Source organism: Epinephelus moara, chromosome 19 (genome assembly GCF_006386435.1).
Source record: "Epinephelus moara isolate mb chromosome 19, YSFRI_EMoa_1.0, whole genome shotgun sequence".
Lineage (NCBI taxonomy): Eukaryota > Metazoa > Chordata > Actinopteri > Perciformes > Serranidae > Epinephelus > Epinephelus moara.
Genome location: NC_065524.1, coordinates 16,521,279 through 16,593,062, shown reverse-complemented (window position 1 = coordinate 16,593,062; position 71,784 = coordinate 16,521,279). Strand labels below are relative to the sequence as shown.

The 71,784-nt window shown below is 42.4% G+C and overlaps 3 protein-coding genes across 6 annotated transcripts in view; 1 reads left to right on the top strand and 2 right to left on the bottom strand.

Annotated features, from left to right (window-relative positions):
• Positions 1-11,110, bottom strand: part of mcu (mitochondrial calcium uniporter) — a 68,016-nt gene extending 56,906 nt beyond the window's left edge. Inside the window, exon 1 of one of the 2 annotated variants that reach the window (XM_050070603.1) lies at positions 10,935-11,110. In XM_050070603.1, coding sequence (XP_049926560.1) covers positions 10,935-11,051 — 117 coding nt within the window. In that variant the 5' untranslated portion in view covers positions 11,052-11,110. The remainder of the gene's footprint in view (positions 1-10,934) is intronic. The other variant, XM_050070602.1, reaches the window with a different exon arrangement.
• An 8,493-nt stretch (positions 11,111-19,603) lies between these two features.
• micu1 (mitochondrial calcium uptake 1) lies at positions 19,604-56,454 on the top strand. Of its 2 annotated transcripts, XM_050070599.1 has the most exons (14): positions 19,604-19,755; positions 24,968-25,132; positions 27,068-27,263; positions 30,394-30,556; positions 33,091-33,134; positions 36,771-36,782; positions 37,392-37,394; positions 44,166-44,283; positions 46,304-46,386; positions 48,170-48,370; positions 50,206-50,343; positions 51,855-51,963; positions 55,261-55,350; positions 55,533-56,454. In XM_050070599.1, the coding sequence occupies exons 2-14, from the start codon at positions 24,969-24,971 to the stop codon at positions 55,691-55,693; spliced, it is 1,482 nt and encodes a 493-aa protein (XP_049926556.1). In that variant the 5' UTR covers positions 19,604-19,755; position 24,968; the 3' UTR covers positions 55,694-56,454. The 2 variants fall into 2 exon arrangements, with proteins under 2 accessions (XP_049926556.1, XP_049926555.1); XM_050070598.1 differs by lacking the exons at positions 36,771-36,782; positions 37,392-37,394 and having other exon boundaries at positions 44,169-44,283.
• Positions 56,455-63,014: 6,560 nt separating this feature from the next.
• nolc1 (nucleolar and coiled-body phosphoprotein 1) overlaps positions 63,015-71,784 on the bottom strand; it is a 9,150-nt gene continuing 380 nt past the window's right edge. Inside the window, exons 1-13 of one of the 2 annotated variants that reach the window (XM_050070587.1) lie at positions 71,652-71,784; positions 70,965-71,020; positions 70,144-70,304; positions 69,927-70,036; positions 69,720-69,831; positions 69,492-69,616; positions 69,234-69,357; positions 67,913-68,008; positions 67,375-67,719; positions 65,392-66,909; positions 64,296-64,432; positions 64,119-64,202; positions 63,015-64,006 (exon numbers count right to left, since the gene is read on the bottom strand). The exon at positions 71,652-71,784 is cut by the window's right edge and continues 380 nt beyond it. In XM_050070587.1, coding sequence (XP_049926544.1) covers positions 63,848-64,006; positions 64,119-64,202; positions 64,296-64,432; positions 65,392-66,909; positions 67,375-67,719; positions 67,913-68,008; positions 69,234-69,357; positions 69,492-69,616; positions 69,720-69,831; positions 69,927-70,036; positions 70,144-70,304; positions 70,965-71,020; positions 71,652-71,762 — 3,138 coding nt within the window. In that variant the 5' untranslated portion in view covers positions 71,763-71,784 and the 3' untranslated portion in view covers positions 63,015-63,847. Of the gene's footprint in view, positions 64,007-64,118; positions 64,203-64,295; positions 64,433-65,391; positions 66,910-67,374; positions 67,720-67,912; positions 68,009-69,233; positions 69,358-69,491; positions 69,617-69,719; positions 69,832-69,926; positions 70,040-70,143; positions 70,305-70,964; positions 71,021-71,651 lie in introns of both variants that reach the window. The other variant, XM_050070586.1, reaches the window with a different exon arrangement.

Here is a 71,784-nt window from a genome sequence, read left to right as displayed (position 1 = left end):
ACTTTTCTTGTACTGAACACTATAGAATAGGAGCAAGATCAATTCATAGTGTTGATTGTGTTCAAGCCTATAATGTGTTGAATGTGTATCCCTCCTCATAAAACGTTTGAAAAGTCAGTTTTAATTATCTTTTTTTTTTTTCAATTTTGTTAGCAATCTTCTTGCCTGTCTTCACTGGTGCAATACTTCATTTCTTGGCATGTTACTGCCACCAACTCTTGGACAGCATCCTTAAGCCTGTGCACAAAATACAAGCAAAAACGTGGCCCACTGACAAAAACAATGCTCATTAGGGCCATTAGTGGTGAAAAAATCCACACAATGACTTTAAATGGCATTCCTGGGAAATGTTGCAAAGATACTACACCATTATGCTACTGCATTTGTATCAACAAATATACTTTCTTTTGTCATTCTTCTTTTGGATGTGCTTTGATCACAAGAACATGTGATGACAAGTTCAACTTCCCCTAAAATACCCTTCTACCCTTTAAGGAGAAATGTCAAAGCTGTAAGCTTCTTTGATTTGCTCTCAGCACAAAGCGTGGAGTTGTAATATATATGCAAGTTTACACAAGCCCTCATGACGGCTGTGACGAACGCCTGCCAACCACCCAGGGTAGCAAAGTGAGCCAATGCTAAAAAGGAACAAAAAACAGCAGCCCGCTTGGCACTGTGCCTCACTAAGCAGCCATGGAGAGAGAATTCCTCTCCAGTCGACACACACTCCCACTAGCCACAACGACCTCAACACAAGGATGATGTCACAGCTCTCCATACATCCTGTTTAACCATGACCAGCAAGGCCCTCATTTCCCCGGTAACCTAACACCCTTATGTTTCACTACTCAGATAAACTCTGAAAAGCATGCAGATTTTCATTCCTGCAGAGCAGCCTCATCAGTCCCCGGAGATCAACTGCTGTTATCCGAGGAGACACTGGCCTGTACTCTCAAATCAGCGGGCCAAAAAAGGTGTAACGAACTTGAAAATGTCAAGCCCTCCTGTCATTAACCCAGTAAATTGATCCAGCAGGAACAAAAGGACTACTTATGAGCTTGTCTGTGTGTGTGGGGGGGGAGGGGTGCATCCAAGCGATTAGAGTGCTATTAGCCTTGTTAAAGTTTGCAGGGGTCCCCTTTGAAAGTGAACCCTATTGTAATTTGTGCACTTTATTTGGATTTAAAGGTTTGCCTTCAGTGGTGTTGTATTCTATTTTGGTTAAACTATAACCAAATGTAACAGATTTGTGTCCTCAAATGTCTTGTAATGTATCACTTATTCCTCCAAAAGAGTTTCTACATGACTTATATGCATGCATAAATAATTTACAGAGCAATGACACTCAAATCAGCTGTCAAGGATCTTAAATGCTCCTGCTTCACCATCATATATGATTGATCTCATTTCGATGTATTCTTCTAGAAATGGTGCTCGTTATAGTTTGGGGGGTGGCTGATATTCACAGCTAATCTGAAGTTGGCAGCAGCAGTTCTACCAAGACAGAAAAAGTCAAACACATTTTTACCTACTAATTTAAAACAGAGTAATGGTCTTCTGAGCAAAACTCTAGTTTCAAGGCCAAGTGTTTTGTAGTTAGACATGTGCAATAATCCCTTCAGTTCTGCTGGCAGTGAGTTGGGGGAAGCTGTAATGAGAAACAGCCGTTCTCAGCTACTTCCTCTTCAGTGAAAGAGGTGAAACGGAGGCCGAGGGAATCCTCACAACACAGAAACCCAACATTCCTCTGAACAACATCCCAGCCATTACCCCATCAGGAAAACAGGACTCATTCATACATAATGGTACCGGTTCAAATTAAGAGCTGCCTCATTGTTGACGGCTAAGCCAGTTTCTTCACTCCTGCCTGCCTGTGCCCACAATGGTGATTCTCCTCTTGCTGCCCTGCCCTGATATGATTGTTTTCTGCTTTAAACTGCACGATTGTAATTTATGGATCTGTCAGATTTCATATATCGTACTGTTCAATTCAATAAAGCGGCGCAATGTAGATAAGTGGGAGCAGAGTGGGTTCAGAGAATACAGCTCTATCACGGAGCTGATAGGAGAAGCTCGACACACAATAATCTGATTACAGGTTTTATTTTCATTAGTATATCTTGACTCGTGTGCCTGCTTTACCTAAGTATGTATATCTGCAACTCAGACACATTTGCATCGGGGGTTGCGAGTATATTTAAGTAGGAGGGTTGTACCTCTGAGTAATGCTGGATTCGCACTATGGGTAACACAGCAACAGCTGCAAAAGTGCCGACGTGATGCGCTACACATCAAAGTTGAGCCGGCCTCAAATTTCCTTGCAATCCATTGTACTTGGAACCCAGAAAAAAAAAACTACCTACACATGGAAAAGTGCAATGGACATGCCATTGTAGCTGCCATTCCCATTACCATTCAGTTGATTTGTGCTTGATGGAAGTCTTTGCAAGCATGGGTATCTCAGCATCTGTCCACACAAAACAAATGCATACAACAACTCTGCTATTGGCTGTTGTGGTTTACACAAATACGCTCTGCACCTGTTTGCAGAGTTTTAAGCTGTTACGCATTATTTGAATAAGCAAAGACTAGCAATACAGTTGACTTGTTTATACGGTACTTCTCTTTGCTTATTACGCTGTGGCAAATGGTTTGGGTCCTCTGTAGATGCTTGTCAAGCTAATAAACTTGACAAACAAACATCAGTTTGCTGCAGGCGTCCATGTTTTCCCAAACAAATACACCGGGAAGCATTTAGATCGGATATTGGGAATTCCAACTCAGAATTATCAACTTCCGACTTGCCATGGATTGAAGCATTTTTTTTCAGCGCTTCAATGACGCAGTGAAAAGTCAACCAATCATATGTTTTGTTTCCAACTGTGGCACTGTGTTATTTAGCTTATTAGCTGGTGCTATGCTAGCTTTCTGAGTATTGCAGTGAACACAGGGATGTAATGGGGAGGCAAAATGTGATGTTAAAATGGGGCTCAGACACTGATCGAAAGCATAGATATTTTTTTGCCTTAGACGATGTTGAGTCGAGGTGCTTTGTTGCAAGTAGCAACCTGCCCATGATGACATCACAACTGCTTGAGCAACACTTCAACAGTGATTCATCGATAATGTAGCTAGCCATGCTGTAGCTTCGTCGCTCGGAGTGTGCACACAGTATGAAAGTGTGAGCAGATCTGAATTAGCAAGATTACATTTACTTGAATGCTTTGGGGGGAAAAGGAGGTGAAACAGAACATATTGTTGGTATGCAATAATGACTTGCACACAGCAGTTGCTGGAGCTAGCATTCACAAGTTGAAAATGATACACCTATTTCATTAAACCTAATAGTCACTACCCACTGTCAATGTCTCTGCACTCAGCCAGCATCCGTCCTGACTAGCTGCTTGTATTAATTCACCGTGACCAGCAAACAAGGGTATAAACAATCAATACTTCCTGAAGGAGAGGTCAATCCCAACCCCCCCCCGCCTCTCGCTAATTAGCTGCATATTGGAGAGTCTTGATATTTTGCAGGGCGACGTTCTGTCAAACTGAACTCTGCAAAGAGAACAAGGTAGGATCAATTTGCGACAGGAAGCTAATGCATCTTGTCCCCATTTTTTACTGAAATGACCCAGGAGAGAATTTTGGTGTGACAGCACCTTGTGAGGAGCCAGAAGGGAAACCCGTTCAACAAGGGAAAGGTAGACAATTACACATGAGTACACTCAGGTAAGATATTAGCATACTCACATAATGGTTATTTGCATTCAAGGTCGTCCTATTTTTAAGGTTCTCTGGCCTGCAGGTATAACCGACTCTCTGGCCCTCATATTGTTCCTCCATTGTAATTTTGTTGCTACTGTGAAATTTTCCATTTGCCAAGGTTTTATGTAAATCAAAATGAAATAAATGAATAAAACATGACTTTTAAGACCACAGAAGCCCACAACAGGACATACAGTATCTGAACTGCAGAATTAAGATGACCACATACAGTATTAAATGAAACCGTTCTGGCAGCAGAAATGCAATACTGAGTACTGCAATACTTAAAAGCTGCCGTGCTCATCTAGGTATGGCAGAGACAAACTGGTCTAGACCCACTGACCCACATAAAATGACTGCAGGACAGCACAATCTGGAAAAGCTTTCACATATCTGTCACACATTCTTTGACAGATCTGGCCACAGCTGACCTTCATACAAGCCAAATCTACCCAGTGTAATTTACACTGCTCATTTGGACCCCGGCGCTGCCACAGATTAGTTTTGCTGTCACAATAATGAGCCCAATCCCACACCTAATACATGAAAGGCTGTGCTGCTGGTGACCTTCAGGTACTAGCAGCAGCCTCACCTGCCCTCCTGGCAGAGGACACCACCAGCCCGACATCCCAGAGATGAGAGGGGGTAACCAAGCGTCGCCTCCATCCATCATCACATTACACACGTTGGCCTAGTTTAATGTCCTTTTCAGACTTGAGTGGAGACACGCTGGGCCACACAGAAACATGGGATGCAGCTAATTAGTCCACGCCAACAGCAGAAGTTCACCAGTCATTTACCACTTCAAGGGTGAAATCCCTTCCAGAGAACTAATGAGGACTTCGTCTATCACAATAGTCTCATCCATTACAATGCTACAGCATCTATAATGAACAGCAGATTACAGACGCATGTAGCCCTTAAGTCTACTAAGGAGTTGAGGCATTAAAATAATAACTGCACTATAGATATAAAGAAGGAGACAGCTGGAGATGCAGCCGCCATGCTTGCTAAATTCAAATATAGAATACTAATACTAAACCTTTCCACCTTCGAGGACAGTTCTATTTGACCGCAGGGCAAACAGCTGGTGAGCGTGAGAAAGGTTACCGTGCTGAGCAGGTGCTGTAATGTGATGGACTTGGAGAGCGCAGGGAAATTAGAAGAAGAAGACACAGGGGAAACAGGACACGCACTGGCATATGTCTGGAGAGCCAGCAGAGAGGAGTAACAAAGTGAGTTTTTCTCCCTTTACCCATGAATCAGCTGAAAAGATGCAGTTATATAGTGACAAAATCCACAGCTGTTCATGGGGAATGTGTAAAAATACCTGCAGTAGAAGCTGTTTTACCATAAGATGCTGAAATGTGATTACCGCTATACAATAACAACAAAGTTGCCTACAGCTTATTTAATCAAGAGCTACTGTATGTCACTGTAAACTGATAAAACCCACTCAGGCTTTAGCTCAACTATCACACAGACCGGGCAACCTAATTGTATTGGAAACAGTGAGATGGATGATGAAAACTCTGTAGAAAAATGTCAAAAAGAGGGTGCAGCAGAACAAATGCAGCACTCTCAGTTTCAGAGCAGAACGCCTGCCAGGTCAGCCATACAACTCCCAGACCAAAGCTGACATTGGAAATTACTCTGGCTGCTGCTCGCCGGGGTGATCGCCACTTGAGCCGACAGGAGCTCTGTCAGACACACAGCCACTAAAGCCATCAGCATTTCATCACTGTACTAAGATGACAATGCACACTTGTCATTTTGTTTGATGGGGAGACAATGCATGACGTTTTCACTATGCCGCCATGAGATGCCAGCAAAGGCATGGAAATGTAAGTTCGCACAGGTGAGAATGAGACGTATAGCTCTGCTCGAGTGAGGGAGTATGAATATACATACAGGTGTGGCTCATTACTTACTATGGCTGAACCCAGTTGTATAGCCGGACTAGTTCCAGACAAATTCCAAACAACTTCTCAGTGAAGTGACAGAATACCAAACATCGACGGGTCTCGTTACCACATTGCTTTGAGGTCGGCTCAATTTTCAACATCCTTGAAATTCTTGGTGACAGTTTGGGCATACCAGCCAATGAAGTATCAGCAGTGTTTGTCACGAGTGCATAGGTTTACACATGTGGTATCTGGGTTGTCTCCAGTCACAGCCAAGTTGCTCCAGGACCGTTTTCTTATCTAAAAGAGAAGCGTTTTGTTTCAACTAGATAGTAAATGTTAGTGTTTCCAGATAATCTATTATCTAGGGAAACCGTTTCTTTCACTGCTGAACATTTTCCAAGCTTCTGTGTCCTCACAATTCTCCACTGTTTGTTTTTTGGGGGATTAGGAATAACAAGAACGGTGGATTACACAACATCAGACTGCTATTCAATTTTTCAGGGTGCACAACATTAATAATATCTTTCCATGTTTTTATCTCCCAGCATACTGTGCTGCTTATTTGACGATCAAATGATTAACTGCTGCATGTTTACTACCCATTTTTTTACCTTACCTTTTACCCTGATCCCCTGCCTACACACACACACACACACACACACACACACACACACACCAATGAGAGTAAACAGCAGTACTAAAAGGGACAAGCTGCTTTACGAACAAAACAAAGAACATGATGCTGTAGCAACATGGCCTCATTTCTGGGAAATCGTTCCCCATAGAAACAATACAGACACACAGGGGTCACAGCTTGGGACACAATCAAGATTTTAACGGGCACTGAAGTCCTCTAGAAGGGCAAATGAATCAAGGGAAATGCAGTCACTCTGTATCTGGACATTGGTCTAACTAAGATAGGTTGCCACTGAAGCAGAGCGAGCTAACATGCCCTGTCTGGCGATACAAGATTGGTTGTCTCTCCTCTATTTCCTGTTCATTGCTCTCCAGCTCACTATCTAAAACTAATTCAAACACTGAAGAGGTGGGCACTGTCAGTAGTGGACTGGACTACTCAGTTGTTCGAGTTAGTGGAGATAGATATGAAACTCTGGCTTACAGCAGAGTTACACTGTAATGCTTCTGAATTAATTTCTGGATGATTATTGGGCCGAGCCCAGGCTATTTCTGGTGCAAAGTACTATATTCCTGATAATATTTCATCATGCTGGCAATTTGATAGTGCTCTCTTTTATGTGATCCTTCCCTATACTTACTTATTCATTAATATGATCCTGCCCCTAGTAATTTTTAATTTCTTCCATGTCCATACAGCCTGAGATGACTTCACTGAAATAGTTCTTTGTGTCTTTTACTGTAGAAGCACTTCATGAAGCAGTTTATTTATACTGTATGGCCAGTATAGGTGCCACTTTACCCAAGCCAGTTATGCTAATATGGAAAATGTAGGCATGTAAAGACCAGTAGCAGGAACATTGTACGGTATATGGATAAGCTGGAATATCCAGTCAACAAATCAATCATTTCTGTAGCCATACCTTTACTGACTGAAATCCTATCGTATCACTTGGTCTCATATAGCCCAGCAAGAGTCTATGAAACCCCGCAGGAAAACGCCGATCAATTTTCTCACCCACTAAAGAAAACCCTCTAAATTGCACTTCATGCCCATTAAAATTGGCTCTGTGTGCAGATAGTAATCCAATATCAATGAAAAGATGGAACAGTGCAGCTGCCGCTGACCAGAGATTATTACAGTTCCTCTCCGGGAGAGGTACCAGACATGATATGATAAGATCTGAGAACAGACGTGCAGGCAACCTCTCATGTCATAAACAGCCAATTCAGCTTAAGCACTGATATGTCATCAGTTATAATCCATATAGGAGAGGAGAGGGCCATACACCTGTCAATCATCAGACTCTAAAGTGAAGAATGAAATCATCCATTAGCCTTGACCCCATAAATGACAGCTAATGTGACATTCCATTCATCATGTCATGTCAAAATCTCGGGTCCTCCATACAATACGCCGATTTCCATTCTCTGTCATATATATAAAAACTGCCCAGCACATCATTGGCAGGGAGCTGCCATCCACGGAGGACCTCTACGCCCAGCGGTGTAGGAAGAAAGCTAAAAGGATTATCAAACACCCCGACCACCCGAGTCACAAACTGTTCTGCCTGCTGCCTTCTGGCAGACGGTACCGCAGCATCCAGTCCTGCACCTCCTGGCTCAGGGACAGCTTCATCCTTGCAGGCCATAATACTTCTGAACTCTTGAGCAGTGCTGTAGTGGAGGGTATGTGCAGGGGGGTAACGTATACCCCCTCTTTTTCAAGCCATTTACAGTTTATCCACCTATTAGCCAAAAAGCTATTGGAATAAATAGGAGATCATACCCACTCCGCCTTGGTAACCTACCTAGTTGCACCTACACATCATCAGCTACGACTATTACACTCCTGGTAACATTCAGCCAATTAATTTGCAATTATACCAAAATATTTTATTATCCCCATATTTTAACTTGAACTATGTCTTAGATTCTCATTTTCTTTTGTTTTAACTTGTTTAATTTTCTTTTTTATACATAGCCACACAGCATTGATGGAGAGAGCTTGAGAGTCAAGACTTTCAATGGCGACTACCTCTGTCATCGTTGTGCATTTGTAAATAAATAACTTGAAACCTGAACGTCTGAGATCATAAATGGGCATAGAAGCCAGTTTGTCCATGAATGGCAGGATTACATTAATCAATCCGCCTGCGTGGACAGGTTGATCAATCATTCAACCATCTTATCATGCTTCTAAATAGACAACAGCCAAAAGCTGACAGTCACTCTCTTATCACACTAATCCGGATAACTTCACTACTGAGCCCTGTGAAGGCAGCAGGGATAAATTAGTTTACTCCTACACTGATTGGATTAAAAGCCAGGAGCGGGCCTCGACCCCCTGGCCTCAAAGACTACAGCCACCAACTGCTCAGCTTTAATGAACATGTCGGCTTAAATGGAAATAAATACCTAAAGAAAACACTTTGTTTTTTTACTTCAACATGAACCCCTATAATTTAGACCAAACATACAGAAATATTAACTCAGTGTGCTCATACTTCAAAAAACCCACCTTCATCCTGTGATCTATAACCCATTTACAAGGACCGTTTATTCGCAATGACTCAACTCTCCTGCCACGCTTCAGGACAGCAGCATTCTCCATAGTAATCAGGTGCAGGTTAAATGTGAGCCTTGGAGCCCACAGTCTGCACTGCACCCCTGGAGAGTTGACCCATCACATCTGTACCACGTTATTGAAGCAGAAGTCGAAGCTGCTGCTTGAAATTGAGCTCCAGACAGCAAATTTGTCTTTTGAGATGTCCCGCTTACAGACACAACGTGCTTAATGGCAACTCATAAGTATGTGTCCCACTGCAGCTTTATAGACACAAGTCCAGAAACTGAGAGTTCCCACACTGCAGTGAAGGACTCACAAATGAATACAGAAGCTTGGCTGTCACACAGTGACAGGCCTGCGTTAGGAGCTGCGGCAGCAGCGCTCAGATTGGACGAAGACACATGACAGGCAAACAAAACTACAACCTGAGGAGGCTGAAATAAAAATGAAAACTTATTAGGGCCATCTCTGCTGAGACACAACTCACCCGTTAAATCGTTTACAGTTTAAACAGGCCAGCTTACATTTCAGAGCAGGGGAGAATATAACCTCTCCACAGGAGTAAATGTGCTCTATTGTAATAGTTCACAGTGGGCGACAGCACCAGGGGAAAGCGTGGAGATGTGTGGACCAAGTGAGACTGTCCTGACAGCTACTTAACCTCTAGGCTGGCCTGTTTCACAGGAAGGCGAGCCTCATTTAATTTCTCATGGCCCGAGGCAAGTGTGCCAGTGTTTGTATAAAGGGGGTGGTGGATGTTAAAGGTGGTGACCAGAAAACAGAGTGAGAATAAGAAAGATGGTCAAAGATAACAGAAAACATCACAGCAGTATTCCTAGCTCCAGTGAGGGCCTGAGCTGCAATGACTTCCTCATTCTTTCGTATTCAAGTCCATCCTGTGCCTCACCTCCCTCCTCAGGCAGCTGCTGTATACAGGCTCAGAGTTTTAGCAGAGGGAGTGGGTCATAGAGGCAGGAACAAGATGTGCAACTATTGCACTGTGGTGACAGTTTTGTAAACACAATTACCTCCTGGTTATAGAAAGCATTTTTGAGGCTTCATGTCTTGCTACAGTGGCCTTTTAAAGGACCTGCATCAGTTTGCAGAAAAACCCAGGATCTCCCATCCGAATGGGGAAACACCCGCAGGGAGGGGAGAAACAGCAGGCTGGCTGCTGGAGAGTCTGACATCATCCAAGTGTGGGCTTCCATGTTTCTTGTGGAGTCTCGTGTGTGTGTGTGTGTGTGTGTGTGTGTGTGCATGAATAAACAGTGAGTATCTGTCACTCCCTCTCAGCACAACTGTAGTTTTCCTCAGTGGCTCAGGGCAGACGTTCATTATTCTGAGTTTCTGCTGCTGCTGCTGCTGCTGCACCACCACCACACACACAGCCTGCTGCAGTTCACACACCATGTAGGAGCACAGAGATGAGGGGAACCATCGGTCATGGACTGTCAAGCAAACCTTTCCCTAAACTGCAGCCTCGAAGCTGCAAACATCCTCAATGCAACAGCACAAAAATAAGACACCCATCCCTTCGACGTCGGTGCTCAAACCAGCCCCAACATCTACTGCAGAAACAACCCCACACCTTAAACGGGGACGCATTCAGATCCGCACACAACAACCAGATCAGCACCGGCTGAAAAAAAATATGCCTGCAAAGTTGAAGGACACGAGGGATCGGAGGCATTATGTGAAAGCAGAGCAGAGTCTGGAGGCTAGTTACAGTAAACGACGGGGCAGCGCCAGTGGGGTGTTGATGGGCTTCAACCAGCCCTCCAAAAAACTGCATTGCCTCTGTCAAAGCTCCACGTCCCGCTGTGGATTCAAACAACCACTCGACACCGGGTTGGGATACATATCATGACTCATCTAGAGCCTCACCTTTCCGTCAAGCGCAATGTGAAGAAAAGACATGAGCGGTAAATCTTGAGGCTAGTTAGCTTTACTTCCTTAGCCAGCCCAGCCACCACCGCCGCTTTCTCTCCCGGTCCAGCCTGCCTGCCCGGTCCTACACCTCCCCCTGTGCGCACAGACGTCCTGGGACTTACCGGTCTTATGTGCTGATGATGTCGCTGTGAAGAGACAACAAGTGCGGGGAGGCTGCCGGCCACCGCTCCGCTGCTCCGGGACAACAGGAGTACTGATCTGCACACTTTCGCAGCCATCTCTGTAGTGAAACCTCGCCGGGAAGGAGACTGCTGCGGGCGGACCGAGACGCACCGAAGGGAAGAGGGAGGGTGGTGGGCGGGTTTGCGGGGCTGGACTACGGCTTCATACACATGCCCAGTGTTGCACCAGTATGCAATGATAAAAAACACTTTTGTGCTGGCTAATTCAAAACAAACATGCACAGACTGCATGTCATTTGTCGCAGCAACAAAAACACCCATCACTCAGCTACTCTATTGAAGGTCACAAAGTGTGATTATCATACATAAATGTATACTGCATTTTACAAGTGTGTGCACATTTGTGATGTTGTGATAGGACAGTGGTGTATTTGGGAGTAAAAGTGTAATGTCAACATGGGCATAGGTTTCATTTCAACATTTGGGGACACACACATGAAACATGTGAGGGCAGAACACTTAATGTCCTGCATTCTGGTGAGGTTTTATGCAACGGTCATGGTCAAAATGTCTTTCATTTTGTCAAAATAAAAGTCCTCTGCTACTGTCATGATTTTATGGGGAGTACAAATGCAGAGAGGTGACAATTCAGTCCCCAGAGCCAGTCTGCAACACCAAGGGTCAGCACAACCAGGTGCCCGCCCCTGCCAGCCGCCTGGCACACATTGCACCCAGCCCCAATGCCAGTCCCTGCAGGTGGTGGGCCCATCTTCGTCCCACCCCTCACCTATGATCATGAGCTACAGGTAGAGACCCATCCGTGTCTAGGCTCAGCCTCAGAGATAGGGTAAGGAGCTCGGACATCCGGAGGGAGCTCGGAGTAGAGCCGCTGCTCCTTCGTGTCGAAAGAGGTCAGTTGAGGTGGTATGAGCTTCTGACGAGGATGCCTCCTGGGCGCCGCCCGTTGGAGGTGTTCCAGGCACAACCAACTGGTAGGAGGCCCCAGGGCAGACCCAGAACATGCAGGAGGGATCACATATCTTGTCCAGCCTGGAAATGCCATGGGTCCCCCAGGAGGAGCTGGAATGCACATGTTCTAAATACTGAGGGGGAACATGTCCCCCCCCCCCCCAAAAAAAAAAAAAAAGTTACGCCCATGAATTTCTTCACTTCACTTCATTTCACTGGAACTTATCTTAAACACGGAGTGAAAGAAAAATTAAATCAGGGCTTCGTCTCTCAACACTATCTCTGCCTCAATCTCTATTAACATTATCGCAGTGGAAGAATACTGCAAGATAAATGAGGTGAACCCTACAGGTCTGAGATAGTAGGTATTATAGTAATACAGTGGGAGATTTAAAAAGAAAAAAACAGGCCCTTCCTCAGTATTGGATAGCCCACACACTGCTGTCACTCCCTGTAGTAGGCTAAAAGAAATATAGGAGATTAAAGCATAGCACTATAAACTCAGCACTGAGTTCCTTTTTTAACTTTATTTTAAGTCCCTACTGGATTATTACAGTGATTGCTATTAAACTAAAACAGTACATAAAGACTTAAATTCCTGAGCAATAGATCTGCACTCAATGTTTGATTATTTCTTTTGTTATTGTGTATTTAAAGTAATTTAATGGGTATTATTGTATGTTACAGGAGACTGTGTCCATATCTGTTGGCAAGGGCGTAGGTTTTGTTTCAACGGTGGCGGTACACTTGAAAAGGGGAGATTTGGGGGTCCCCTGCATGGCTGTATTAAGAGACCTGGATTCAGAATTGAAGGCAGGACCCTGTTCATTCCTTTGAAAGTTGCTCAGTGGTGCTTGAAGTCAAGAAAGCTCTATTTTTGCAGTATAAAATTACCTGGATGATTGCCGCTGCCTCTGCATGATTGGGCCCATACAGCAGGCAAACTAGAGACTTCCATTGGCCGAGCTGGCTACTTCTGGTTTAGTACTCTGCCAGTTTGAATGGGAATGAAATTATTCAATCTTGCAGCTCTCCTAGACTTTTCAAATGGTATCGGACTGAAAGGATGAAATAGTGGAATGAGTCATTACGTGGGTGTTTTGATGCTCAAAAAAAGTATCTTCTGATTCACAATCATATTTTTCCCATTATAAGTATATGGGGAAAAGTCTTTTTGGGTCCATCACGTGATAGACTAGAAAGTTATAATTCCATTGTTTGGGCACTATGAAAATTGGCTTTAAAGCCCAGCACATTTTTCTGAGGGTCTGGTCCCCCCTCCCCAGACATTTCTGCACACGTTCTAAATGTTCGGGAGGAAGTATCCCCTGCCTCCCCCTGACATCGACACCTCTGCCTGTTGGTAGCTGTATGTATATACCCACTCACTGAACCAACACAACAACAAAACTTGGCACGTACAGAGCTGACTGGCACTTCAAAGATTCCCAGCAATCTTGAAAACGACAGACACAATATAACTTGTCTGAATGTCTCTGTGTTAGGCTACATCTTGGCAGACTCGCTGTCACTAGCCACGCCATCTACTCCTCTATAACTGTGTCTAATATTAGCTTGTCCTTCAGTCACTCTTGCGACTATGTCCCAAAAGTGCAGCCCACAGGATCAAATCTAATTGCTCTGATCTTCAGTGACTTTTAAACAGCACAAGCTACTTCCTCATGTACAAGCATTTTAATGCATTTCTGGGCTTCTGTCCCCAAATGGCAGAACATGAGGGTGAGCGGTCAAGTATGAGGCACTTTGTTTTCTCCAGAAGCACTCAAGTACTGCAAATGTTGGTAATAGGAGTGGTAATGGGTCTTTTAGGTAAATGAATGTCAAGGAGACTCCCCTCGGTGGAATGTAGGTTAACATGTCGTCCTTAAACTTTGACCAGTCCAAGTCTGTCATATAATACCACCTGCCACACCTGTGTTGGTTGAAGGTGAAACCAGATAACATACAATGGGCCTAGCTCTTGAATTGTTAATGTACAAGAGCAACCACATTTTGTAGCTCTCACTGTAGTAACTCATGTGATGAAGTATAGCTTCTTAAAATGGTTCAAGCTTTAGAAAATACGAAATAGTCAAACAGGAAATAAGGCTCAAAACAAATAGAGATTTGGTTGTTGTTTGTTGATTGTGCTTGTCTTCTGAAATGCAGTAGTAATATGTCATTACTCCAGAACTCATCCCAGTTCCTTCTGTACTTCTTCAGGTGCAGTGCATCAGGCTGTGTGGGCGATGCAATTTAAATGTTAATTCTTAGCCATGGACAAGGACCTGCTCAAGGCCTCGAGGCTGCATCGATTCACAAAGCAAATCCTTGTGTGGTGCCAAATACTACCACACACCGGTTTACACAAACCTTTGCAGTGCTGCTGTAAATATACCAAGACGGTATGCATATGTACGTTATGTGTCAGCAGTGTAAACAAAAGAAGCTGCAGTAAGGGGACAAAGAATGTTGAATGTTTGCATGATTTTGTTTGTTCTCTGTTATTTACAATGTGAACTCAGTGTAATCAGCTCATAAACTGAAGCTATACAAAGGTAATTACTTATTTCAAACCTCAGTGTCTGAGTTTGTTGGATCCTAATGTGAGTATATGCTACATGATTACAGCACGTAATTGGATTTATCTGATCTGCTTAATATCTGTTCATCTTTCCACTTTCCATAGGCGTTTTTATCATGATTCATGAGTCATGACAAACAAAATATCTATCCCCATGTGATTACAATGCTAACACTATTATTATATGAAATTTAAAGCATGAAATCAGCTATATCCCACCGTAAATGTTGAACAAAACAAGAAAAAACAAAAAGGATTTCGCAATTATTGTCCAAACTTAGTTCTGGACAGACACTGACTGATTAATTTCAAATTGTGCCTCATACATTTCAAATGCATTAATGTTCCGAATTCAGGGATTCAATATGAGCATGACTAATTCAAATGAATCTTCATTTATATTATTCAAATTTAATCTCGGCTGACACTAATCCCTTTTCACAGCTGTCCAGCTGTTGTTGTTTTTTTACCAACTGTAAAAAAAACCAATGTGAGCGAGGCAGAACTGCACCCACATGTCAAGGTCAAAGATGGACGAATTGAGCAGAGTACAAGAGGAGGTGTGCATGCATACCTGTGTGCGCATGTGTGCGTGCATGCATGTCTGTGCATGACTGAAATGTCTCTTGGCAGCATCTCCTCCCATGGGTGTACGAAAAAGGTAATGCCGAAAGCAAGCGTGTGTGGGTGTGTAACTTCTGTTTCATCACACCACCAGTCAGACAGTGTGCATCGTGTAAACACAGGCCTAATTAGGCAGTGTATGCTGACTTTCTTTTTTTGCTTACTCTGTCACATATGATGGCTCACAGACCCCACAGCAACATGAATGCTGAAACTGGAGCCTGCTTTTGTCTGCAGGACTTTACCTGAGTCATCGCTCACCATTATACAGAGGTACAGCATGTGGATCAAGTTTCACCATAGTTTCATTCTACAACGCAGCTCAACTGGGACTTGTCTAGGTGCACAGAAACACCGACAACCAGCATTCCCCTATGGATTTACAAGTGTAATGTAGCACTCAAGAGTGAGACACCCTTTTACACTATACACATTCACAGTGGTAGCAACCCTGGCAGTATGTACAAAAACAGTTGAGCAAGACAGGCTGTTCAGCAGGCCTGTCTTATCTCCTGCTCCACCTTTGCACCGCCACAATAGCAGGATGGATGTAATTGGCATGTGGTGCTATTGTTTGGGCTACGTTGCAATGCAACACAAAGACTGCAGGGTAAACAGTTACCTTATATGCGTAACCTTCAACCTGAATTAAGTCAGACAAATGCACTGGAGTCAGAGAGTGGAAACTTTATGTGTCGTTTCACTAAAGGTTTACAAGAGTGTCAGCTGATACCTAACTTCTAATAGGCCAGTAACCTTATACCATGACCAAACACCCCAGACATGGTGACAGATCTAAAAAGACTCTGGCCATGAACTATTTAGCAGCTATTCCCTTCCAGCTTACTCAGACAGATTATTTGTCTATGTATTTTGCATGACATTTGAATGTGTCATGTTCATATCGTGAGCACTTTTAGGTGTGTACCTACAGAGGGCTGGCCTTTGAGGTGCTGATCGCTTCCAATCTTCAGGTCGGTGTGTATTTTGGACAATTTAAAGAACCAATTTGCGTTGTGTTATGCACATTTATAAGAATAATAAAAGTCTGACATAGCATTTGAGAACGAGACGAATGGCTTTCAATTGTGAAAATATGCACTGCCATTGTGGACACAAAAACCACGCTGAGGTTATTACCGTCGTAAAGCTGTTCAGATTCAATATACAATCTCAATGGTTGACAATTACATATTGTGCGGTTCTTGTGATAAATTGCCCACATTAATGAACCCTGCACTGAAGGGCTGCAGGCACAGTTAAAGCAAGTAGCCTCCCTTATTAAAAAAGGAGGAAGTGAGAGAGACAGAGAGAAAGAGAGGAGGTAATGAAAATAACTTTAGCACAAGATGGTGGGGGAAAGACATGAGATTAGTATAGATAATCATTTGTAATAAGCAAGTTAGCCAGAGATATTAGTTGCAATGTGTGTATTTTATATCATAGTGCTGTTCTATCAAGACAGTGATTACCTCAACTTCCTTGAAACCTTATTGAAAACACTAACTCCTGGGTATTGGTTATATGAAGCATCTATAGATAAGCAAACGAGCTCACAGAAAACAGTCACAGAGAACTGTCAATGCACCCTGACCAATTCAAGCACAGGTCAATTTGTTACAGCAGAATAGTCCTATTGATTAAGCAATATATTGGCAGAATGCTTAGATTCTGGTCCCACTTGTCAGGACAGTGTTAAATTCCAAATGCATTAAATCATATCATATTTTTTCTAAATATCATGAATGCTCAAAGGGGAAACATTTGGCTCACTTTTCACAAATGTGTAACGTGAATCAATCTAAAGCCATTAAACCTCCCGGCATTATGCAACGCACCCAACAAAATGTCATGAGAATTTGATGATCTGCTACAGCAGAGTGATGCACGATTGGTGTATTTACATTCTGCACTTTAAATTAATCTACCAAAGTGGGATGACATTAAAAGAAATGTGGAGTTAGAAGCGGCATGCTAAAAGAGAAGTCACATTGAGCCAAGAAGGTGTGCCTTTAACATTCCTCCCCCTGCCTTTAAAACTGTAGAAATGTGCATTAACTTGTCTGATTACATCAGTTATCTGAGATTTATTGCGTATACAGGTGTGTCCAGTCATTCCACCTAGCTAAGAGCTACAAGCTATTAAGTTGTGTTTGACTGATGAGAATACAACTCCACAGTGGCAACTAAGCATTCTCAAAATGTTCCTTGTCAATGGCGCTTAATGAAAAACCATTAGGCCAGAGATCTATCAAAGACGTTTTGCCCTTTACACAAAGCAATTTTGTTAAACTGCTTTTGAGTTCAGGGATGTGAATGTGAATAAGTTAAAATGTAAGTGACAAAGTCATCACATGGTATTTATGTCTAGAGGTGGAGATAAACTATTCAGACATTCCTGGCACTTTGTAAAGGAACCAGCCGATGTTTGGACTCAGCCTAACAGTCACTTCTGCGCAGCAATGTACTCTATCTTTACTTTATTCATCATAACCTCATTAATGCTGATGTACGGTCACATCAAGCAGAAATTTGACCTCCGCTTTCATTGGATGTGACAAGTCCCTGCAACCTGCAGTCTTCTATTCCCAGTCGACTCAGCAGCCCCCCTAGCTTTCCCTTTCACATTATGCATTCAGTCCAGCAAATATGTATTCAAGGCAACAATTAGAGCTGGCACACTGCGAGGAGGCAATTCATTTAGTTTTGATACATTTTTATACTGGAGCTCTGTCAAGGCATGCATGACTGACAGCAGAGACTCCCCATCTCCCAGTTCAATTCAGGTATGATATTGAAATGAATGTTTTTTTAAATCAGAAATAGAATTGCCAAAGCTGTACTCAAGGTGTACGAGGCTAGGCAGTAGTTATGATAAATACAAGAGGGACACATCCCCCCAATAATCAAGTATACTCAAAATGTCTTCCCCAATATATTTGTAGCGACAGCAGGAAACAAACAAAAAGTCGCTGAAAGGCAGAGGCTGGGCCTGGTTAACTTGTCAGACATGCCAACGAAAGACTTGCTGACATCCAAAATATGTTAAATAGATTTATTAATGAAAAGGAATCAACTTATTGTAATGTGCACAAACTTATCATTAAGATAATCACAGCGAACAAAGAAGAGTGGGGTCAACAAAAAATACGGCAACCCACTCACCCTCTCTTTCCAACCAAAAAAAAAGACTACAGGTGAAGATGAGATACTCATATAGATTATGAGTGACACCACCCATATCAATGTGACCCGACTCAAAATGATAATAAATGATAATATCCCTAAACACTAACTAAAAAACATGTAACAATACAAAATATAAACCATCTCAAAATGTATTAATCCTACTAATCTTACAAAAGCCATCACTTTATAAGTAAATTCATGGCCCCTACAATATTGATAACAAAAAAGGAAAAAAAAAAAAGCAATACTGTGAAAGGCAACCATGCACTGCTGTCTGAAATAATCATTGGCAAATGTACTCCAGATCATAAATAAACTAAAAAGATTGCCATTGTTATTACTACTGGTTCAAGTATGATGTGGTTTGTCCAAGTTTGCTGTACCCAAGCAGAGGCCATTGCTCGCCTGCTGTGGGCAGGTACAATCAGTGTCAAACACTGTACTGTCTCTCTTTCATTACCTTTAAACATATTAAAAAATGTGAAAGTATAATGTTATATGAGTGTTACATAGGCTATATCACTGGCTATTGTTACAGTTTTTGTAAAGTGTTGGCATGTCATAAAAAAAGTATCATAAAAAATTCTAAAGCCATAGTATAGTGAAGTATGTCATAAAAAAATCATGGTATATTATGTTATAAAAAAAAGTCCTTGAAAATGTCATAGTGTGTTTATTTCTTGTGACGCACTTGGTCATCAAAACTCTGAGAACCCCTGATCTAAGATTTTTTTTTTTAATATAAAAGCTCTAAAATGGTCAGTATAGCTGGAAAGTTACTTTAGGGGTCAAATTTCCTCCAGACCCCCCTGGAGGTTTGGGTCACAGAAAGAGTCAATCAAGAATGGTCCCCCAGTGTTAATTAGGTGAATACGGCCCTGGTATACAGGATATTTCAAAACTTAGCCCACCAAAATGAATAATTAGATGAATATGAATATATATGTGAACCATAACATACACAATTTGTTCTCCTTTTTCATGCTGACTTCAGTTTGTAGATAATTGAAGGCTAACAGGTTGGAGTGATACACATTAATGTGCTTTAAGGGAACATGCTGGTCCTTTCAGTATAGAAAAATAGTTTTCATCACATTGGTAGTATTCAGCTCAGCTCGCATGTATGGTTAGAGACTGTGCTGAATAGGAGCATATTATATAGTATGTTATTATTACATAAAAATGATATGCATTTGACTTTGTGCTCCTCACACAGTAAATACATCCCCAGCAGTGTTGGGACGGAGCCGGTCTGAGCTGCATGAGGTGGGGTGTGTACATGTGGCCCCACCCCGCTGTCTGCACGTCTGTTGGTGAACACGGAACTGCTGTTTACGCTGCGCTCCATCTCTGCAGACACGGGAGGGGAGACGTCCCCTGAAACGCCGAAGACACTATCATTTTGGACTGACTGGCGTTTGTGTCAACACTGACGTGAGTAACTGTGCTGCTTCTATGCTTACAAAGCTCGCTAACGAGGCCTGTGAGTAACCGATAACAGCTCCCTGAGCTAACAGTGGACATTTATGCTAACTGTTAGCATGCTAACTAGCTAGCGTTAGCTTCCCTACGAAACAATTATCTGCCTGCTGGACTCCGTAGCTGAATATGTCACGTCAACAGTAAAAAGTGATACAAAATGAGGACTGGCGTTGGAAATATCTTCGTTAACAGACCAGTAGCGGGCTATATCACAGCAGGCTGTTGTAAAGGAGGTCATATTACGGGTTTAAAGAAAACACTGGGGTCCTTGTCAATCATGGGACAACTTTAGGGGTTCGGGTTTCCACACTGACATGTCAAGCATGACACTAATATTACCATAAACATTATGTTTTGACCCCTGTGTTGATGTTAGCTAGTTAAGTTAGCTTTTATAACTGCGTGCCTTGTGAAATGTTGTTGTCAAGAACCCCGACTCACTGATGGGGACCACATCAGCCACACCCCACACCATGAAGCAGTGTTTGTGTCTTGGGTGCTCATCAGAGAAGATGTGTGCTAACTCTATATGGTTAGTTATGTAGGTGACAATCGGGAAAATAAAACATATGGTGTTGTGCAAATTTCTGCTGAAAGACAACTTCTCACTTTTATTTACTTAGGGATGTAATCAACATTGTATGTGGACCCATGGGTGTCTCTGGACCCTAGTTTTTGGAAATTGTGGGGTCTCCCCCATATAAGTTACAAGGCCATTACACAATAGTCATGCTGGTTTACCATTCTGTGTTTGCTAAAACCCCCTTTTGACAAATTCACCTGCAGTACACACAGTCTTAACATTGGTATCTATAAGTCGATATTCCAGTTGGGCAGTGAGGAATGGTTGACTATACTGTGAGTCACCACACTGTCAAAATGGCTCAACCTTTGATTATTATTATTATCCCTCTTTGAAGTGTATATGGTGTCATTTTCATAAATCACCTGGTAATAGTCTAATTCTATACAATGGATAAATAAACGTTGCTCAGAATTTAAAAGTACTTATGTCAGATCAATGAATCAACTCGTAATAAAGTTGTCGCAAGTCAGGAGCAAATCACAGACCAGCTTAAAGATCTTTGCAGTCTGCAAAGTCAGTCTTTTCACTATTATAGTGACCAAAATGACCCATGGATATCAGTGATGAATATGATGAAAGTGTCCTAAAAGTAGTGATACACGTGTTGAAATCATTTCACCAAGTTTTATATTGAAAGCCATCAATAAAATTAGCAGCATTTTTTGTTTGCGTAAACATTAAAATAATAACTTAGCCAACACCTTATGTAAACATATGAAAACCATATCAAATGTGCAGTAACATCAAAGATAGCCTGTCTTTGAAATGCTTGATCTAATGTCTGTGTCACTGTAGATCAGTACTGGTAGATCACCAGTAGCATCACTGGGTTTGCCTGCTACACGCCCACTTGTAAACAAGGGAACCGCAAAACAAACCTACGTTGCATGCTGCACCTGCATCTGGGAGACTGTTGCTAACTTTGGTTGATGCTTGACAGTGTTTACCATGAGTTTATCAAACACGGTTTTAATGAGAATTAAAATTTGAAACGGTAATACTAACCGTAAGGAATTTTACAGCTGTTTATTGTGAAACTAGTAACAGTTTAATCTGTGCTCCTGGTACTCCCGACAATAATCCCATCTCTCTGTTTATACTTACCGCTCGGAGGCAGAAAACATCCCTGAACAACAGAGGAACTGCAAAGTTTAGCGTCTTAAAACTGCCAAGTTTACTATTGTTTGAGACAAATGCATCACGAGTTTCAACTGAGGGCATAAAACATCACTTTTAGAGCCCCAGGCGGTTGAGGTGACACTGCCCTCTCCTTTTCGGTCCCCTCTTTGTTTTTATGGGATCCGATCATCCAAGCACAGAGCAGTGTTCACACAACATAAATACTTGTGTTTCTCTTGTGGGTATCTCAACATATCACTGTCAAAAGGTGGGGGACAATGTTGATGACCAAAAGCAGTATTGATTCACCAGGTCCCAGGTCAGTTCCAGGTCCCAGTGTACCTTGTCACTGGATTTAAAGGGCTGAATGTGATGATGGATTGTGCTGTGGGACTGACCGGACTAAATGCTTTTAAAATAAGGAAAACGAATGTCTTAAACACATGGCTCACTGTGAAAGGATACAACCTGAGACATGCTGAACAAGCTTCCATGCTTTATTCTAATGGGTAGGCACTAGGCAGCATTGGATGTAAAATATAATTGGCCGGGATTTGATGTAGTAGTATGATGTACGCTTTGTAGCATTCAGCGATCTGATTAATTTTGGACAAGTATTATCATTCATCTTGATAACAGTGACTAAAATACTATCAAGAGATTTCGATCAAAAGACCTTGACAACTACAAGGGATGATATAAACTGTTGGATGGTGTTCTAAATTTGTCAGGCTGTTACTACTTATAATGTAGCACCTTGCTTTATGGATATAGAACAAAGACAAGGAAACGTAAATGCAAGTGACTTAATGATAACTGGGTGATGTTTTGAAGGGCACATCTCTCACAAGCAGCTCGAGAAAGCTTTTACCAAACATGCCAAAATGACCCTTAAAATCACAGGTGGTATTTTTCACTCCATTACCATTTTGTCAGCAGCTCAGCTTTGACAAAATGTTCTGTACTATGTAGTACACTGTTCATCTTGCTAAAACCTCAGTAGTCAAGAGCTCCAATACACTTACATCTGTGCCTCATTATTGCTTCCTCTCTGTTGTTGTAATAGTATAAGATACTAGTTACTAGTCCTTCTTAAGCCATTGGCCATTGCAGCATTTAAAAAGTTTTTGAATGCAAGTAGGGGTATAATCGATATCGTATCCATATCCTGATTAGGGATGTACATGATTAATGGCTATCACAATATTTATTTGGACAATTTTTTACTCCTGATGGATTGAATTGTGCTCGATTTTAACTGTTTTCTTTGTGTTTTCTTACAATTAGACAAGTCGGCCAGTCTAAGTTTAAACTTTTGTTTAAACTTTAGGGAGATAAGTCAAGTCAAGTTAGCAACATCCCTAATTGTGATATGAGACTAGGTATAAAAAATGTTGTGATATTAGATTTTCTCCATATTGCCCAGCCCTAAACACAAGGTATGCAAATGAGATGTCTCCACCAAAGGTAGTGGGTCACGGTAGAGGGTTTCCATATTGCAGTAACAAGGTCATTTTTAGTACTCTGCGGAGATGGATAGACAGATAAGGGAGTTGTAGCTGTAGTGTGGCTCACTGCTTTTCAGATGGCTTTAACATTCCCAGTGTCCCCTTCCTGGCCAAAAAGTTCACACAGGCTGATGAGAAGAAAGAGAGCATTGGCGTGTCTCAGCTGTAAAAAACCTATTTTCTGTACAAGCTCCTTTCCCTGTCAGGGTTGTCTCTCTGATTAATGCCCTTCTTGCCTGGTCCATGAGTTTGGGTGGGCGACCCTCTCTTGGCAGGTTTGTTGTGGTGCCATATTTTTCAGTTCTGTAATAATGGATTTAATGGTGCTCAGTGGGATGTTCAGAGTTCAGATATTTCTTTAGAACACAACCCTGATCTCTGCTTCTCCAGATCTTTTCCCGCTTGCTTGTTTGGAGAGCTCCTCAGTCTTAATGGTGCCACTTGCTATGTGGTACCCATTGCTTAGTGGTGTTGCAGACTGTCGGGCCTTTCAGAACATGTGTATACCAAGATCATGTGACACTTAAACTGCACACAGATGGACTTTATTTAAGAAATGATGCGACTTTTGAAGGTAATTGGTAGCACCAGGTCTTATTTAGGGGCTTCATAGCAAAGGGATGCATCATATTCAGTAACTTTTGTTTTTTTAACACATTTTTTATTTCACTTCACCAATTTTGACTATTTTGTGTGGGTCCATTACAAAAAAATCCAAATAAAAAGCCATTAAAATTACAGGTTGTAATGCAACAAAATAGGAAAAACACCAAGGGGGATGAAAACTTTCCAAGCAGATCTGATAAGGGCATCAAGAAATTCAATGATGCAGACATGATTGCCTCAATTCTCATCATTTTCATTTTGTTCTTTACAGATATGGCAAATTGTTCATGTTGTTTGGTACTTTATATTACACTTATTTGACAGTGGCTTATGTCCAAAGTGACAATAAGTTTCAATAAGTGCATTCAGTCCACATAGAAGCAAGAGCTAGACATCATGCCAAATTTAGAGTGTATCCATTTAAACAAATAAGCATGTTCAGTGCCACAGTACAAGTGTGTAAAGGCCATTTTTAGAATTCACACATAATTCCTGTGGTGTAAGACGGTCCAAAAATGTTAGATAAACTGGAACAAACCTCTAAAAATGTTTTTGTACCACTGACTTTCATTCATATTGTTGCACTGGATAGGGTTATTGTTTGCTGATGTCATTAATATCTTTGGCATCAGTCTCCATTGAAATGATGTGTATACATGCTCGCTCTTCCCCTCAGTCTCAATTGTCATGGGCTGCCGACACTCCAGTTAGCATTCGCCATGTCTTCTTCTGTCTATCTCCTGAATCAGTTAGACAATCGGTGTCTGAATTGTTAATAGGATATTGACAAGTGGTAGCTTCAGGCCTCAGTGGGATGAACTCCTCTGTCCCATGCTTTCTGCACACATGGGAGCTACAGATACACACCAGTAGTCCCTTGCTTAATTGTTAATCATCTTTCCATGACACAGATGAATGAAGCAACAGTCTGGTTGAAAATGAAGTTCTGGAGCTTAGCTTTGCTGGTGGCAATTAGTTTTATCCTCGCTTTCTGTTGTTTATTAATTGAGGTGTGTGAGGATTCCAAGACATTGCTGCATTGGCTGTTTGAGGTACAGTTTTGCCTGCAGTGCAGTATGAAGACAGATCCCACGAGTGCACTGCTATTGTTCTAAGCTTCGCCTCCTGAGATGAGTGTTAATTAGTTTTTTGGTCAAATTTTCCAAATCCTTACCTAAGACTTCCAAGCTTATGACTGGAGAAGGAATGTGCTTAACACAGTGGTAGTGGTGTGCGTGCTTCTATGTGACGTTCACATGTGTAGTTCAGTGCAATACGGTCCTGTGTAGGCCCCCATATGAGTGTCAGCTGTTTCACCACACCTTTAATTCTTTTCTCTCTGCAGGATGTTTCGCTTGCGGGCGTTGACCGCAGTTTCAGTGGGGCTAGCGCAGTTGTCCCGGCGCTACCACAGTGGGGCAGTGCGAGGGTCTGGCCGGAGGAGGCTAATGTTGGCAGCCCTTGCTGGGGTAACTGGTGTTTCTGCTACTACTGGGCTGCTCTGGAAAAGGTAAGAGCCCAATAATACAACTGTGTGCTTCTATGTACTGCTGAGAAAATGATAATGGCCTTCTGTTTCAATTTTAAAGTACTTTCTTTTGTCCCTCAAGGAGCAATTTAAGGCAAGCTGGTTTGTAAACATAAAAACACAATAAATTCAAATAATTCATTAATAAACATAAAAATAATGAAAGACTGCAAAATATGTTACTGTGACTTTTCATGGAGAAGTTTGTCTTTGACTGCTGCTGACTTGCCATTAAATATTTCAAATTATCAAGCAAACGTCACCACCCCAAAAGGCATTGTTGCTTCCAAAAGTCTAATATGACCGGTTTTTCATTTTTGCATCTTTTCAGCTGTATTTTTCTGGTCTTTATACCACGTCAGAGATATAGCTCTTGAACGACACATCTATCGACTCTCTCAAGACAGTTGCTCTTAACACCATGACTTGCAAGCTCCTCTGTCTTGCATGGTCCCTAGACCAAGACACACCAAACTGACTTCAAAGAACTAGTGGCAATGATAGCTGACTGTTGCATCATCTCATGTCGCCTGTGTCTCTGCCAAAAAGTTGCACGTGAACACCCAACAAAGACTATAGCCGATGGTCAGCTAACACGAATGTTCTGTGCCTGCGTGAGAGGAAGTAACTCCATACCAGCAGATGGCAGTAGTCTGGATTTGTCAAAAGGGGAACCGGAAGACTGTCTTGATGCTAGTTAACCAGTTAGCACATTAACAACACAACCCAATGTTGAAAGCGCAAAGCATATTTACTGTGCGCCAGTAAACAATAATACAAACCATCACGTAAGGTTTCTGCTGAAAAGCTCAATGACTAAAGAGAAATAATCAGACTTTATGTAATAAATTTATTTTGATCTCACTCCTCTTTGACTTCAACTGTTTTCTTTCCTCACTTCCGTTTCTCATTTCGTGCACTGAGCTGAACTGCCAATCAGAATTATCTCATTCACTGAGAGGCTCTGCTGTCGCTGTTGCTGTCGCCAATTCAATATGCTGAATCGGCCACGGGGGAAAAAAAAAAAAAGCCAACGGGAGCCAACGAGGGCCAAAGATGCAGGACACACCGCACCAATTAGTGCCACAGACGCTGACCAGCTGCCCAACATTGACCAACTGCCGACCATTAGCTTGTTGTGTCAGGGCCTTTAAATGACCAGACCTTGATCTACATTCAGTAAACCTGGATTTGCTTGCGGTGCAGTATTTGACAGCAGTTCGACTTTTGAGCACACGCCAAATTCGATTCCCCAACATTACACAACCGTTAGGGAAACCACCCTATGAAGTTGCTTACCTGCATTTCTGTTGACATGCCAAGCCACCACCCCAAAGCTGTCACAATGTTTTTATGGCTATCCATTACTAAGGAGGCTGCTGTTTAGTTAAGGCAAAGCGGTTGAGAGGGTGTTGACGTGAGAGCTCTATGGGGACAGAGTGACTGTGCTGCAGGAGGCAGAGTGATGGATGGTGCCTCAGGGCATTTGAGACTGATGGGACGAGACTGTTCCAGGCCTTCACCCCAGGCTTCATTCTCCTTGTGTCTCGTTAAACTGAATTATTCAGTCTGCCCCAGACAGACCCAGCTATTTATTATTATTATTCCAATTTTCAATTTAGTCAGAAAAATGGTCAAGTGGGAGTTTGCCTTGGTGAACCTCTGCGTAATACACAGACAAGGAAAGCACAGCGCAGCATAATCTCTCTCATTCTCTCACCCTGTTTTAACTGTTTAGCATCATAACTACAGTCCATACTCTGCTGCAAAACATAGTCAGCTACACATTTCCCTGATTTTCCTTGGTACCAGAGCAAAACATAAAGAGATATTGCAGTATTTAACCTTCTTTGTGAATGACAGAAATGTCTCTCAGGTGTTAATCTGTTTCTAATCTGTTTCTTCGTTGAAAACTAGAGCATATGCAGATGCAGGGCCTTCTGTTCGACACACTGAGCCCTCACCGGATGGAGAGGCGGCTGACTTTGTAAGGGATGCAGATTCTGAGACAGAGACAGAGAAGTCGGTGGAGGCCAGCAGTGGAGACGAAGACGCAAACGAAGGCGGTGAGGGGAAAAAAAAGAAGCCACGCTCTGGATTCCGTGACCGCAAGGTAATCAATAAACAATAAACATTCAGCCGTTCAGTGAGTCCAGTATTTTAATTCACCTCTAGAATGGTGTTTTGAAAGCCTTCCGAATCAATGTCCAATATGCAAACGCAAGTATATTTTTGACAGAATATTTTACGGAGACACACAAAGGTAATCAGCATGCATTGCTGCTGTCATAAACAACAGAAATGCACCACCCGTAAGATTTTATTGTTGTTAATTAGGCAGTAGATGACAAAGGACAAGCAGAGGAAGACCAAAGGGTCTTTGATATGATGCCAATTAATTACAGTTTGTAGCTCTGCATATTTTTGCTGGAGGACCAGGGAAAAGGAGAGTGGAGGACCTTTTAATGTTCCATGCATTCTATTCAAAGAAAATGTGATGCAATAGTACATCTGACTTATGGGTGTAGACGTAAAAATTGTGCAATCACTCTTGCCTCAGCAGCAGCCTCAGTCTGCTGAAAGCATATAGACGTCTAGGGAGCAAAACGTTTTAGCACCGCAGGATTCACTAGTGTGTTGGTAAAAATAGGTTGTTTGTGCCAGCTCACTCACCATGTCAAATAAAGGCTCAAAGTTTGATAAAGCTTATTGTCTGAAGTAAATTCTGTGTGTGTATGTGTGCAAAAGTTTGAGCGTGTGCGTCAGTGCTTTAGACTGAGACTACCCTTGAATGTAGATGGTCGAATGTTGACAGAGGCTTAGGCAGTATCTACTTTTTTCATTTCTTTCTGACATTTCACCAGGGTATACAGTGTATGAAGGTATATTGTAAAAAACAAAAAAGTAAAAGCTGAGCTGCTGGTGATAGACATTGTCTAGCCCAGTGGTTCCCAACTGGTGGGTGGCTGTCCAAAAGCAGGTCGCAAGTCCATTCTGAATGGACCGCAACTGACTTGCAAATGTGTCAAGTTTGTAAAAAACACACTTTATTTTTAAGTACATTGAATTTCTGGCACAGAGCTTTTATTTTGAAGTGCTGCTTCCTGCTGTAGAGTGAGCGAGGAATGGACAGATACTTGACAGAGACAGCAAACTAGCTTGACGACATGGACAAATGCAGGTATGATGCAAAATGTATTGAACTGTATGGACCTTGAACTAATGACAAAGGAGAAATCTGGACCCAGTGGCTGGACCTGTTGGGAGCCACTGGTCTAGCCTATGTATATTAAATTTAAAGCCTATATATCATAAAAATTTCCAATAGGCCACTGTCAGCCCCGGTTGATTTCTGATATTTTGCCCCCCTCTCCTTGTGTCAGTTGAACCCATGTGTTCAAGCTGTGACTTCATGACATTCCACAAAAACGAAATAATCTTACACATATCTTTCTAATTAAAACTTGACAGAAACAAATAAAACTCGTCAAAACCGTCTTGGTTAGTCTTTCCATTTTTCCAGCAATCACCAACTCTGTCAAAATAAATACTTACTTCACTGAGTTACATGTAAAAATATGCTGGCTCTACCACGGTTTTTTCCCACTGTCTCTCCCTGCCTTACTGGCCGACTTTTTACTAGTCCTGTAATGTTATCCCCACCCCTCGCAGTTGCCATCTTTTCTTCGCTCAGTTGCCTGCTCCCTCAGTAGACTGACCTCATGTGGCACATTCTGTACACTACAATACATCGCCTCAATACAGCATCTCTTTATCAGTTTAATGGAAAGGGAAACGTCTGTATTTTTTATGGTATTTAAAATTATTCAATTGAGATCTCTAAGTATTCTGGTATACTGTAATACTGCCCCAGCCTACTTTTGAAATTGTATTTAGAGTTTTTGGTCCTTCCATATGTATTGTCTTTTTTCTTTTCAGAGGTGATGGGGACTGTCTGAATAATAACTCAAATGCAAAATTATGCAGCAAGAGGGAATTTTCACTCTAATGTGTGTTTTAAAATTCAGTGGCATCACCTCCCTACTTTTAAAGTGATTTGCCACTCTTGTCTCAGATGTTGCGTAACAATCTTTGAAAACCTGAGGGAAGATATGAATAAATTACTGGTGTGAATTGAGTTTCACCCCCCTGGTTGTATATGTGCAATTGGAAAGAGAGTACATGAATGGCTGAAAGCTCAAAAGAATGGGCTTGAGTCTCCATCAGTGTGGGTGATGCTGAGATCAGTAGCCTTAAATCTGAGGTGATGAGATCCAGAGAGAGATGACAGCGTATCCCTGGCTTTACATCAGTCACGCTCTATGGCATTTCTACAGAACTGTCCTATAACCTCTCATCCATACACTGATGGTTGCCTCTCGGGGGCCATGCTCCTGGTGATTTCCCTTGAGATCAATAAGGATTGCTAAAGAGGGGGAACCAACACAGAAGCACGCAAACATAGCTACAGTTGAGAAAAGACTACTTTGATCAAAGTCTGCATCTCTCTCACTTTCTGTTGTCAAACTGAAGTGGATAACGGCTTCAAAAAGTTGAAGCTGTAAAACACATTTTAGTTTTTTCCACAGGGAGTTAGTGCAGTGTACACAATCACTCAGTGTCACATGAAATAACAGTCTGTGTGGATTAATGTGTGGCTGAGCACAGCTTCCAAACAGACACCGCTCTGTCAATTTCCCAGTTATGCTGCATCTGTTTGAAACTTTCTGCTGAAAAGCAAATGGTGAAAAGTGTCAAGGCAAACATTGACGTGACTAATGTGTGTAACAGGGCTGAATAAATTAGGTTTTTTTTTGTTGTTGTATTTTTCAAAAATGTTGGACCTCAGTGTGTCAGTGATGCCACGCTGTCAGACTTATGTGTGCTTGCCACAGTTTCATGTGGCTGTGATGGTTCTGCGGTGTCCCTTGATGTTAGTCAGACTGACGCTGATAACACTATTTCCTGTTTTGATTATATGATAGTTGAGTCGGGAGGTTAATATACTTCCCCATCAGGACTGTCAACTTGTTTTCCTGCCGCCACCTGCTTCTTTATTCTGGTCACCCCCTCACCCTTTCCGCACTCTCTTAACTCTCCCTCAGATCATTTACCTTGCTTCACACAGGGTTGGAGTATCGTCGGGTCTTTGATTTGGTTGATGTTTAGGTATGTGAGAGTGGTGCCCGTGCCTAGTGTGTGAAATTTTGCGTCATTAATTGCGGTTCTTGTCTGGTTGGCAGGTGATGGAGTATGAGAACAGGATAAGAGCCTACTCAACTCCAGACAAGATTTTTCGCTACTTTGCCACGCTGAAGGTCATCGGTGAGCACGGAGACACTGAGGTTTACATGACGCCCCAGGACTTCATCCGCTCCATCACACCTAACGAGAAGCAGCCTGAAAGTGAGTCTCCTGTCTTTCCTTCCACTGCCTTTGCTTAGTCTTCATCTGGCACGCCTCAGTACTTTTCTTTGATTTTCCCGCCGTTTTCTTTATTCCTCGGGTCTGCTTCTCCAGACTCCAGATTTTTCAGACGGATTTTGACCCTAAATAAACCCTGGCAACCTTTCAGAGTTCATATTACTTCAGTGGTAAAGCATTACTCAACATAGCCCCCTCCCCATGCTCCATCCAGCTACAGGGACACTTAGCACACGCTTGGCAGCTCTGGACTCATGACAGTCGGTATGAGGGGGGGGCGGGGAGGGGGTGTGTGACAGGGCTGCCGATCACGCTGAGTTGGGGGACTTGCGACGCAGCAGTTGGTGTATCAATTAACAGGTTTAAACCAGAGCAGATCTCAGGCGTCACACATGGAGCAAGTGAGAGATATTTGATCTTCAGCCAATGGGAGGGCTGGGAAGTCGGGGAGCTTAACTTAGCATAGACACATTTCAGCACCCATCTTGTCTTTATCTGTCATTCTCTGGTTATTCAACACTAAAATTAATTTAGATTTGCACAACATTTTATTGTATGGGAGTGTATTAGCCTCCATCACTGCCTGTGGTTGAATGCTCAGTGTGTGAGGACTGTTATATTCTGCGCATTCTTCCACAGTAAAGGAGGCACGCCTGCAGTTAGCACTTCATAAGGACTTAGCTGGGCCTGTCACGTCTGCACTGCCTTTCGTGCTCTCCTCAGCACTTCCATCTGTTAACCTTGCCCTAGACTTGGCCTAGCTCGGCCCCCACTGGCCTTCCATTCTTAGACCCCATACCTCTCCTCCCCACTTCATGATTCTCCAGCTTTTCCTTTCTTTATTCTGCCTTTAGCCCTTCCAAACTGGAGTTTAAGTAATGATGAGCCGAGCTCTGTTGGATAAGAGAAGGTTCAGCAAAGCGGATGAAAAAGCCAAGAGAAACTGCAGTTTGCTTCATCGGCAGCCACTTCACTCTCCTCTCTAAAGGGTTAACTAACAGACTCCCCGGTCAATTAAAAAATAATGAGAGAGTCTCAGTTGCTGATTAGTCTGCTTTTGTTGTTTTGATGCTCTGCAGAATTTCTGGCTCATAGATGATGAATAAGCCATGGGCCTGATAAAAAACTCATAAGATGGTTTTAGCCAACCTTTTTATTTCTACTTGTCGGTTTTTACAGGGTCTGGAAATAAATAGATACATAGATAGATACAACAACTGAACTGCATCCCAGTTCAGAGGCTGGATCCCCGTGGTAAACATAGCATCTCCAAATCTGATGCTCCAGCCTTACAGAGACTAATATTCATGGTGCTGTGAGGTGACCCTTCCTATCAACTCGTTTAAAGAAATGTGAATTTTATGACTAGGATGCAGAAAAGATTGTGAATTAGTAAGGAATGCTTGGTAGACCAGTATTTGGTCTAGAAATATTGGCTTCACTTAGCAATCCAGCCCCTGAATTGGGGACCTCTTGATTGTGTTAGTGAAAGGATTATTGACTCTGCAGGAGAGGGTGGTAGGCTATTTTCAGAGGACTCAGGTGATAAGGTTTTCCGTAATGCTGATGAAGCCAAGGTCAGTTTAATGAGATTATACTCTTAACCATCGCCCTCAAAGTTAATCTGATTTGATGAGACTGCTTCAGCAGGTCAGTGCTACTAGTCTTTGGGTGTGATATCAAGAGCCAGTGAGACTCTTGGAATATTTCATATGATATTTTAGCACAGCACGGTTCATTTAACAGATTAGAAGTGGTGCCTGACATAAGAGTTAAGAAAATAATCGCCTCAATAAGGTTTATTAGTTTGAATAATATTAGTCTGGAGGTAGGATTGTCTTTTTCCCGCAAAATTCATAACTCTTGTTTGAAGTATATTTGATTTAGTCTAGTAGACAGTGGGAGAAATCATATTTCATATCCTCTCATACCATTTCATATCATGATATCACTCTGGCAGGGAGCAGAATTGTATTCAGCCACAAAACGAATTGACGTCTGTCTCCATTGAAAGAAATGACACAGAACAGTAACTAAGACAGACAGAGACAAAAGCCCAATGCACAGTGAGGACTACTCATTTTCAATCTGTCCATATGTCTGCGTCATTATTCAATGTGTTAACAACCAACCAAATATCTTGAGATACTCATTCAAGCAGCCATGTATACAGATATAAACCCTGCGCACAGTCGATCTTCTTGTGATGTTGAGAACTTTGTCCTAACTGATGATCAGGAGAGTCGAAGCTGAATGCTGATGATTGTTTGTTTTAAAGAATTTGCAAAATGGAAATGGGTTGTTAATGACTATTATTAATCTCAAACACATGTCAGTGATTACGAAGGGTTCACTAATGACACCAAGTAAATACATTTGCTCTGCTTCATGCCAGGCATAAATCTTGATGCCCCTGCTGTGCAACTTGTCTGCCTCACATCTCCTTTGTTATAATAATTGTCCTCTAATGTGTATCTCTCTGCATCTGTATTTCCTGTCTCCTTTTTCTTTTTCAGATCTCGGCCTGGATCAGTTCATTCTGAAGCGCTATGATGGAAAGGTAAGAAGTGGGTGTGTGGGTGGTAAAAAGGATAGAGGGTCAACTTAGCAATCATGGAGGTCAGCAGCAGGGAGTTTCTGTAATTATGTCCTAGAAATGTTTCACCCCAGTTTAATAAATTCAGTTTGAAGTAACTGGATGTCATAAATATACTGTAAATAAGTGTTGCATCTCCCCAGAAAGCTGTCTAATAAAATATTATTAGAGCTTTATTTTCTGGTTTATTTCCCAGAATAGCCAATGTCAGTAAAAAAAAAAACAGTTTATCTGCACAACAAAAAACACATTTTCTCACTAATCCAAATTACCTATGGTGGTGTCTGGCCGGGAAGATGATTTTATTTGCCAAAGTTTTAAAGGTCTTTCAATACACCAGCGCTTAATAGGAATTTTGTGAGCTTTAAAGCACTGAAAAATGTATCTTGGAATACAGTAACATTTCTATGCAAAAACAATATTCCAGTTATTACTTCCACAGTATACATATGTTCTCAGTAGAAATAGTTCCAAGTTAAAGTTAAACATTCAGTAAAAATCCTAATTTCATACAGAAACCTTTAAGCAAACGACGCCTACACTTGATAATTAGACCTTATAATCCCCAGAATTCAGTAAAAGTTTTATCTGTTCATGCCTCGGATTTTAAATATGCATACACAGAGAGGGAATTAAAAGAGAGGTTTTGAAAAGTGTGATCTTAATTCAGTGCAGTAGTGAGGGAACTGTCACTGAAATAAAGTGAAATTAAAAGTCAAAAATAACAAGTAGACTGACTTACTGGTGGACATTACTTTCATGAGTAAATCAAGTATTACACAGTATCTCTTATTTATTTTAAAAGTGTCTTGCTGAACCCCAGTCCTTATGAATGTAATTTGATATGAAAATTGTGAATAGTGTCTATAAAATAATACTCTATGAATAACATATATGAAATGCAATATAAATCAAAGAACTGCCACATTCATTCATCTTTGGGGCTCAAATGACATTGAAGAAACAGATAAATAGAACTGGAATGATGTATAAATTGAGGTGATAACTCAGTGTCACAGAAATAAACAAATACTCATCAGGGGCATTGAGGTCACCGCATCGTAAGTAAATGGCATATGGGAAGAGATGGTGGCAAATAGAAAACACCATTCTGTCCGCAAAGAGAGCAAAAAAAAAATTAATAGGAAAATCCCAATGATACCGTTGGAAACACAGCTGTGAGAGCTAGCTGGCATTTCTGGGTGCACTTTGTTGTTTGTTGGTGCATTTCTGTTGATAGCTTACCCACAAGCTGGTGTCACACTGAGTAACTTCTATTGCAAGTTTTATAGGAGGAAAAAATATGAATGGCACAAAACATCCACAGTGTATGTTTTGACAATTTGGTCTCCCTTCTGCAAAAAATTGAAGTGAATATGTTTTTTACTGTTTTTCTTTTCTCATGTTTTTACTTAAGCTCCTGCTCTGCCGTCTGCTTCTCATGCAATAACTCATATTGTTTTCCAATCGCAGCAGACTAGAGCAGATAATCAGAATATCTTGCTTTCCAAACATTATTTGAGCACCCAAAGTTATGAAAAGAGGTTTAATTACATAGTTTTCAGCCTACGCAGTGATCCTTTCACTCTCTGCCTTCAATCACAAAGCATTCAGTTAGGTAAACCTAGCTCAGAGAAGCTGTGCTCTTTAACAGAGCAGCTCCACACTTAATCATTAAGAGGGACATGTACAAAGTGGGCCTGTCCAGTGCATAATGACCTATTTAAAGACAATAACAGCAGGTGAACTTTGCACAGGCTTGTCCCCCACTATGATCACAGACTGACTTTAAAAGGAGCCGGTCTCTGTGCTCTAAATGCTAACATTTCTCTGTTCACAGTCAGGAAAATAGAGCCCATCAATATAAATCACCAGCATCATTATTTTCATTACTGCTTTCCTTCCTTATTGATTTGTGACCATTACTGCCCTCTCACTGATCCCAGGGAGCATCTCTCACACCCAGTAGCCAACCATCCTCATTCATTTAGAGTTAGCTAATCAAAAGTGTGATGATTGTCGTTTCTAACCTCATTAGAGAAATCCATCAGCCCCCAGGCTTCATATGATGATGAGTAAGTCTGTACCTCGTCTCCATTTTGTAGTCACACCAAGTCAGTTAGGCTAAAGAAAGAACTCTTTGTCACAACTTCCCCTTTTTACTGCCCACAGCAACTCAGTAGTGATTTTTCTAAGCCTTATGTTCAGTGAAAGTCCCCAGAACTTTTATCCATCTATATTTCAAAAGCGTATTAACCAAAGAGCTTGGGTTATACGTTAATCAAAAGTAAATATGAACTTCGGCAGCAACCTGAAATCAAAATAGAACACTCCTCACTTATGGCCTTTGTCTACTTATGTAAATGTCATCCATATCTCCAGGCCTCGTGCTCCCTTTATTTGCCAGGCAAATCTGGACACATGGTTTTCTCTGATACTGCATTTAGCTTTATTGTCCCCTGAGATTTCCTTGCAACGGCCAGAGCGACCCGAGAGCTCCCCTCCCTCCCTGGCTCTGCTCAACCCCTTTTTTGCCCAGAGACACGTGCCTCCTCCTCATTGGATTAATGGGCACCCCTAGCTCGTTGGAGGAGGAATAAACCATTACTGTTTCCTGTCAGGAAGCCATGAAATCTAGTTCACATGAAACTCAGACCTGCATAGAATTAAACATGAATGAAATTAGCCACGGCAAGTATAATGGCGCAATACCTGTAGTGTGTAAATCATGAGCTTGATGGAGGGTGTGGTGGAGTACAAGGGGAGCGTTTCAGCGGGGGGTTGGGTAGTAAAGCAGTGAAAGCTAAGGTCGATAGCAGAGGTGTACAGTATTATGTGAGAGTAACATGAGAGCTCTCTTAAAAGACCCCTGTGTCCCACTGCCCATAGTTTTATTTAAAAATAGCCAAGCCAACTGAGGGATTTGTCACATACATACAGTTTGGCAGCAGTTAAGAGGAAGAGTGTGAAGAGTTTACGTGCTATAAACCTCTCACTATTCTCTATTCCTGTCCCTCCTGCTGACACTTATTTGTTCCAGGTTCAGTCTGTATGTAAACATTACATGCTCTATAGAGTTGTTTAACTACTGATGTTCATATTGACTCATGCTGTTTGTTTTATTTTAATTTTCCTGTCCATGGTAACACAGTTATTTTAGACGTCCTTAAATGGCATTGTTGTGTTTGCTCAGCCAGATGTTTCATTGCTCTCCCTCTCTGTGTTTTCTTCTCCCACCCGATCATGTGGGCAAGCTTTCTGCTGCCGAAATCTTATGTTGATGTGACCTGACGTTGCCATTGTGAACTGTTGATTATTCTCTCGTGCTCTGATCAGTCATCAGTCTCATTCACATAAAGAGTAATCCCTCCATTTTCTCTCTCTTCCCTTCCTCGTGAATAACCATCATCCTCAACTCCCCTCCTCCCAAAATCCCTACTTTTTCTCTGTCTCCCCCCCCCCCAATCATTCCATCTATTGATCCCCATTCTCCACCCACAAATTCCCCGACCCTCCTCCTCCTCCTCCCCTTCTCTTCCTCTACTCTTCTGTCTCCCTCCCTCCTCGTCTCCTTCCCGTTCTGCCCCTCCCTCTCTGCAGGACTTCTGGCAGGTATGGGGTGTGTGCCGAGCAGCATGTGTGCACCTGAATGAAAAACTGCACTTTGTAGCCTCTACCTTCTCCCTCCTTCTCGTTTCTCCTCTTCTTCTCTCTCACTCACTTTCTACCTCTATTACTCACTCTCTCACTCCTCTGTAGTTATATGGAGGGCTTAGCTATTCACTGTTGTTAGTTCAGGGGAACAGCTAAGTAAGTAGTTTTCTCCGTATTTACCACATCTCAGCTTCAGCAAGTGTGAAACCGGAGTCACTGCCTCTGTTAAGTTTGCGACCACTGCGGATAGGACAACAGCCAAAGTTTGCATTAAAGTGTATTATGTCTAACAAGAAATCAGTAGACTGGTAAAGTGTTGAATTTAAATCTAGCTTTTTTCTCACAGGGTATGCATGCGGTAGGTGTTGAACACAGCCTGAGGGGGGGGAGTCAAACAGAACGCGGATGGAAGTAGAATAAAGTACCACCACTGTATTTTCTCATAAAATAAGGCAGATTATATCATGGCCACAGGAAATACCTGTTTCTCATTGGCTTGTGAACAGATTAACCCCAGTGTGCAAAGGCACATTTTCATTGTCAACCATTTTTAAACAATATTTTAAGATGGTTGAAGATTTGCGTACAGCTTCCTTTAATGCCTGGGGTTAAGTGGCCATGGTATAAGCACAATAATACACTCTAAGATGTCCTTATATGGAAAATAACAAATTTAATTGAGGAAACATCACTCTGCTTTTTCAACTGGGCCTTATTTGTTAATTCCATACACCAGGACACTCAAATTGCTTATAGCTCCTACATAAATGTGTATAACTTTGTTCATTTGAGCATTACTTTGCTCCTAGTTCCCAGCGATGCTCCAAAATGTTTCACCAGAGTGCACTGGAGAAACCTTTTGCGATTCAAATGCTTCCGATATACACATTTATGTTGATAAGTGTAAATAAGCGAGCCTTGACCTATAAGCTTTATCTACTAAATGATTTGGCCTTTAAGCAGGTCTGAAGGCCTCCATCAGTCAGGATGACGTGAAGATAAGCCAAGTACAGCAAAGGGCAGGTTACAACCTGTGTACTGTATAATGACGGGGAGTGTCAAAAGCCGAAGCAGGCACACACCCCATTGTGTGTGCGCTTGTTTGCAAAGCCGGTCTCTTTACTGTTATCGAACAATGTGTAGGAGACCTCCCCAGCGCCCTTTGTATAGCTTGTTGGATGCAGCTGTGTGCCATGCCTTACCTGCTGAATTATTGAAAGTGAATACTTTATACTTTGCCTCTACAGGGATTATTAAACACCGCAGCGCTGCTACATAATTTACACACTGCTCAGTGCTTCAAAGTAAAGTTCACATACATTTAGAGGTAAATTTTAAGAGTCAAGTCTTGCAAAGCTGAGATGCAAAGAGCAGCTAAAGTGAGTCATTTATAAGGAACTTGGTCAATGCCAAATCATAGCAGTGCTGTTCCCCTGCACTCCCTCTGTCTTGCTTTATAAACACACCTTTTCTCCTTCATCCCTTCTAAGAAATATCAGCTCTAGCTTTCCACATGCTTTGGCACTCTAGCGTTTTTCCCAGCATGCACTGCTCTTTTGCCTGTGTCTCACAGAGAAAGTAGCTGGTGGTGGCGCCCCCTCTCTGCGCATGGTGGCCTCACAGAGTGGTTTTTGGACCCAGGAAATGGCTCTGTTAGCTAACGTCAAGGCTGTATTGATGTGCTTGATAGCCTTCACAAATCCATCCTCTGGATTGTCCGGATGTCAGTGCTGCATGATATCTGTAGAGCATGGTTTAGAGTCACTGAAGGCAGGACATTTTAAAATGTATCCAAACTGTTCCTACATTCCTCGGCCCTCGAAAAGCAGCAGCGTCTTCCATGTGGCCAGCCACGAGTGAGAGCGGACACCTGTCACTCAGAGGGAGTGTAAAGGGGGGGCTTGTCCAGTGGAAACGGGCCTCTTGTCACACCAACTGTTGTCATGTTCACTCTTTTTGATTTCTCAGGAAGCTCCCAGGGGCCGCTGTTTGGGCTGTCACCACTGTATTTCTCCATCTTCTCACACTGTCTTTGCCCTCTCTGTCTGTGTTCATCTCTATAAAAACTCACTCACTCTTTCTCTCTTTCTCCTCTCCTAATCTACAGTATCAGAGGTTGGTTTGTCTGTACACCTGGTCAGCTAATTTGGTTCCTCCTCTCCCCTTGTGAGACAGCTGCCAGTCCTCAGCGACTGAAATTTGTTTATTGAGCGTTCCACATCAGGGTCCATTATTCTGATGGCGCTCCCAGAATAATTACGAGTTATTAACAGTACACCTGCTCTGCTGCACTTACCCCTGGGACTAGAGGTGGAAAGCTAATACATCAGTGTTCTCTCCACCCACACACACACCCGCCCACGTGCAGACTGTGCTGTTTTGGTCCCACGGTACTTTCAATATACAAGTAAAAAATGCTCACTCTTGACCATCAGAGTGGTCAAGAGTGAATTTTGGTTATGTGTTTGTTTTCTGTTGTGTTCACGACGGAGGAGGAAGTAGTGTAGAATCCGTAGTGTGTGTGGTTTTCTGCACTTACACACTGAGAGCTTTCAGCCACCATTCAGAAATGTCAGGTGTACACCCGGGTTGACTCTACCCCTCTAGCAGGTCATTCTGAATTCCCCTTCCCCTGAAACTCACGTCTTTCATTGTACCTGTCAAAGTGACAATAACCCCAGAGCTGCCCCATCACACAAAGTGGCATAAAGGTACTAATCCATTTTTAATGCATTTGTCTCGCCCCCCTCCGCCCTCTATTTCGCTCACTCTGTGCTGTTCGTCCGTCACACTGAACACATCTCTCTTTTAAAAAAAAAAAAAATCAGCATATCCCCACTGGTGTTGCGCTCCAGTACACCGAGTTCTGGCGAGACTCACCTGTGCAAAAGATGAGAGGTCGAGAGCAGGGGCAGATTTCCTCTTTTTGCAGCTTGAGCTTTTCATCTTCGGTGGCAGGGCTCAGCCTGGACCCATAAATTCCTCTCTTTGTTGTGGTGCTCAGAGGAGACCTCACAGACAACAGAGTCATATGACATTATCTGAGAGAAGTCATTGTGTCCTTTGTGTGATAATTAATATTTTTAAAGCTTTAACAAAAACTATGTGGCTTATATCCACTTCTTTCATCATCCGCTTTCCCTTTCTCCCTCTCTGCAGTTATCGGGGTGTCTGCAGCTGCAGTGTTGGACGGGGTCACAGATCTAATCAATAACAAAGCACTGCAGCTGGTACAGTGGTATTAGAGAGGGCCAAGTCTAAGCTGCCATCAGCTCCTAAGCCAAGCCTTATGGCCACACAAAGTGCTGGCGGAGCAGCATAAATAACAGAAGTAAAGCTAGCAGAAAATGGATGGGTGGCACATGACATAATTTTAGTATCCAAATGTCCATGTTAGAAGACTGCAGTATAGTGTGTTGAATTATGTCGCATCTCAGACAGCGGCCTGTGTTCAACAGCTGCTTGTTTTCTTTTATTATGGCATAATGGCGTCTGAATTTCAGAAATGTGTCCCTTCTCATTAGCACAGCTGTGACGAACCCATCAGTGTCATGTGATTGTTGTGATTATGTAAAGTTGTTTATATCCTATGTTGAGATGTAAAAGAAAGCTAACAAAATGGAGAGAATTTATCATTTGTATAGCACCTCTCTAGTCTTCCGACCACTCAAAGTGCTTTGACGCTACTTGTCACATTCACCCATTCACACACACTCACAATTTGGGGTTAAGTATCTTCCCCAAGGATACTTCAACACATGTACTGAAGGAGCTGGGGATCAAAATATGGATCCTCTACTTAGTGGATGACCTGCTCTACCTCCTGAGCCATAGCCACTCCACCAGAGTTGCAAGCAAGCCAACTAAAAATCCACTCAGATAGTATTTTGCTAGTGATCATCAGGGAGCAAGCAAGCTAAGGTTAGCCAGCTAGCTGTAACTCAGCTACACTGCACAGATCTGGCATTGGTCTCTTCATAATCCTAAAGAGCTATTTATGTAGTCCAAGTTTTCAAGTGTGTCACTTCTTAATGGTGTGCTTAGAAAGTCTCTTTTAGGCACTGGTGTGAAATGAGCAGAAAGAGATTCAGCCTCGTTGCATGCATGCCTCTGGCTGTGCTTGACTCGTATTGGTCTCATTTCTTGGACTCTTTAAGCTTGGGCTAGTTTAAATTTGGCCAGGGCAGCTATTGGGCTGCTCTGTCGCCTGGTGCACTAGAGAGATTAGCCCCGACCAAACCCCTTAACCCTGTCTGTGTGTGTATATGACAGCGGTACATTTGACCGCCTCGCCGTCAGCACTGTTCAGCCAGCAGCTCTGTCAGGACTGTGTTTCTGCCTCAGCTCACAGGCTAGTTGGGCTGTTCAGTCCATCATCTGGACACAGCCCGTGGACTTGGCCATAGTGTAGCTGACACATGTGGACATGTATGAGCACATGAGCAGGCTCGAGGTAGAGATTTGAAAAGAAATCATGTTCACATACACAGACAGCTAGGAAGTCGACACTGATCAACAGACACACGCGCTGACAGACGAGGCGTTAGCTGTTAATTAAGTTGAGTGCTGCAGCAATTAGATTTACAGTCATTTGAAGATCAGTGCTTTGGGAAAAATCTAAGATGGGTGTTAAATACAGAGTCCAATGAAGCTGAGATCCTTTTAGTGATTGCAGCAGCATATTTTTATAGGCGTAATATCCTTTGGGAGGATGAATCAAAACTGATGAAAGACTAAACTGATGAGACACAGAATCTGGGAAAACAAGTAACCTAATAGGAATCTTTTGTAAGTATAACATTTATTTTGAATGTTGCCAGAGCATCCAACAGTGCACAACTTCAGTGGAAAGCTGAGGCTTGCACCACTAACAAAAAGATGGAGGATGAAGGGGAAGCTAGGACATGGTTTTACAGCAGAGCCACAGGCTCTACAGAGAAGGCTTAAAAGCCAAGGTGAAACCCACAGCACAGCTTGATATACACACTGCCATCCCTCTGTGTCTGCTTGAGAGCGTGCAGTGTTGCATCATACATTTGTTGGAGAGATGTACAGTATGATAGCGCATTGTGTATGTGAGAGAGAGCAAGAGAGTGAAAGCTATACTGTCAGCTCAGCGCTGAAGTCTGTTGCTGCAGAGTGGGATCCCAAAACAGAGAATTGTGTTCTCTCCTGACTGGGACACAGGCTGCATCAGAGTAGACTAAAAGCTCTGTGTTTGTGTGTTTATTGGTTAGTATGCCCAGACATACTCTGAGATATCTTTTTTCATCAGCTGCATATGATGTGTGGTTCCACTCTTTGGCTATTATTTTTGGATATTTTCCTTGAATGTCATTTTTGCATTCTGAGGGGGTGTTTTTGTCCTTGACTCAGGACACAGAAAAAATGAGTTATTATGCCTAATGTGCTCTGTGCCTCTGTTCTGATCATTATAATGAGGCCCAGTGTGTTTATGTCTCTCATGTGCGCAGTTGTGTAGCTGTCTGTGTGGGCGTGAGTACGTGCCTGCCCGTTGAAAAACACACTTGTGCAGTTTTGTGTGTTCTCTGTTTTGTGGACTGGCGGTAGGACTCTGGCTCACCTCAGGCCTAGAGGGCTTTCTCCGTGTGTCATTGTTCTAAACTCAGTGGCCAGAACCAACCTTTGTTACTGTCACCCACTCTCACTCTCTTCACTATGTCTTCTTTCTATATGTACATGGCCGTCCCCCGTTGGTATTCTCTCACACTACTACACATTGCAAACACCTGAATTCTTATGACTCCAAGAATGAAAATTTTGCCTTTTGTTATCTCTCTATCTCTCTCAACTGGTAGCACTGCTCCAAAAATAACATTTTTTCTCTCTCACCTCCCCCTCTCTCTCCCACTCCCTTCTCCCCTTATACTGTAAATGTAGTCGCCATCAATAATAAATGTTGCAGTAAAAACTACTATTTTCTGTATTTGCATCAGTGATGCGTACAAGTCAAGATAGACACAAATTGGAGACAGTGATATATTTTAGAAGCTCGTACCAATTGTCTTTAGAGGCCATTTTACAGTCTATTTATCATGAGGAGGGAGTCGGCTCATGGGGCAAGAATTTGTCATGAAGAATGTCATGTTATTTTATGATGGGAGATGCCACCAAATTTTAGTATTCAGATATGTTTTTCTCAGTGCATTAATTTTAGTCTGTGTCCCTTTAGGCGAGAATATGCCACTTGCTTTCATTTGCAATGTACACGCAGCTTACAGCTCTAGTCACTATACAGACAATAGGTATAAAGATAGTTTTAACAGCTTTGGTAGTGGAGCTGCATCATTAAGTATTTTGGGGAAATCAGTCTTTACTTACAGGCTGCAGAGACGGCAAGACATAATTGAATTCATGATTTGAGTGGTATCCCCCTGTTGTCTTGTTTTAAGAAAGATGCTGTCTTTGTGTGTGTGTGTGTGCGTGCGTGCGTGCGTGCGTGCGTGCGTAAATTTGAATGCACATGAATGTCTTTGTTGTTCAAGGCCCTGCTAAAGACAGCAGAGGCCACGCTGTTTTCTAACAGTTGTTTCTCCTCCTTCCTCCTCTGAATTGGACCTCTTACAGACGGAGGTAACTCCACGTGGGCTCAGCGTGGCCCAGCCACCTCCCCTCTCTAGGCATGCTCTGTCCGTCTGTCCACTCTGTTTGGTGGAGCGTCCTGTAGACGCTGTCTTTCAAGTCTCTATCACTGAGTGTGTAGTGTGCATGTGGTTAAGTCACTCTTTCATGCAATGCTGTGAATATACACATGCTAACAGAAAACCGTCAGTTAACTGTGTGTCTGTGTGTGTGTGTGTGTGTGAAAGAGAGAGCTAGAGTCACTTTGTTTTTAATGATTAATACATTTGGGTTGTGTTACAGATATGGTTAATCAATAGTGTGTGTTTGTGCTACAGTCTCTTGTGATGTTTCTCTTCTCTTTATGTCAATTTCACACTGTGAGTACAACCCCTGGTGGATTATGTGTTTTGTACTGGAACTGACCACAGACTAATTGCTCGTCACTACCACCCTCACCTGCCTGTACGGCTTCATGTGTATGCAGCATTTGCATGACTGTTATTGTAATAAACTGTCTATCCATTATCATCCTTATGTACCAGGACTGTTTTTGATGTGTGTGTGGAAGTACAGTATGTGTTTACATGTCTGTGTTGGAGCATAGCCAGTCTCTGATTGAGCTTCACTCTCACACACACTTGCTTGCACACACACAAAGCCACACCTGGGACAGCTGTAGAAGCCATAAGGGTTGTGCTGAATCATGTGAAATATTTTAATATAGCTTCTTCCTTCTTTTGTTGTGACCTAAATGAGCAGAAGATTGCCCAGGAGAGGGAGAAGTTTGCAGATGAGGACAGTATCTTTTACACATTGGGAGAATGTGGCCTTATCTCCTTCTCTGACTACATCTTCCTCACCACTGTGCTGTCCAGTAAGTACACTGTTGAACTATACAGACTGCACAGAGATCTAATGGTTCCTATATGACTCATCCCATTCAATCCCACATCCTTAAGATCTTATACACTGATCACAAATCAAATCCCAAAACCAGACATAAAGTGAGAAAGAGAAATTTTCCACTATGATATTATTATCACCCAGGTTAAGGTGCTTTCAGCCTGTTCAGTATGATCTCCAGTTCTGTCAAAGTTAATAATGTGTGTCTACTAAGCTCGCAGCCTTCACAGAAACAGTTTGCTTTAGCTGAATCTAGCACTGGTGGTGGATGCAGGGAGTAAATTTCGCAAGAAAACCTCCTTTGTAAACATGTCAAGAGTTCATGATAATGAAAATGAAGCTCTGACTCTTTCCTCTCCAGTGCCTAGTAAACCCATATCCCCAAGCTTAGCGCAACCATTTATTATAATCCGTTCATATGGAGAAAGTCTCTGGGGGAAGTTTTCAAGGACAAGTCATTTTTAAGCAGACAGGACAGCATGCCTTATGGTTGGTTTCAATCCATTTAACATGGCCACGAAAATAGTACAAAGGAGGACATATTTTGCCTAACAGACGCACACATTGGTTCAAGACTCACAGTGGTACATATTTACTGCTTTTATACAGTCTGAATCCTTTGTCAGATAAGACTAGATTAATCTTTAATATTTCCCTCAAAGGAGTTGGGTTGCCAAAGCAAAATATGGTTATTGTAGTGTGCAGGAGTAACAATGAAGCATTGAAAACAATTTTACAAATAGAGGTTATATAATGTGGAGTGTAAATATTATTGTTTGGCTCTGTATTTCATCACATGAACAGTGTAGAAACTATAGTCCTTGTACACAATCAATTGTCGATGTCCAAAAATGGTCAAGATTTTATAAATTAGGGCTACATGATATGTGGAAATATCACATTAGGATAATTTTTGACAGATGTGATTGCAATATGTCGCGATTTTAGTTGGAATGGTAAATTTTGATGTTATTTAGCCTGGGAAACTATAAAATAAAAATGATGATGATGTAATTTTTGCTGAGCTCTGTACCCAACAAGCAATCTACCTTGCGTCTGCAATATTGCACTTAGCTCCTTTGCAATTTCGATGATATTTTGATTAATTAAATCATTAGGTTAACAAAGAGTATGCATAATGGGAAGATTCACAATTTCCCCGCGGGGATCTATAAGATATTTCTGATTCTAATGTACCAAAAAAGCTTAAATATAATGGCATAAATGGTTACGTGAAATTGTAAGTGCTACATTTGAGAAGTCAGTATGTGTAGCAGTGTGAAATGTATACAGTGTGGAAAAGTTGCACATGTTAAAACATCTAATGTTATACTATTCAAGATTTAGGATTTTGATTAGATATAATGAATGAATGTATAGCCCATAAATTGGATATGCAAAATATACATTGCATTAATTCTGCAGAGGGCCATATGTTTCTTCTATAAGTATGCAAATTGTATCGTCGGGAAGAAAATGTCAATATGTTTGCATTAATTAAAGACAGATTGTGTCCGTATATAAAACTCTGAATGGAGGCACTGTTTCTCCAACCATGTCGCATTCTTGTTTGTTCTGTCATTATCAGACTGTGGGTGCTGACACCGTGAACCTAGCTTTGTTATCCTCCTGTAGCAAAACACAAATTTCACTGACTGTGGTCACATGGTCCTTAAAGTGAAGTGGGTGTTAATAGCAGAAGTACAGCAAAGGTCATTTGCAGAGAGTGTATACAGATTAGGAAAAAAAACAGTGAAGCAAATAGAAAATCAGATATCATTAATGCAAAGGTTGTATTGCAGATTAGCTCATATAGACAGTGCAGGGTCTGGTCACTGTGCAGTCTGATGGCAAAGAAGAGCATCTAAGGGGCCCTGTGTAGCACCACTGCAGGGTGAGATCAAAGCTGGGTCGATGGAGTGTGACATGTCGTTTATTTATCCTGATTTACTGATTTCAGTATGTGTTTTTTTGTGCCCTGTGGTTTCCAGCTCCCCAGAGGAACTTTGAGATTGCTTTCAAGATGTTTGATCTGAACGGTGATGGAGAAGTGGATCTGGAGGAGTTTGAACAGGTAGGACTGTGATCACTCAGTATACTCATTGATGGTCTCAGGGTAACTCACAAGAGTGAGATGTTTAATCCCCCTAGAGCACCTCTATTTGATGATAGGACCACTGCCAATGTTCAAGTTTTTAACTTCACCCCTTTCACAACGACAGAGGTCATTAGAGCTCTAAAAGGTTGGAATCCAAGAAAACCAGCTGGTTAAGATAATTTAGAGCCTGTCTTCTTAAAATTGGCATCAGAATTTAAAGCTAAAGCACTGTGTCTTATTTTAATCTAAATGTATCCACCAATAAAATCCCTAAGGACTGGAAAACCGCCTTTGTTGCTCTGTTCGTTACCTGTATTGATTCTGGTGGTCAAAGGTCAAAGTCACTGTGACCTTGATTGTCTCATTCTCAGAATGCGATACCTTGAGTACCTTGAGGGAATTTCTTCACATTTGGCACAAATGGTCACCTGGACTCAACAATGAACTGATTGGATTTTAGTGGTTAAAGGTCAAAGGTGATGTGACCTTGCATTTGTCTGATTCTTGTGAGCACAATATCTCAAGAACACCTATTTAACATAAATGCTCAGCTGGACTGGTGGGCGAAGGTCAAAGGTCAAGGTTGGTGTGACCTTCACTTCTTCATACTGTTCAGCATAAAAACACTTCTGGCCATTACTCAATATCATATCATATCATGTCATGTCATGTCATGTCATGTCATGTCATATCACATCTTCTGTGCTGCTGGGGGGAAATGTGTGTGAAGCATCCATGTTTTCACAGACAAGGATGTGAACTATAAGAGAAACTTGCCTGGTACACTGAGGCATACAACCGCAAAGCCGTAATTCTAGTTTACAAAGCTATTGTTGGGAAGATTCCTACCCACTTATCTTGTCTTTTGAATATGAAATAGGAAAATTACAATTTCCGTTTGCAGGAGTTTTTGTGACTTGTTGTGCCCAAAGTCAGAACTGAATCAGGAATAAAAGCTTTTAGATTCTCTGCCCTACAGCATGGAACAATCTGCAGAATAATCTCAAGCTTCAAGACGTGGTAACCTTGAATGTGTTTAAAACCATGATGAAATCTTTTGAGCCCAGGCCAGGCTGTCTGTGTGCAACTGCTGTATCTGATCATTTTACTCAATTCTATGTGCTTTTGTGTACATTTTATTTGTTGTTGTAACTGTGTTGCTGCTGTACTTCACCAGATCTCCTGTGTAAAAGAGATCTTTGATCTTAATGGGACAAACCTTAAATAAAGCTAAAAAAAATGTTTTGATTAGCAGCACATCTTGCATATAGCAGCCACACACAGTCAACATATTGAAGGAAACACAAGGTTAAAACAGTCAGCCCACACATTTGGACCGCGCTGCATCTACAGTAGTGACTGATTGCATTACAGTAACCAGTAACACACACTGACAGGCTCTAAAGCTCGGTCCCTGCATTGATGTGCACGCTGTGACATTTTCTCAGAGGGAAAAGATAAGTGCTGTGCTCTGCACTCTGTGATATATCATTATCTCTGTCCTGCTGGACCTGATAAGGTTAATCATATACAGTATTACATATACAGTGTTATTCAGATGAAGTTTTTTAAAGTTATACTTCACAAGTCAGATAATTAATAAAAGTCCTTATTTTTGTGTATAACTGCTTTGAAGTAAAATGCTCTATATTTTAACCTGTAATGGATTTATTGCCCCATAAAGTAAATAATAACAAGTACTTCTGAAACCTTGCCTACACCCTCATCCTTGTTGACAAAGATTCCCCTCCATCCTTAGGTCCAGAGCATCATTCGTTCCCAGACCAGCATGGGCATGCGACACCGTGACCGCTCCACCACAGGAAACACCCTGAAGACAGCTGGCTGCAGCTCTGCCCTCACCACCTACTTCTTTGGAGAGGACCTGAAGGGAAAACTCACCATCGGCAGCTTCCTGGAGTTCCAGAGGATGCTGCAGCATGATGTGCTCAAACTAGAGGTAACAAAAAAGTAAAATGAATGAGTGGAGGAAGAGTGGTATGAGAATTTTCATCTGTTGCTTTATCTATTGGTGCTTTAACGAAATACTAAATGAATAAATAAATAAATCATCTTCAGTTATGTGGATATAATGACTAAGTGGGTCAAGGCAAATAATAGACAGGCTAGGACAGTCTGGTAAGTTAAAAAAATACATCACTTTACTGTAATGCAGCCTTTAAAACCAGGAAAAGACAACACTAAATTAATATATCCAAAGTCTTAGACATCTAGTCTCATCAAGATATCAATACAATAACAATATCTTGCTATATTGATATTGATGTACCATTGCGTACAGTCATAATGGATTCATTTGAATGTTATGGCTTTGCTGTAATCTCAGATCTTAGTCTCCGCTGCACCTATTCAGGGACTACACATTAAAATTGACAGCAGTCTCAGAGGAAGTAAATATTACTGTCCCTGTTACACTGAGTCCCACATACAAATAAACCCAACAATGTTCAAGAGCCAGGGGAAAAGCAAGGAAGTGAGTGATAGGCAAGCGTTATGCACAATAGAAAGGAAAACAAGGGCAGAGGATGACAGAAGCGCTGTGTGGATTGTCTGTCAGCACTGGTCAGTGTCACTCTCTGAAACCTGTGACAGTTAAGTATAAAAGCCATCGTCTGTCTCCTCCTCAGACTGACACCAGCCTCCCCCTCCCCTGCCACTACAGTAACAGCAACTGATCAGTGTTGTTGAGCATATGGTTATTTGAATCTATTTAATTAGCGTAGGCAGCGCCTTACTGATACACTGAACCGTCATCTGAGGCTCCAAGAATAGGACTGGAGTCAGAGCATCTGCCAGAAGGAAAGCTCTATCTGTCAGGTCTTAATGATACTATAACGCTCAGAGAGGGAAATCATAACACCACGGATAAGGTTGACACCAACATGGGTAATTTAATTCCTGAAGTCTCACGTGCTTGCCCTCACTTTACTCATTGTTTGCTGAGCCTGCAGCTCACCCCAGGCCATATTTCACCAGCTGTAGCTGTTTTTTTTTTTCAGGGTGCTCACTTATTTTCTCTTATTCTTGTTTCTATAACTGTCATATCCCTTGTTAATAAATTCCTAGTAAAATGGAGATTATAATCTGGTTGCAGAGCACAGTGTATACACACTCATGCTGTCTTAATTAGGTCTGTATGTCCATGCATGATACACAGATGTCAGAATAACCAGAGCTACTGTCATTCACGGTGTCCGGCCTGTAACTTAACTGTTTGTCTCACAACTCTCATTGTGTCTTTTTTTTAGCAGCAGCAGGCAACTGTTTACAGCAGAAAATAAGCTTGTAAAACCCACTGTACACTGTCTGCTCATGACGACATTTAAGGTGACTTTACCTCACAAAAGGTAGACCCTCTGCGGGTGCATGAATGGTCAGGTCGCCCCTGAAATCTTTACTCCAGGCTTATTTTGGCTTAGTCATGAGCTGCCTCTCACAAGTGAGATAAATTAACATTTTGAGAGGTCGGCACGTTCAGAAAGAAAAGCGGGGAGGGAGCCGCGTTGCTGTCGGAACAGCCACGGACATAAATCGACTGGATTGACCTGACACAGCCAAGGCCCACTTAAGCCATGCTCCAGTGGGACATTGTAAAAAAAAAAAAACTGCACATGCAAATTTAATGTCACCAATGCCGGCACCTAGCATGATTCAACTTGAAGCCTGACGCCAGTTTTTACTGTTTCCCATCTGCCCGTGCCCTCCTCCTCTTATTCATTTGTTTGTCCCTCTGCACAGCACTCAATCTTTATCTGTCTCTGTCCCCCCCTGCAGTTCGAGAGGAACGATCCTGTGAACGACAGAATCACCGAGCGACAGTTTGGGGGCATGCTGCTGGCCTATAGCGGTGTCCAGTCTCGTAAACTCAAGCTGATGCAGAAGGGCTTGAAGAAGATGTTTAAGGATGCACAGGTAGATAAATCTGAGTGCACTTACTCATGCCGTCATAGAGCTTTGAGATAAGTTATTGGTGCTCTGCGGTTATATATGGTGCTAGATTGGATGTCGTGGAGTGTTTTAACTAATTGGCCTACATGCGAGAACGTGTGACAGACGGTGTGTGCCTGAGGGAAAGGGAGATTGTGCTGGGACATTGCGAGAGTGAGACCGACTGGAGGAGAGGCAATACATCACTGGGAGTGGATGGCACCTTCAGAGGCTGACGTTATCCACCTGACAGACACTCACTCTCTCTGACTCTTTTACCTTCCATTATCTCTGTTTGTGGTGACCAAATACAGAGCAGCCAGTGCTTAGCAGGAGGGCATAATTGCTCCAACTCTCTCCGAGCTCCTTTATTGAACCATTTTTCTGTCAGTCTCTGCAGTCTCACAATCTCTGATTATTTTAGGGTTTGTCCTTCTCCTTGGAAGCTCACCTTTCAATCAACAACTCCTTATTCAGTTCACCTATTATACTTGGTATACTTAATTTAGTTTACTTCAGCTGCATGTTCTCTTATATAAAAGAGCTTTAACTTTCCTTCCCATAGACATTTTTTCACCAGCCACCACCACTTTGCTCTAAGCAAGTGAAATGGCTCTGCTGGGATTAACCAAACTGAGGAAAAATGTAAAAATATTCAAGATGTAAAGGGCTCGGAGTTAGCTTCAGTATATTCCTGTCCCTTTTCTGTTTCCAGTTCTTTGCATGAACTGTGGTTTCATGCCATTCTTTTTCACTGTAATGAGCCCCATCAGTCAAACGACTGAAGTTACGCCCCTGCATATCGTATCCCCAGAAGTGTTGCAGCAAAAATACAACCCCCCTTTTCCCCCCTCCAAAGATAGTAAAGCATCACACGAGCTATGATGGAACATTTGATGGTTAAATGCAGTGTTTAGCAGAGAAAAGAAAACAAAAAGCAGGGAAGCTGCTGTTCCTCCCAGGCATGAGAAAAAGATGAGACTGGTGCTGCCAGAGTTGTGTCTCTCTAAGGAATTGAACTGCAGTAAGCATCTCTCTCTCTCTTTCCTTCTTTCACTGTTTACCGCCTCTTATTCCATGCCGCTGTCTGTCTCTCAGCGTTGGCATAACCTGTAATGTAAATGAGAAAAGTGTTATTTACAGCCTGAGACCAGCTGCTCACTTTTCTTTGCAAATGAGCTAATCAGCGGTGTGGCAGCTGTGTGACTGTGCGTCTGTTCATACGTGCATGTGTGTCTTAGACCGTCTGTTCCTCTGTCCGTCCGTGGCACACTGTTCATTCATGTGTGTCGACTGCTTCTGCCCGCTTCCTCCGCTGAGCTGCTCCCAAAATGTCATTGTGTTGTGGCAGCCTTGTCATGACAATGTTTGGCTCATTTTTCACATGATTGCAGAGCTTTGATGGCTCGGGTAAAACCTGGAGGAATGATTTGTTTCTGATTTGTCCCAGGCTTTCTCACCAGGACTCATTCTGTGTATTTTCCCATCGTGTGCAGGGCATCACATTCGAGGAGGTGGAGAATTTCTTTACTTTCCTAAAGAATGTGAACGACGTGGACACAGCCCTGAGTTTCTACCACATGGCCGGAGCCTCCATAGACAAAGGTACACCCACATTTGCCCTTTTCCTCTGACATTCTCTTTTTCCTGCTAATTACTCCCCTGTAGACTCAACTGTTGTCACTCCTCTGTCTCTCAGCGCTGTTAACACTCTGCCAGCCAGATTCACTTCCCACATCTCCTTTTGCTTGGCTTTGCTCCCAATCCTTGCTCAGCCATTTGTCATCTGGTTGTCCATCCATCCATTTATCTGCAGCCTCTTCCTCCAGGCCTGCAGGAGAGCGCATGCTTAAATCCAAGAACCACAAACATGCACATGACAGATCACTTAGCTGGCCACTGATGCTCACTGACACATGCCAGCATCATCAGTGGAGGAGGGAGAGTAGGATTGGGACTCGGCTGTCCCATCATTACATAGTTGCACTTTCCCTCCTAAGCACCAGGAGGGTGTCTTTCATCTGTAAAGCGGTGACTGGAGGGTTTAACAAACACTCCCAAAGTCCCCTAAAGCAAGACATCTTAAGATTGCAATCCTAATGATTTTAGTCCTGTTTAATTTGGGAACACCTGTGGTTACCATGGTAACAAGTGCATTATAATGCTACGGCAAACACCCATTGAGCAGCCACTTTGTCAGAAATACAAAAGAGGAGCTGTATCTGTTTGCAGTGCTGCTAAAGAAACTCACGCTGTTAAAATAAAGACGTCAGTTAATTGGCCTTTTTCCATCATCTGTTTATGCTGCACGCTGCGCACTAGTAGGTTTCCATTCATCACTATTAAAAGTTGGTTACCTTGCTGAGGAGCTTCATCTTACAGCTCACTGTGGCTGCTCCTTCTTGTTTAGTTACTGCCTTGGAAAATTAAAAACTGATCTGCTGTCAAGAATATACAAAAAGTGAATGTTGTTTTTTTGGAGATGTATTTTTGATAACCAATCACAGTTAGCACTAACTGCAGTATCAAAGACAATGTGTTGCCTGGGGCTTCTTCTCAAAGACTGTTTAATAAGGATGGACGTCAAGCAACTCTTCAAAAGTGAAGACAAAACATCTTGATTGCCCCATTTTTGCCGGCTGCAGTATAGGTCATAAACCCGTCCCCTCTGTGTCAGCGGATGGGACATGGGCCAAAATAAAAAACGTCAAATAAATTTTTCCCAAACATGGTTTCTGTCATTTAAGGTAGTTGTTATCATGCTGATGTATGTTCAAGTGTTTCTTTTTGCTGATATATTAGGTAGCTATTTGATGCTATAAAAGGGGGGGTTTGATGTCATGATTCACAGCTGTATGTGTTAGTTGGGTGATCGCAGGACGGCCAGAACTGTATTTATGTAGTGATCACTGCTGCACAGACTCTGGCTCCAAATATTGTCACCAGTGCAAGATGGCAGCAGCTGTATCCGGAATGCTTTGTGATTCCTAGGACAGTGAAGGCATGACCTGCCCTATTCTCTCTCTGATTGGCTAGTACTCATTGCCTTTGTGGTTGGTTTGGTTAGGTGTAGGTGAGAGGGGTGGGACTGGTTAGGGTTAAGGTAAAAATGTCTGGGTAAGCCAGTCAGAGACAGAGTAACGGGTAGAGTAGGGCGGGTCAGGTCTTCGCCATCCTGGGAAATGCAATTTTGCATCCAGGATGTTTGGCTTCATTTTTTTGCACAGTGGGAGGAAGTGGTCATATCATTGCTTCTTCACAATAAAAGCTACCTCTTGTTTAGCCGGTTGAATGCTTTTAATGTGAAGCAGCTGCCATTTGATGTTTAGTTTGCATTAGCATTAACTTATACAGCATAGTATAAAGAGAGTGAGCAGTAAACAGTGAGGCTGTTGAGGTAAAATTATGCAAAATGGCATTGTTTCCTGTTAAACCCTTGTGTGTGAATGTGATTTGAAATGGTGTGGCAATACATAAACAATGAAAACAACTGTGGAGAGGTGATTACTGAGTGTAAAAGCATTGTAGGGCTGTTGCAGAAAAAATGCCGACCAATAATAGGATCACAAGAGGGGTTTGATTTCATGGAAATCTTGAGGATTATGATTTAGACAGACAGTTGACTGTGTTTGACCCCGCACACTCACTCTTAAAACATTATTATTCAAAAAGACCAATTACTTAGTGTCAAATCAGTCATTAAATTAGTCTATTTCCTTTATCGTCCTCAACACACTCGTTTTTACTGAATTAATTTGTCTGTCAGATCCGAACAATGAAAGTCAATTTAATGTGAGAGCGGCACAGGCAGCCAGGACCTGTAGCTTTTATGATAAGGCAAATTGTTTGATGAGTCAGTGTTTTCTTCATTTATCGCAATGATTCATCCCTTCAATAGGCCTCTGTATGTTTTCTTTCAGCGCATCCATTAGTTCTGTTTCACTGATGAAACAGCCCCTGCTGTAAGGGAGCGCGGGGTCTACCCCGAGGTGCTTGTTTCCAGCGTACAGTTTCAGCTGCAATAACAGTAACAAGCCATGTGTGTGTCGGTGTGTTTGTGAGTGTGTTGTGGAGGGGCATTGAAAACATCAGGCTGCTGTGGGTTCATGGAGAGCTGCCAGGCATGCGTCTGCAAATTATCTCCATCCTCCTGTTGTCCAGTGCAGTGAATCCGTCTTCCTACTCTTCAAGCCTTAAGGAGCTCATATATTCCTCTCTTCTTTTTTGTATCTGTGTTTCTGTTTTTTTTTCTGTCTTTCATCTCTTTCATCTTGCTCTCAAATCTGATGATTTCACACTCTTTTAGTGCAGTTTCTCATATGTGGGTGTTTTATCTGGAGCTGCACATTGTTAAAGGTAGAAAAGCAGGCCACTAATGAGATTCTTGGCGGAGTGATTCAGCTGTTTTTTTTTTCCTCGTGCCATTTTGCAGAGAGATTTTGCCAGATATTATTCTTTTCATCCCTGCCCTCTCCTCTTTCTCATACTCCTCTGTTTCTCTCTAACTTTGCTCCTCCGCTTGCGTGCCTCTTTGAAGTCTGATGATCAATCATTCTGGTCGAGACTACGGAGGTTTTCGTCATTTTATTATCTATTTGTTTTTCTGAAATGACCCCTGAGGCTCCCACCTTCCATCTTTTTCTCATTCCTCTCAGCCAGTGAAACTGATGCTGTCTGCTCCTCCTCCTCCTCTTCTCAGCCCCTCTCTTTCTGTCTCTCTATCAGATAGTCTCCCCTGGTGTATGGGAGTCCTGCCTGCTATCGATCCCAAGCAGTTTGACTCACACACAATGTCCTCCACATGAGCCATTTATGAGCTGGCTTGTGTGACTCGCACCTTCGTAACTCTCCTCCACCAGTTGTGAATCTGTCTATCTGTGGTTCCCTCCCTCTGTCTCTCAGTTACCATGAAGCAGGTGGCTCGCACCGTAGCCAAAGTGGAGCTGTCAGATCACGTGTGTGATGTGGTGTTCGCTCTGTTCGACTGCGACGGTAAGTACCTGGCTTACTTTATTCATGGAAATACAAATAATGCCTCAACTGACAGGCGCAAATCATCAATAAATAGAAGTCGTCTCCTGCTCTTACTCACTTTTCCTCTATTATTTCATCATCTCTCCCCTGTCCGTCACCCTTTCTCTCCCTCCTCCCTGCCCACTGTCTGTCTTCCTCAGGGAACGGAGAGCTCAGTAATCGGGAGTTCATAGCCATTATGAAGCAGCGGCTCATGAGGGGGCTGGAGAAACCCAAGGACATGGGTTTCACTCGGCTGGTGCGCGCCATGTGGAAGTGCGCCCAGGATACCGCCTGGGATTTCGCCACACCAAAGACATAATAGAGACGGGAGGTGACGTGTGAGCAGCAGAGAAAGACAGCATGTGAATAAAGCAACAACACCAGTAGCTTCAAAGACATCCTCCTCCAACAGGTCTTGACAATTTAAAGAGGCAATTAATGCAATGAACTCATTAGGACTGCAGCTCTGAGAGGCATCATCAATCATTAACGCATGTCGCTGTTGCTCAGATTGTCGATATAGTGACTGAAGCATGCTGACGCAGCGCATTGGTCCTGAAAGGATTCTCTAGTATGCCTGTCTGAGGCATCATGGGTGTTTGTACATTTTGAAATATACATGTTTATTTTTGCCATATGCTACAGAGGAATGCTGAGTCCGCAGGTAACTGTGTGACACTTTGTCAGATGCTAAAAACAATAAGTTATATCTGCATTAAACACATTTTACTAAAAAAGCGAGAAGTGGAATCAATCTTATTTGATGTGCCGCTGTATAAATGCCACAGTATGTCTGTTCTATACAGACAACAGACCTTTAGTTATTTCTTTGGTGGGACGGAGAGCAAAAGTCTGATCTTGTTAGAAGCTCTTATTTCAGTCCACAAGCTCCAGCTGCATCTTTACCCCTATCATTTTGTCCCATGAAAGATCAATGATGCTTGTCTAGCTCTACAATGTGTACTGTTCAAAGTGTGTATTCTTCTAATTATTATTGCCCACTGAAACACTTTATATAAGATGGATGTTAAATGAAATGCTCTATTAAAGATGTTTTTAATAACGTAAAACTGATTAAGCTTTATTTATGAAGGCCTGTGTTCTGCTTTATTCGTAAGTTGGATTGTTGTCCTGCCATGTTCTCATTTTCTCTCTCTGACTTGGAGAAAAGCACAGCGGGGGATTAGCGAGACTAATCTATGGTGCGCCAAGGAAGTCATTTGTCGTGCGTAATGAAATTGGGTGTAACATTTCGTAGCAAAACTGCATGGCTGATTGTATGCAGTGGCTTTGAATGCGTGCCAGAGGAAGAAAAAGATGCTAATGTGTGTGTGTGTGTGTGTGTGTTTGCAAGAGCGGTCAGCAGTTTTGTGTAATTGAAATGGACAGGATGGGCAGTCCTCGGCCTCTGCTGCCCATTAAAAGATTGTCCTGCAGCCTCTTGGTACACACGCTGTGCTGCATTGGCCTGAAACGAGCTGGCTTGCTCTCTTGCACACACTGCAACTGACAGACGGAAGTGGTACTCGGGAGTGATTGCTAGGCGGGAGATTAGGTTGAAGGGCCTCTCATCAGTATTCCTCACCGGCGTGTTCATTCCAGAGCTGAAGTCTGGCGTTACAATCACATGGAATCGTAAAATGATTTTTAACAGAAATCACTGTTGTATCAAATTTAAAACACACACCTTTAAACCTTTAAACAAACCGTATGTCTCCAAAACATCATGACCTAAAAAAACAGTTTTGTTTCCATATTTGCGAAAGTGCAATTCTTGGAGCTTGTCCAATGCGGTTCATATGTAATATTTATTATAAGCTGTCCCATAATGGAACAGCTAATCCTTCGGTTTTCCAGAAACACTACATGGATGGATTACTGAACAGGTCTACTGGGCACATGCCTAGGGACCCAAAGTGTCTGGGGCCCCTTCTGGCCTTTACCTGCAAAATGTCACTTGAAAATGAATACAACGGGACACAAAAACACCTTAAGAGACAGAAAACAACCACAAATATTTGCAAACAGTGGCAAAGTGACATAAAGACACTAACATTGACTACAAAAAGGGGGACAAAACAACCACAAAGAGACAAAATGACTACGAAGAGACACTAAATGACTACAAAACCTCAAAGAGACATACAAAAAAAAGAATACTAAGATGCAAAATGCAAAGAAGCTACAAAAAGAAAGCCTACAAAGAGATGCAAAACAGCTGCAAAGAGACTTGGAAGACACTCACGGTGACTACATAAAGGGGGACAAAACAACCGCAAAGAGACACAAAATGACTACAAAGAGACTCAAAATACTACAAAAATACAAAATAACTCCAAAGAGACAAAAACTAAAAAGAGACACAAAATGACTACAGTCACAAAGAAACCAAAATGAGACTCAAAACGACCAGAGACTCAGAATGACTACAGAGACACAAAGAAACTACAAAGAGACTCAAAATGACTACAAAGAGACACAAAGAAACCACAAAAAGACTCAAAATACTACAAAGAGATACAAACTACAAACAGACACAAAATGGCTACGAAGAGACACAAAACGACTACCAAGAGATACAAAATGATTACACATTATGCAAAGCAACTACAAAGACACTTAAAAAGACCACAAAGAGACGCAAAACAACGAAAAGAGGCTTAGAAATGATAAAGGCTGTGTGTCTTGCTCCTATGTAGGAGAGGTGGTGGGGCCTTCTGCATGTTTATGCCCAGGGGCCCAGTGTTTCGTAATCTGCTCATGTCTGCAGTTAGAAAATAGTGAAAATGCAGTCAGATTACTTGATGTTCAACCAACAGTCCCAAACCCAAAGAATATCAATTTACAGTGACATGAAACTGAAAAAAACAGCTTAAAAACCTGTGAATGTTTAGAAATTGTGCCTAATAAATGACAATTAATCGACAAAAATAATTATTTTGCGGTAATAGTATCAAAGCACTCTTTCTTCTGTTTTCAGATCCTGAGGGCTCCTTTAGTTTGTTGTGCCTTTGTAGAATCCAACATGCTGTCAGCAGCATCGCCTCCAACTGCATCGGGTCTCTCAACAACAGTTCCATCTGCACTGAAAAATTGCCCGGTAACAGCTCTTCAGTAGCTGCACTGCAGCCCCCCCCCCTTCTCATCAGCTCAGCCGTGTAAACCCCAAGCTAGCACGCTCTGTCAAACTCCCCTGCTTGGTGAGCAGTGAAGCAACGCCCAATGGTTAACTGTTGTCAGACTTTGGAAAGGGGGCTATATTTGGAGTGACTGCAGACCTCCCCCTTAAGTCAACAGCTCTTTATGTGCAGGCACAGAAATGTACACAACATTTCCTCAGAGTGTAGAGACACACTGCATGGACAGTGCATGTGCTGTTCATCAAGTGTGCATAGGCTTTTCTTCACGCTGAATGCAGTGAGTGCACGCTCCAATAGGCCGTATGTCATGTGCCATCTGTCATGTATTATAAGTTAATGCAAAAATAATAAACCGTATTATTATTGCAGTGATGTAAAAACAGAGTTTATCCAAAAAGCCTTAGGATCACTTTGCCAGCTTCTCCATAGGGTTTTAAAACGAGGGTTATATTGGAAGTAGCAGATCATACCTACTGTTATAAGTACAGACTGAAAGCAGGAGACTGACTTTTCCACCAAGTCATTTATTTTCTGACACAATCCATCAACACTCTGCTACTGTCACTGTCAAGAACCAGCAGGCTTTATTGACAACATGGAAAGAAAACTGCCTATCCACGCTCTGTAAGAGCAGGGACTCATTTCAGGTTTATTACCGCTGTGTTGTTAAACATCTGAAACATCCAGGATTCAGTATCGCAGAGGTGAAGCTGGTTGAACTGGCAGGTTTTGGTGTGAACCGCGGAGTGTCATCGTCGTAACAGAGAAACCTGCTTACAGGTCAGTGAGGACAAATGACTATGCATGATTGACACTTGACAGATGGCTACCATCTGTGATATTTAAAGGGTATGATTAATGTGATTCTGGGTATTTGTAATATGTAATGATACCTATGGTTATACAGAACATTTTATAGAGGGTAAGAGGTGAACCGGTCCAGATCAGATACAGTAACAACAGTAACTGAGTTGAAAGAAGTTCGTCACCGAGTGAAGTTTCATCTCTAGAATTTAACAAATTGACTGTTGCTGTTAAAATATAGACAATTTGGTCCAAAAGATAATTTTGAAAATTTGATGAATTTGCTTTCCAGTTTTCTTCCAGTGAATGTTGGAAGAAAACCTGTGGGCAGAAAGCTTGTCATGATTCATTAAATAAAAGCATCAACTGTATAAAAGACCTAATTGACCAACTTGATGGAGCCAGTATTGAAGAAAATACACTCAAAGGTGATCAATATATCAGACTCATCGGGTTTACAAAGCTGGCAGGTGACAGGCAGAGCTCCTTTATGTGACTATCAACTGTTACAAAAAGATGCGGCGTTGCACTGTAATTGCTTTGTGACACATCAAAGAAACATCTTGCATTTCTCTGGACAGCTTTCACTGTGAAATTGTACAGTTGATTCTCAGTATGGTCCGTTACACTGAGTATTATGGGTAAACTGAAAAGCCTGAGAATTCAGAGCTGAGAGCATGTAGAGGGCTGATGGACCGTGTCTGGGATTAAAGGTGTTAAAGGGACACTTCAGCCATTTTACACATAATTAACAGCTTATTCGTCATGGTGACATAAGCCACATATATGCTTGTTTGAGATGAGTCAGGCTTGCCGTAAGTGATCACAGCCAATCGCCGCACAATGTTTGCTCTTTATATGGGAGTCCAACATTCTCTGATGTCATGTACGTGGGCAACAATAATCTCACAAGATTAAGGCAGCCGCAGTTTCTAGAGCCAGGCGCTGCAGTTGCTGTCCACCAGCAAGACCCAGGGCATGATGGGAAATGCCTGGCTCGCAAGTGAGAGCACCCCAGACATCCCTCTCCCCACCAACGCTTTCCAGCTCCTCCAGAGGGACCCCATGGCATTCCTAGGCCAGATGAGATATGCAATCCCTCCAGTGTGTTCTGGGTCTGCCCTGGCCTCCTACCAGTAGGACGTGCCCGAAACACCTCCAGCAGGAGGCGCCCAGGAGGCATCCTGATCAGATGCCCAAACCACCTCAACTGACCCCCTAAGACGAAGGCGAAGGAGCAGCGGCTCTACTCCAAGCTCCCTCTTGATGTCTGAGCTCCTTACCCTATCTCTAAGACTGAGCCCAGCCACCCCACTGAGGAAACTCATTTCGGCGGCTTGTATCCACAGTCTTATTCTTTCGGTCACTACCCAGAGCTCATGACCATAGGTGAGGGTTGCGACGGCTCTATCTGACTGATCTTTAATGAAAGCTGTTGTCTTCTATTTCTTTCCTGTGTGTTTGACTATCAGTGTTTTCAATTTATTTCTGTAGTTTGAGGGTGACAGGTCTGCTCAGCTGATTTATACACAGCAGCAAACTGAGATGACGCTGATTTACATGAGAATTCATGTATGATGGAGGCTGAACCATGAACAGAAATCACAGATCACGTGTATAGAATTTAATAGGCTACTCTGTCATACTTAAAACAACCAGAGACTGCGAACAAGATGAATGAATCAGAATCAGATCTAACAGGATGTGAGTGTGTCTGTGACTTCCTGTACAGAGGCTTTTTGTTCATGCCCTCTACTGCAGCTGCCCGATCTCGTCCACTTCCCAGCCTAGGTACAGTTCCTCTCGAAAAAGCCTAATGTGTTTCTTTTGTTGCAGATTAGCATGCTACATATTGAGAAAATAACTCTGGTGATGTCATAGCGATGTCATCAGGGTTATCTCTCCTTGGGCTTGGATCATGGAAAGTTAAGGATGCAGCCTTTTTGGCTAAAAGTTATTATATCTTAGCTTCCAGACCTTTTAATGTCTCATCCCATCTCCTAATATTAAGGAAGTGCAACACTAAATTGTATTGTGGAGTGTGCCTTTAAAAAGAGTGGCCCTCTGCTGTTACCGCTCCACCTGCGGCTCCTGACAGACCTCGTTTCTCCTTTGTTTATTGTGAGACAGAGGATTCGTCACAGTGGGCAGAGTGTGATGCCCACACATAGCAACCACTCTCCAAACTGTCCCACGGTGAGCAATAAGGTGTCAGTTCACATACTGTACAGTGAATGTCACATTTTCAGCTGAGGGTCAGTACAGAGAGACCTGACTGCCATCTAGTGGCTGTGATGGAAGTGTCAGGAGTGCTCAGATCATTGTCCAGTCTGCATCCCCTCCACAGGAAGACCTTAGTACTACAGACTTTTTCAAGGCCCAGAGTGAGGAGTTGGGGCGTCTATTGGCAGAAATGGAATATAATATTCATAAAATGTTTGCATTAGTTTATAATGAGTGTAATTTTTGTAAGAGTGATATAATAATAATGTAATCTCATACAACATATTTGAGCCTTACAACGAAGATAACACAGCCTAGATAGTCTAGATTAGTAGTACATCACTAACAGATCTAAATCAGCATCCATTATTATGTCTTTGGCTCCTCTACAGTGAGCTATTTATGATTATTTGGTACTTTAACTTTGCAGCGTTGGCGGTGAGAGCAAATTCATCTGTCCACACATTATTACATTTTGTTTTTTGTCTCCCAGACTTTTACTGTTCTTTATTTGGAATCCATAACTAGTTAAGGAGACTCAAGCTTGGCCATTGCTATTGAGGTTTGGCAGAATTGGGAGGAAAAAGCACCAGGCAAAAGGTTAAAACTGAGTTATTCAGTATACAGGCTACACATTTTTACCACTGGAGAATGGGATACGTTTTTTAGGCCTACAACAATGATAAATGACAATAAAAAATAAAATAAAATAAATAACTGTAATTAATTTCCATGTGATTTTTTTTGTCACATGGAGCTACTGGAGAGGGGCTAAGAGCTGCAAGTGGCTCCGGAGGTGCAGGTTGCCTACCTCTGTCCTACATGCTTAGCACATGGGAGAAGTTTCAGTTCTGTGACCTAATTACTAGGTGCCACTAAATTGTATATACTAGATCTTGATTTCAGAAAAAAAATGGATTTTAATCTTTCCTTGACTTATGTTCCATAACAAAGTCAATGACTGTAGGTGTGCATGTTTGTTTGTAACAATAGAAGGACAAAGCAGCTTCTTATTTGTAGATGCCTTCTAAAAATATGGACTTTGTCCCCGTTTCTATGTATGTCAAACACAGCTCAATGACAATGTGGACTATCAGTGTCAGTATCATTTACAAGAAGTAGTAAAACACAATGCACCTGGCCCCGATACCAGTCCCTGCAGGTGGTGGGACCACATTTACTTGGGCTGAGCCCACCCGAGCCCCATGGTCCAAGGCCCAGCCATCACGCTTGCTGGCGAGCTCCCCGCTCCCAGATCCAGCTCCATAAGGGGTCCCTGGTGTCCCTATTAGCCCTGGACAACACAGCTCCCAGGATCACAGGAACACGCTAACCTTTTCACCACGTTAAGGTGGCGACTCTTGGAGGGGTTTGTTTTACTTTTGCTCTCCTCTGCTGCCCCCCTGACCCAGCTTCAGACAAGAGGTTGAAAATGGATGGATAGATGGAGTAAAACAAAAAAAACACAACGACTCCCATCACACCAACATTTAATCTTTTAGGCCTTTAATTACAGCGACAAGAATTAATACAAAACAACAGAAAAGTTTACGCAGTAAATTCAAACAATGAAACAAAAATGGCTCTTAGTTCTGTTAGTGAATCATAAATTCACTACCACTAACAAACAGATTATGGAGGGTTGTCAGGGGTATCCTCACATTAGAACAATAGTTTCAAAGCAAAATGGCTTGAGAATAGAATGGAAAAACATCTGAGGTCCTAAACAACGAGATGGAATAAAACTTAATAAATACACAGTATAAAACTCAGTTCTACTCTCAAAATGTTTGTGTAATATAAAGAGAAAAAACCCAAGCACACACCCTCTCCACTTTTAAATGTGGCCAAATAAAAATCGACAAACAACCAAAGAAGATCCAAGAATCCATTAAAAAAAAAAAATCACTCCAGCCTTTTCTTAATACATAATAAAGAACCTGTTGGGATGGATGGCTGTCATACATACACAGATAGATGAGAAAACAGTATCACAAAGAAATGACAAGAGGGCCCAACACACACATTGGCTTTTTCCCATCAACAGGCGGCCTGCAGCCACCTAGTGGCTATAAGTGGTAATGGATGTCAACCTTTAGAAGTATGGGAACATCTCTACAAACTAAGGGCAGCTAACTGCATGGAAGTGCCAGCTCAGCTCTACGGTCACACTCCTGTGTCAGCGTGCTGCTGTTGGGTAGTGATGATAGAGGGACTGTTTACAGAAGGGGGAAGCAGACAACTGATAGTCCTGATCACACAGGTACAGTAAAGTTCAGGTGGGAGGGTCCAGAGAGGGAGCGTCCTCAGTCACTGTCAAACTTAATAGAGTTGACTGTAGTGGAGATGGCGCCGCCGCGGTAGCTTCCTCTCTTCTTCTTCGTCTTTTCGTGGCGGAATGATTTGCCTTTTGTGAACTTGAGCACATTGTTGGCTTTCTGGCCCCAGTCCCCATCAGCTCCATACTGGAATATCAAAGACCAAAGAACATGTTTGAGGGTAAGTTATTGGCTCACCTCAGCAAATCTTAGTACGTAGTTCTGTTTGAAGAATGCTCGCAGTGGTTACTGAACTCACCTTTGCCTCAAAAGAATTGTCTGCAAGACGGGGATCCACCGCTACTTCTTCCTCTCTTATTCTACGGAACGGTACGTTGGAGGTCTGAAAGACATAAGTCACATCTATTAAATAACAGCTCTTTTTCCTTCAGGAATTCAGGCTTGAGACTAAGTTCCAGTCTCCAGCAGGTATTACCTTCTTATTGGCTTTAGGAAACGTCTGTGGTGTGGTTGTTGCTTTCTTGTTTTTTGGTGTATTGACTTCTGTCTCTTCTTCTTCCTCTTCACTCTCTGATGACGACTCTTCATCTCTTTTTCTCTTTCCATTTGTACCTGCATGAATCACAGGGGAAAAAAAACAGTTATTTGTGCTAATATTGTGCTCTGACATCTCTCCACTTTGTGCATGTATAGGTCCTGTTTGTGCATGTGTGTGTCTTTCGGACCTGTGTGTAATTGACAAGCAAGAGTGAAAACATTGAATTTCCCCTCAGGGAGATTAATAAAGTAAATAAACTTAAACTTAACTTAATATTAGTCGACAATATACAGTTGGATGCAAACGTTTGGGCGTTTCACTTCACTGTGAATAGCTAAACAAGTAAAAGACCTGTCGGGGGACTGTGAGGGCCTCAGGGCCATGGCAAAAACCTTCAGCTTGTGCCTCTTGGCGTAGTCCATTGTGGATTTCGAGGTGTGTTCAGGATCATTATTCTGTTGTAGAAGGCACCCTCCCTCCATTTTCAGCTTTTTTACAGATGGTGTGACATTTGTAATGTTCCCCGTGCCACTGGCTGCAACACAAGCCCAAAGCATGATCGATCCACCCCCGTGTTTAACAGTTGGACAGGTGTTCCTTTTACCCTTTTTTCTCCAAACATACCCTTGCTCATTGCGTCCAAAAAGGTTCTATTTTAACTTCATGCCCAACGTTTGCATGGTGCTCCTTTACTGTTTTTTTTTTCCCAGTCTAAAATTGAACAAAACAAAACAAAATACACTTATCCTGCTTAAACAGCATGTTTCATCTTTAACTTTATGCCTTTTGGAGATCAGTTCATCTTCTACTTACTTAACTATAAAAGAAATTTTGACCATGGCTGCCCAAACTTCTGCATGCCACTGTAAGTGTTTCATGACCTTAACATGCATATAATTATGCTGCATTTAAAAGACTAATAAAAGTTGGGTTAAAACCCTAATGGCTAGGTTTCAGTGTGCCGTTTACCCATTAATACATTTATTTCTTTGTTAAGTGGCCACAACATGTTCAGTTTTTGTTTAAGACTTACCATTTGTTACAGGGGTGGTGGGTGCTGTGGCTGCTTTGCGTGGTGCTTCCTCCTCATCTGATGAGCTCTCTTCAGAGCTGCTGCTGGCGTCTTTGGGTTTAGCTGCTGGGGTCGTCTTGGGTGTTGGGGCAGGTGTAGCAGGTTTACTTTTACTGGCCTCCTCTTCCTCTTCAGAGCTGCTGTCACTGGATGAGGACTCTGCTGGTTTTGCTGCAGCCTTGGGTGTTGCTGCCTTGGGTGTTGCAGCCTTGCCATTGGTGACTGCAGGCTTTGCAGGGGTGGACTTTGCTTCTGCCTCTGAATCCGAGCTGTCTGAAGACTCAGAGCTGCTCTCCTCAGCCTTCTTTTTTGGAGCTGCAGCTGCCTTTGTGGCTGTGGGTGTGCCAGCAGGGGCTGCTGCTGCTGCTGCTGCTTGTTTCTTGACTGCAGGTTTTGCTGCCTCACTCTCAGAGTCTGAGCTGTCTGAGTCAGAGCTGCTATCTGCTGCTGGTGCCCCAGCCTTTGCAGCAGGCTTTGTAACTGGGACAGCTGGTTTAGCCGCTGCTGCTGCCTTAGCTTTCACTGGTTCTTCCTCATCCTCAGATGAGGAGTCAGAGTCTGAGCTGCTCTCTGCTGCAGCAGCAGCAGCAGCAGCAGGCTTTGCTGCAGGAGTAGCAGGCTTTGAGCCTGGTGTAGTTGACTTAGCTGCTGCAGGTTTAGACTTGACTGCTGGTTCTTCATCTTCAGAAGATGAGTCTGAGCTGCTCTCTGCTGCTTTAGCAGGCTTTGCTGCAGGAGTAGCAGGCTTTGCTGCAGGAGTAGCAGGCTTTGCTGCAGGAGTAGCAGGCTTTTTGGCTGCAGGTTTAGACTTGACTGCAGGTTCTTCATCTTCAGAAGAGGAGTCAGAGTCTGAGCTGCTCTCTGCTGCTTTAGCAGCAGGCTTTGCAACAGGGGCAGCTGGCTTTGCAGCTGGTGTAGCTGGTTTAGCTGCTGTTGGCTTAGCCTTGGCTGGCTCTTCCTCATCCTCAGAAGAGTCAGAGTCTGAGCTGCTCTCCTCTGCAGCAGGCTTTGCTGCAGGAGTTGCCGGCTTTGAGGCTGGCGTAGCTGGTTTAGCCGCTGCAGGTTTAGTTTTGACTGCTGGTTCTTCATCTTCAGAAGAAGAGTCGGAGTCTGAGCTGCTCTCTGCTGCTTTAGCAGGCTTTGCAACAGGTGTAGCAGCCTTTGCAGCTGGCTTAGCTGCTGTTGGCTTAGCCTTAGCTGGTTCTTCCTCATCCTCAGAGGAGTCAGAGTCTGAGCTGCTCTCCGCTGCTGCAGAAGGCTTTGCTACAGGGGTAGCAGGCTTTGAAGCAGGGGTAGCTGGTTTAGAGGCTGGCTTGGCTGCCGGCTTGGCTTTCGCCGGTTCTTCCTCGTCTTCAGATGAGTCTTCCTCAGAGCTGCTCTCTGCTGCCTTGGCTGGGGGTTTAGAAGCAGCAGCAGGCTTCGGTGGAGGTGCAGTTTTAACGGCAGGCTTTGCTGGAGCCTCATCTTCAGAGCTGCTCTCTGAATTTGGGAAGAAAAGCAAATAAGATTTTGAACATTTTGCTGATAGACACATGAATGTACGCTCAGTTGCCGGTTTACTGGGTAACACTGAGACAAATCCTACCACAATGTTCAGTCAAACACTTTCAACGGAAACCTAACATATCCTTCATGAAGGTAAATTTATAGCAGGTCTATTGTATTTGACTGCATTCATTTTAGTTAGGTGAACCTAATGGATGATTGAATGTATGTAACAAAGCAGGGGTGAGAACAGAAATAATTTCATAACAGACAGTTCTCTTGATTGGATTTAAATGATGAATATTACTGTAGCCTTGATCGCTCCACAAACTGCCAGAACAGGCAAAAAAATGTACTTGAATGTACTAGAAGCCAATTCAAGGTTTTACAAAAAACACAACAGTATATCACTTTTATATCAAAAATGAGCTCACATGCTCAAAATCAGATGTCTCTTACCTGAGCTTGAGGACTCGTCTTTTTTAGCAGGAGTAGCCTTGGCAGGTGCAGCCTTGGCGGGTGCAGGTTTAGCTGTGGGCTTCTTTGCCGTCTCCTCCTCCTCTGAACTGGAATCCTCCTCTGATGAGTCTTCTTTAGCAGGCGTGGCTTTGGCTGCAACAGCTTTAGCTGGAGCGGCCTTAGCGGGAGTCACCTTGGCAGCAGGTTTCTTTGCCTCCTCTTCGTCCTCTGAACTTGATGAGTCTGAGTCTTCCTCTTTAGCAGGTGCAGCCTTGGCTGGGGCAGCTTTAGCTGGGGTGGCTTTGGCTGCAGGCTTCTTTGCCTCCTCTTCATCTGAGCTTGAATCTGGAAAGACAAAGGCATGAAGAAATTTTTGTCATGTTTGGCATTCGGATCCCACTGAGTAGAAAATTACTAGGGATGGGTCACGAGTGGGGGCGATTATTCGAAAAATTGTCGAATAGTTGCCACGATTTTCGAATAGTGTTTTTGCTTGTGCTGCCCATCCCTAAAAATTACAGACTTGTCTGATCATTACCTGAGCTCTCAGAACTGGACTCCTGCTTCTTTGTAGCTGCGGGTGCAGCTGGAGCTTTCTGGACTGAGGCAGGAGGTGGGACTGCACTGTATGCTCCTACCAAGAAAAAGGAAACTCATAAGCATCATAACATTCAACAAAGGGCCTCTGTACAATATTTCAACCACTTAGGATCAGGTTATCAGCTTTTTACATTGTCTTCAGATAGGACACAACTGGTGGCCTGTCAGCACCATGGATGGCAATGGGCAAGGAGAAGAATGAGCAGTTTTGGGATGAGGTAGTATAGTGTGGCAAGTTTCAATGTTTCAAGGTTATTTAAATGGACAAAGAAAAGAAAAATAAGAAATAAACAAGCCTATACCAATTTCTGTCTGGGGAGTGTATGACAGGACAGACTAACTATATCCTGTTAAGGAAATCTTATGTTAATTTCACTATTTTTCTGTGTAGCACTGTTTGACTGGGGTACACCAGTACAGTAGCGTGTTAGGCAGCCAAGATAAGTGTCACCAAGTTTCTGACCTAATATTTCCCCTTCTGTTCCTGAGATAGGACATTGAATAATAGCCAGAAGACCTTTTCATTCAGAACATTATGTTCTGATGTCACAGTGAAGTTGACCTTTGACCTTTTGGATATAAAATGTCATCACTTTATTATTTTATCAATTTGTGTGAAGTGTCAGGAACATATTTTGTGAGGTCACACTAACCTTAACCTTTGACCACCAAAATCCAATCGGTTCATTGTTGAGTCTGAGTGAATATCTTGCCAAAGCTGAAGCAATTCCCTCAAGCTGTTCTTGAGATTTTGTGTTCACGAGAATTACATAGATGCAAGGTCACAGCAACCTTGACCTTTGACAACCAATATCTAATCAGTTTATCTTCAATCTAAAGGAATATTTATTCCAAATTTGAAAAAATTCCCTGAAGTCATTCTTGAGATATCATGTTTATTAGAATGAGACAGACAAGGTCACAGTGGCCTTGACCTTTGACCACCAAAAACTAATCACTTCATCGTTGAGTCCAAGTGAACATTTGTGCCAAATTTGAAGAAATTCCCTTGAGGCATTCTTGAGATATTGTGGTTACAAGGATTGGACTGACAGACGGACTGAAGGACAGACAACCCTTCGGCATTATGTTTGTGAATGTCACAGAACTCATTGCAAGTGTAATCAAACCTTCCATGGTTGTCACTGGTATTCTTAGCACCACATTCCTTTTTCAACTATTCATTATTTTGTTATTATGTTGTGTCTGAAAGCCATTGGGCATACAGGGATAAAGTACGAAAAGATATAAAAACAGACCTGCTTTGGGTTTTTTGCTGGGAGGAGCCTCATCTTCAGATGAAGAGTCTTCACTGCTTGATTCAGCAGCAGCTGCAGCCTTCTTTGCTGGGGCAGGTTTTGCTGGTGCAGGTTTGGCTGGAGCCTATCACAGCACGTAAAGTACATTGTGTATCCATTTACCAAGTAAAATCACTATGGCTCTACATTTTTCTCATCTTTGGACTAAAAAGATCAAAAACATGTAATTTTTAGATGAGGCCAGATGATTTTTCATACCTTTGCAGGTTCTTCATCTTCAGAATCTGAGGAACTATCTTCACTGCTGCTCTCCTGCTTTTTCTGAGTTGCGCCTTTAGCAGCGGCAGCTGGTTTGGGTGTTGTGACTGCACCAGCCTTGGGTTCTATTATTCAGATAAGACACATTTTCATTATCAGCTCAGATTTAGTTAACAATTAAAGACAGTTGCATTACACAACATTAATGACTTCTGGCTCTAAACTCACTTGGTGCAGAGGCTTTGGCGGGCTGCTCATCCTCAGAGTCAGATTCCTCACTGCTGGAGCTGCTGTCTTTCTTCCTTCCTGCAGCAGGAGCAGCAGGCGGCTTCACGGCAGCCTACACGCAGAGACCACATTTTAATAATAGCATAAACCCACATACATAGCTTTGCACAAATGACACGATCTGGGATGAATAATGTTTCCTCCTACCTTTGCAGGAGCTTTTGCAGGTGCCTTCTCCTCCTCAGAGTCACTGGAGTCTTCACTGCTGCTGGATGCGGCTTTAGCAGCTGCTGCTGCTTTAGCAGGCACAACCTTGGCTGCTAAAACAAACATTACAGAGAAATGTAATCTGATAATGCTGTGGGAGTTTTCAGAGTGGCACATTACTGACAGAATTCAATCACATCAAATATATTAATATTACCTGCAGGGGCTGCCTTTGCGGGTTTTGCAACAGCTTCTTCATCCTCGCTGCTTGAGTCTTCACTGGAGCTCTCTGCACTGGGTTTTGCTTTCTTGGCTGATGGACCATTTGAAGTTTCACCCTCGTTAGGAGGTGCTTTTCGTTTCCTGGCTTCAGGAGACCTAGAAGACCCACAGTGATGTTAGAATTAGCAGAATTTACCCCAATAGAATTCACCTTTTATTTGTAAAATAAACAGCTTAGATTTTACTTTTGACCAGTTCCTCCTCAGGCTGGACCAAAGAGACAGAGCAGCATACAACTAGAGACAAATACATGAGCTGCTAGGATACTAGGACAGCAGCAGCGGCGGCAGCGGGGATGCTACGGGTAAATTAATTCATCCTTACAGGGAATGCACACTGATCAGCATTACTATAAATGTTAAAGTGATAACCAAAGAGCGACAGTTGTCCATCAGCCAGATGTTAAATTGTCTGTTAAAGTAAAGTATTTTCTGCTGAACAACTGTAAGATGGATTTACAGAGTAAATCAATTCAAGGGTTTACAGATCAAGTTAAGTGTCACCTGATAATGTCACTAATTAAAACACTAATCTACTGCTAAGGAAAACTGTGCCCATGGTTGCATATATTGGCTCTACAGCACATACAAAGCAGTGTTCAGTCTACTTAAGGTGGATTTTTACTTTGATGGCTTTTGAGGGACAGACATCTACATTTGATAGTGGAGAAAAACCCTGGCCATATTCTGAAAGTTTACTGATATTAGTATAACTGTACAAGATTTAACATTATAAGAAAAACAATAAAGAACTCACTTCACCCAGAAGTTGTAGATGTTGACGAGGCTCTCTTCATTTTCATCTTGTGGGGTCTGCAGAGAAACACGTGAAGCACTAACTTAGCCACTACAAGCTGTTTTAATGTTGCTACAATTCAACAATCATTCATTCATCATCCCCTGATCAATATTTTTACACATCCGATCCTACACTAAATTTTACAACTCTCTCATTCTAAAACTATTATATTTTACATATTGCTTACAACATTATTTAAGTATATTTTCCATATTCTTATTGAACTTATTGTATTCTAGATTTATGTTCTTGGCTTTATCAGCACTTTGCCCTTATTATTTCTTCTTAATGTGTTTATTTTACGCACCTAACACTAAGGCAAATTCCTTGTAAGTGAGAACATACTTGGCAAACAAACCTTATTCTGCTTCTAATCAGTTCCATACAATACAAAAAACACTGTATGATTCCCATTTACAATCTAATAGATATGAATATAAATTATTTTAAAGTAACAACGTGGCAGCTGAAACACTTGCACATGTGCCCCCACACGTGCTAACTTCACCGGCGGCTGCACGGTCCCTAAACGTTACATAGCTATAGGTTTATTCCTCGTGCGGTCTGTCTTAGCAACTTCATGTCAGAGCTGAGGACAGACAGCACGAGCCGCTGACTGTCAACAACAAAAGGTGAGCCGCTTACCACTTTAGTCTGTTTCAGAAACTGCTGCGCCGCCTTGGTGAACTTGTTCTCCACCAGAAACGAATATACGCATTTGTAAAGATCGCTCGGCTTCGACTTTTCCGCCGCCATCTTCACCACGCTCCTTCTGGAA

What these genes read in the sequence shown, in the direction of transcription:
- micu1 (XM_050070599.1), top strand. Translation starts at nt 24,969, where the DNA reads ATGTTTCGCTTGCGGGCGTTGACCGCAGTTTCAGTGGGGCTAGCGCAG. An exon ending in ACTGGGCTGCTCTGGAAAAG is followed by an intron (nt 25,133 to 27,067) that starts GTAAGAGCCCAA and finishes GTTGAAAACTAG; the next exon opens with AGCATATGCAGATGCAGGGC. An exon ending in AGATGTTTAAGGATGCACAG is followed by an intron (nt 50,344 to 51,854) that starts GTAGATAAATCT and finishes CATCGTGTGCAG; the next exon opens with GGCATCACATTCGAGGAGGT.